Raw genomic sequence first — 55,105 nt, 5'->3', positions numbered from 1 at the left:
TACAGAGTGAGGGGGCTGGGGTTTTGTGGGGCAGCCAGGCAGGAGGCTTTTACAGGGCCAGGGCAGTTCTGGACAATCCCTGTAATGAGCACGGCCTACTATGATTCTGCAGTGGGCTAGTGTGGCGACTAGCTGAAAGTGCTTTTCTGTTGAGGACAGCTCCTTACCCATACTATACTCAGGATGTGTGGGCCCGCAGTCCCCATCTCTGGGGCTCTAGGGGAGAAGCCATAAAGAGAAGCAGCCCAATTAAGTATGAGCAAGACTCACTTTGCGGGGGTGTCACACATCCAAAACCTACTGCTTAAACTCAGTGTGGTCAGGGCAAGTTACCCATCAGTTCTGAACCTCACTTTTTCATTAGGAAAGTGAGTGTGAGTATACTTTCTTTGGTCTTTTTTTTCCAGGTGTTCATGAACTGAAGCAACTGAAGCCTCCCAGCTGTTGCTGACCCACAGTGAGCACTGGATAAATGGTGCTGCTTGCTGTTAGGAGCTGCTGGGTAGTGTGGAGGCTAAGCCATGGAGCCTGACTTGGCCAGTGCCACCAGCTACGAAGCTGAGCCATTTAACCTGTCTGGTTTAGGACATCACCTGACTCAGTGCATGCTCCTCTGTAAGTGTTTGTTAAATGGAAGAACAGATTCTGCTTTGTGGGGAGCAGTTCATCCGGGTGAGTAGGTGTGTTGGGGAGGGAGTTGGCACTGTGGGGAGCTCCCCCACCTACGGGCTCTAAATATCACCCCCAGAGGTTATTTTGTCCTCCTAATCTCCCCCTCTGGTTCTCTACCATTTCCCACAGGGCTATAGGCTGAGCTGGGCTGAGAGAGATAAGAGATGAGTGACAGGAAGGCCCACGGACAACCCCACAGTCCCGCACTGATCTTCTGACCTTCTGGATGGCTACCATTCCAGCCCCACCCCTTCCCCCTCTTCCTGGCCTGAACATATCTTTTGTCCCTTGGAAGAAGGTCCCTAACTTACACCAACTGAAACTATACATGTTGATGCCTCCACAAACAAGTGTATGCAGAGGTGCTCACGTTGTCAGCCACTCAGAGACATCCTGACATGGGACGTGCCACATGATATGCTCACACACACACAGATTTGCATAGAAATACTGCTGTTACTAGACCCACAAAAACATCCTGACATGCAGACCCTCATGGTCACACTGTTACGTTTCACACACTGTCATACACAGTTCTTTTTCAACATTCCAAAAATGTTTATGGATCAAATTCTGTGCCCAGTACATATGCTGTCATACTGTCTCAAAGATTGCCCTGAGTGGTGCACAATCACACGAATACAACCCCACACATTTCCTCAGCACACGCTGTCGCACACACACTTCCACACCCTCTCACAGTCACCCATGCCCTCTCTCTCTCTGTCACCTAGTGTCACGCACCCCATCTCACACAGCCTCACCCCCATGGTCACAACCATGCAGTGCAATCGGCCAGTCCCACACTGTCTCTCACCGTGATGTGTGGATATGCATGCCGTCTCATACAACCTGGATGCTGTCACATGTAGTTTCACATATACTGCTGCAATCACATGTCATAACCCACAGTTGTGAAGTGCCGCATATGCCATCTCACTCAGCCTCACACAGTCATACATTGCTGCCATACACTGTCCTCAAAGAGTCACAGACACTGATAGACACCCCACCTACCACTGCTCTTTATTCAGTCCCACACAGACTCACACCCCTAATTTCAGGACTTCGGTGGTTTTATTTTACAAAAGCTTTGAAAGTCCAGGCCAGGGAGTGTCTGGGGCCCAGAGGGTGGGTTGTACAGATAGCTGGCTACAAGAGGAGAGGGACACCACCCCTGCCCTGAGGCCGTGCTCTATGCCCTCATGAGCTGAGTGGAGCCACCACAGTGGTGGTGGTGGTGGGAGGCATGGGGCCTGTGGGGAAGGAGCCTGCGGGTGAACCCAACAGGGGTCCCGGGAAAGGCATGAGGTGGCTAACGGGCCCTGACAGCACCACGGGGCCGAGGCCTTGGTAGAGGTGGGCAGTGCCAGGGGGGCCCAATGTCAAGCCTGAGGCCACCTCCCCACAATTCCCACTACCGCTGCCCCCAGCCACCACCATGAAGCCGCCAGCTGGTCCTTCAGCTGCTCCTGTACCTCCCAGACTCGACCCCCGTTTCTTTTTCCCTTTTCCAGATGCCTTGCGGTTTCGAGTCTGAATACCATCCTTCCGCATGGTCAGTGGTCGGTTCACCTGCCAAAAGGGAGGCCATGGGTGTTTCCCAGCTCCAGACCTTTGCTTCTCTGTCTTGACCAGGGACAGACACCCTCTCCACCCTGCTTCCTAAGAATAGGGAATTGGTTCAAGGACTAGGGGAGCATGCCCAGGGTGTGGCACAGGTATTGTCCTAAGGAATCCCAAGGTCATGAGGCCCTGATCTTGAGAAAGCCTCCTAGGCTGATAGGAGCTGTCCCCTGTCTAGGGCAGGGGAGTGGAAGTTAGCTGATGGCTGGAGGAGAGGAGGAAGGAGATAGAGATGGAGGAAGGAGAGGAGCAAGAAAGAGGGATAAGAGAGGAGGGAGTGAAAGGGAGAAAGGAGATGAAGGATTGGAGGAGGGAGGGATGGGGAAGGTGGAAGAGGAAGGAGGGAGAATAACATGGAGAAGGGAGGAAGGAGAAAAGAGGGAGGGTGATGAGGGGAAGTAAAGTTTGGGGTGGGACAGGAGCATGGGGAGGAGGGAAGCATGGTGTGGGACTGGGGAGGGGAGGAGGCAGCAGGGCGCACCTGGTGTAGTTTGTAGTAGAGGCCACAGGCATTGCACACAGGGTCCCCACTCGCATTTCTCCGCCACAGGGTCGTGGTGGTTGTCTGGCAGTTGGTGCACTGGGTACCTGCCCGTTTACTAACAATCTGGGGGAAGAGAATGTGAGGATCGGCGCATCAGGAGGTGGAGGACCCAAGAGGTGAGGGTCAGGTTGAAGGCAGGGCTTCCTGTACAGGGTGAAAACTGTGGGTTCTGTATGGGACAAGGACAGGGCCTCCTGGCTGGGATAGGGGTTTTGGGTATTGTGTGGGGGACTACATCAGTGGTTCCCAACTTTTTCCGTACCTTGGAATCACTTGGGGTGTTAAAAACAATCCTGATGCCCAAGCAGCACCCCAGAGCTATTAAATGAACACATCTAGGAGAGGGCCCCAGGCCCCAGTTGTTTTGAAGTGCCCCAAGGGCATCCCAGTGTGAAGCCAAGGATGAAAACTGCTGTGCAGGGAGAGGACCGGGTTGCCGCTTGCAGCCTATGAGGGCAGGCTGAGGATAGGTGTTCCTGTACAAAGCCGGGTTCCTGTAGGGATGGGGATGGGAGTTCCTGTAGAGCATGAGGACAGGGCTTGTGTGTGTGTTGTGAGGACAGGGCTCCCTGCACAGAGTGAGAACAGCAGCTCCTGGGTAAGGGGAGGCAGGTCTGGGGTCTTACCAGGCGCTTCTTGGGCCGGATGAGGGGCCTGTTCTGCCCATTCATCTTGTGATAGAGGCCACAGGCATTGCACAGATAGTGGCCTGTCCTGTCCCGCCGCCACAGCGGAGTGGCTGTTGCTCCGCAGTTCACACACTCCCTGGCCTCTGGTAGGGTGGACAGAAGGGAAGGGGGAGCCAGGCTCAGCTCAGCTTTGTCTTGGACTCCCCCTGCCCCAACCTCAACCTCCCAGACCCTTTTTGAGAACCTCACCACAGGGGGCCAGGGGCAGGGTTCCACGAAGTTTGGGGGAGGGATAGGCCGCTGGATTGAGGGGGCTCCCAGTGGGAGAAAAGTAGGTACTGGAAAAGTCAGGGCCTCCATAGGCGCTGCTGGAGACAGGGATTGATGAAGGCAGTGCAGGCCCCAGCGTCAAGAGGTCTGGACTCAGCCGCTCTGTCTTTAAGGTCTCCAGGAAGCTGCTGCCACCTTTCCCATCTGGATCTTCTGGGGCCTGGGGTGGGGAGTCTTCACGGGTGGGGCACACAGTAGAGGCAGGGTAGAGCCCGGTCTTGCCATAGGCCCAGCTGGCATATGGTGAGCTCCCTGGGATCCCCTCCATACAGTTGAGCAGTGGGTAGACCTGAAAGACTATTGGGGGTTGGGTATGGGAAGGAAGGAGAACAGTCGAAAGCCATCCTGCTTTCAGGGTGCCATGGTGCCCAGCAGCTCCAACATAGTGGCCAAGTTTCCAGAACAAGTGACCTGAACAGCTGCTGGCCATTGGGTGACTCTTGGATCCTGAGCTCCACTGGTCACTCGGGCAACAGCAGTAACCTCCACCCGTTTCCAAATGGGCTTTGAGGATAACTGTTGGGATTTGGAGCCCCATGGATCACTTGACAGCTAGAGCTACCACCACCTTCTTCCAACATTGCTTCCCAATATGGCCACCCCAATACGGCAGGTTGGCATTGCCAGGTCTAGACTTAACTAGGGGAAGTAGTCAGCACAGCCATGTGAAGGCTTGTGGCCATTTTCAAGATGACCTCCTAGTGGGATTCTGCCCTAGCTAAGGGTCACCATGGCAACTCCAACAGCATGGAGCCAGTGCCAAGACAGCCACCCAAAGGAGTTACCTGGGGAATGTCTGTAGGCCTCAGCATCCCTGTAGTAGGCCAGTGCTGCAGCTGCAGCTGTGGCAGTGCTGGTGGCAGTGGAGGAGGCTGCTGCATCCAAGCCCTCGGGCCCAGGAGGGAAGAAGACCCCCGACTCTGGTGGCGAGGACACCAGGGCAGGGTCTACAAACTGAGGCAGGGGCTCAGAGGTCCCCAGGGGCCCCAGGCCAGGGAACTCCATGGGGCCTCTGGGGTTTGACCTGTGAGGACAAGATGGGTACTCAGGCACAGAAACCCACCTCTGCTCCCCTCTCCACCTTCCCTCCTTTCTCCCTCCTCTGGCTCCATCCTTCAGTCTCCATATCTCTCCTTTCCACCTCCCTGGTAGCCTCCTCCTCCTTCTCTCCTCTCCCTTCCTCTTTCTCTCTCTCCTCCCTTCCCACTCCTCCCTCATCTCTCCCTCCTCTTCCTCTCTCTATCTTCTCACTCCCCATCCTCCCCCTCCTTCCTTCTTCCCTACTCTCCTCCCTTTCTTGCCCCATTTGTCTTTCTTCTCCTCCCTCCCTCTTCTCCCTCCTCCCTCCCTTCCATCTCTTCTTCCTTCTCTCACTCAGCTTCCCTTCTGTCTCCTCCTCTCCTCTTCCCCCTCTTCCTTGTCTTTCCACTCCCCCTTCCTACTCCTTCTCCTCTCTTTCCTCCCTCTTCTTCCCCTCCTCCTCTTCCTCTTTCTCTCCTTCTCATCCTCTTTCCTTGGTCCCCCTTCTGCTCCTCTCCCCTCCTCTTTTCTCAGCCACACTTTCTCCCTCTTCCCTTTTCTACATTTCCTGTTCCACTCCTCTTTCCTCCGCCTCCTCTTCTTCTCTTCCCCTCTTATCCTTTCCCCTTCCCTTCTCCCTTCCTTTCTGCTCATCTCTTTCTCCCTCTCATTTTCTCCTCCTCCTGCCCCCATCCTCCCTTCCCTCTCCCTCTAGAGGAGTCTGGTTGGGGTGGGCTGGGGTGCAGAACCAGAGTCCCTTGAACCCCTTAGTCACCCATCAGGACCTTGGGGTTCACCCTCCTGTGTGCTCCCCAACTTCATCCCTATCTGTTGCATCTTGACTTCTGACTCTAAGAAACCCCATGGTTTCCGGCTTGACTCCCCCCCAACCCCCTCCGTTGGGTCTGCAGACAGAGGGCCTCCTGAGTTCCTCTCTGCTGCCTGGGGGGGTCAGTACCTCCCACTGCTTATCTCTGCCATCCCCGCCCAACTTTTGAAATCACCCAAAGGCCACTGGCTTCCTCTGAGGAGGGGAACAGGTGGGAGGTGTTCCCTCTACCCATACCCTCTCCCCTGGGGAGGTCTGCCATAGTTCTGCTTTTGGGTTCCTTGAGTTCCCACCATCCCCAGACCTCAGTTTCCCCATCTGCCAGATAGGAGGTGGTGACGGGCCAAGCTAAGACCTGTGAGAGGGCAGCTTGGTCTCTGCCTTTTTGCCTCTGTCCTTCCCTGTGTGTATCTTTGTCTCTACCTCTCTGTCTCCCTGTCTCTTTTACCCTGACACTCTGTTTTTTCTCAAGTCTGGCTCTCTGTATTTCTCTCCCATCTTTCTATGCTACCATGATATATCTTGCCCTTTCTCTCTTTCTGTGCTTTTTTGAATGAATAATGTTTTTTTCTCTCCATTTCTCTGTCTTTCCATGTCTCTATCTCCCTGATTGTCTCTCTCTATCTTTATCTATCTTTTTATCTCTTTCTGTTTCTCTTTTCTCTCCCTCTCCACTTATATCTCTCCGAATGTCAGAACGTCTCTACATCTGTCCCACTCTGTCTCTTTCTGCTTGTTTGTCTCTCTCTCTCTCTCTCTCTCTCTCTCTCTCTCTCTCTCTCTCTCTCTCTCTCTCTCCGCCCTTTGGCCTTATTTCCCTGTCTCTCTTACCATTCCCGTATCCCTGACCATACCCCACTGCACACAGTCCCAGATGAGGAGCCAGGAAACCTACCCCTGCCCCTGGCTTGCCCTGTGAATCTGAAGGCCTCAGTTTCCCTGTCTGTAGGGTTGAGTGACGGAGATAGAGTAGAAGGCCATCTTGAAATCCCCTGAGTACGTGACCCCCTGTGGAAACACACCAAGTGTTGGGCCTGGGGTTGGGGGTTGTGCTGAGAAAGAGATGGGCCTGTGGACATGTCCATCACCAGTCTCCTCTAGGCCCCAGGGTCCCCACTGTCTTTCCTTGGGGAGGATGTCTTAGCTTCTCCTCTCAGCTTCCATCTCTCTCTTCTCTGTCTCTCCATGATTCTTTCTGTCTGTGAGTATCTCTCTCTCTCTGTGTTCCTGTCTCATTCTCCTTTTCTGTTCCTGGGTCTCCCTCTCTCTCCTGCTGTCTCTCTGTCTCTCTTACTCTTTCTTTGCCTCTCTTTCTGTTTCTCCTTTCTCTCTCTTCATGTCCCTATCTCTTTTTCTCCCCGTCTCTCTTTGTCTCCTTGTGTGTGTCTTGCTCTTTTTGTTGCTATCACCCCTGTTCCTTTATCCCCTCGTCCTCACCTCACCCCTCATAATCTCCCTCCAGCCCCACTGCCCCCCCTCACCCCCTCTCCCTGCACCTTTCACCTTGCCAGGTCCAGGGCTGCCCACCCCTCCCGTGGCGGGGGCCCAGCCCCCCCACCCCCAGTTATCACTCTCCGGACAGAGATAAAGTTTATCTCGAGGCTAGGGGATATGAAAGCTTCTTATCAGCTGCCCCACTAGAGTAAGTGCTGCCCCAACGGTGGCAAGCAGCAGGCTGGCACCCTCAACTCTCCCTCGACCCAGCCCCTCACCCCAGGTAACGTCCCTATCCCAGCCCTCAAGGGGGTATCCCTCAGGACCAAAGGGAGCACAGATGGGGTCTGGGGCAGATGAGTCTTAGGAGGGTTCGAGGTGGAGTTTGAGGGTCAGATATGGGGTTGAAAAGTCAGGGAGAGGTTTGGGCTATAGCTATGGAGTTTGGGGGAAGCAGATACAGGGTTTGAGGAGCACAGACAACCTTGAAAGTTCACATTTTGGGATCAAAAATAGGTTGGGAAAACAGAGACAAGGTTGGGGATCAGAGGTGAAAATTTGAGGGTCAGAGATAAAGTTGAGAACTTGGAGGTGTAGTTTGGGGGTCAGAGACAGATTCTGAAGGTCATGGAAAAGTTTGAGGGCCCAAGGGTTTTGCTGGAACAGAGATGGAGTTTAGGGATCAAAGATGGATTTGGACAGGCGGAAATGTGTCTGATGATTAGAAATATTTGGAGCCAGAGAGGAGATTTCGGGGGACAGAGACATTTTGGGGCTGAGATGGGGTTTAGGGAAGGCAGACATGAGGATTCATTTGGCAGAACAGATATGGGGGAGTAGACTTGGTGTTTGGAGTGACAGACATTTTGGTGTGCAGAAAAGGAAGGAGAGAAATGGTTTTGGGGGGTCAGAGAGAAGTCACAGGGAACAAATATGGGATTTGAGAGGCAGAGAGGGAGTAAGAGGATGGAGCTATGGTTTGGCAGGCCAAAGACAGGTTTAGGGGGTCAGAGGATTTGGGGCAGAGATAAGGATGTTGTGCAGCAGACAAGGGCTTGGGGAGCAGAAATAGGTGTGGGGGAGCAAAAGTGAGCTTTTGGGGAGAACTTGGAGACAGACAACTTTGGGTGAGTGAAAATCAAATTTGGAGCAAAGGTAGGACTTGGGGGGATGAAGGCATGTTTAGGGGGCAGAGATGGGGTATGGGGAGCAGAGTTAAGGGATCAGGGGAACATGGATATCTTGGAAGGAGTCGATGAGAGTCAGGGCAGAGAGAGGTGGGGTTTGGGGTATAGATTTGGGCTAGAGATGAGGATTAGAAAGACAAGAGGTGGTCTGGAGGAGCTGTCAAGGAGTTCAGGGGTCGTAGACACTTTGGAGACCAAAGGTGGGTTGGGGAGCTGGAGCAGGCTGGGGGAATAGCTTTAAGGTAAGGCGCAGCAGGCCCAGAGTTTGCCTTGCTGGGGGCTCTTGGGGGGCTGAGACTGACCTGGGCTGGTTGGTGCAGAGGGTTCAGCTGCTTTGGGTTTGTGGCGAGCTCAGTGTGATCCCAGGGGGTGTCCTGGCTGGCCTTGGCCTTTGAGGCTCCCTTCCTCCTTCCCTCCCTCCCTCCCCTCTCCCTCCTCCCTCCTCCCCAGGGAGTGGCTGGTGCCCCAGTGGGTGGGGCGGGCTAGGGGAGCGGCGGGCCCCCTGCTGGTGGGGCACCTGTTGGGCAGTGGGAGGCCTTCCCCCAACCCACCTGCCCACCCTCTAGATTCTTGGACCCTGTTTGACTTGGGCTCCTGTGGACTTAGTGTCCAGCCAAAAAATATGGGTTGAGGCCAAGATAACATGAAAATAGCAGATATGATTTCATGACTTTGCTGCGCTTTTCAGTGAGTGCTTGTAAAGCCCCTACTGTGTGCCGGGCCAGGTGCAGGCTGGGCCCTCATGTATGCGAGTCTTCCTGGCCACAGGGAGAGGACGGATGTGACTGTACCCATTTTGCAGGCGAGAAGAATGAGGCTCAGAGAGGTTGGGTGAGAATTGAACTAGAGCCCATGGGACATCTTGAAGACCCAGGCTCAGCCCGGGGGCCAGGCCAGGGCTGGCGCGAATGGCAGGGGCACACACACTCAGCACCCCACTGGGGCTTACGCCAGCTCTGGCCTACCCTGGGGCAGCAGATAAGTCTTATCAGATGGAGGCCACGGTGGCTGTTGGCTCCGCGGTAACAGGCTGTCTTGGGATGGGGGGCGGGGCTGGGGGGGCCACCCAGGGACAGCGGCCTCAACTTCTTGCCCGCCATGCTGCTTTGGAGGCGGGAAACAGATGGGAACAGGGGTTGGTTCCTCTGGGTCCTTGAGGAGTGGGATAGAGTAGGGGAAGGGAAGGAGAATTGAAGGGATAGAGAAGGGAGAGAGACAGAGAGACAGCGACAGAAACAGAGAGAGAGAGATAGAAATGGGAAGACAGAGATAAACAGAGAGAGACACAGAACTGGAAGGAGGCAGAGAGAAGGCACAGAAAGAAAGGAGAGACAGAGATGGGGAGAGACACTGTTAAAGACAGATATAGAGAGAGGCAAAGAGAATGAGAGACAGACAGATGGACAGAAGGAGAAAGGTAAAGCCTGAAAATGACAGAGGCCAAGGACACAGGTGGAGAAACTGAGAAGGGAGACAAAGACGATGCTGTAGAGAGGGGACAGAGACAGTCAAAGAGTCTGAGAGGAAGTCCATGAGACCCCAGGTGGCAGCCTCGGGTATGCCCTGGGCAGGTGGTGCTGGAGTGGGTGGGACGGGGATGTAGATTGATGTGGACCCATGTGGCCTGTGACTCTGCCCTCAACCTGCTGAGAGGGACCTCCAGAGAGTTTCTGGGGCTCTGCACCTCCTCCTGCCTCCCCCAATTAGTAACAACAGTGACAACAACCAGTGTCTCATGCTGACATAGACCATGCCTGGCCTGTTCTGAGCACTTTCTCTGTGTGAAATCATTGGACATATGCACACACAGTAGGTGTCCAACTTGGGTCCCCATAGGGCAGGGGTAAGACTACCCCGTCATGGCCCCAGGACTCCATGGGACAGGAAGCTCTCCTGACCACCCATTCTACAGATGGAGACCCACCTAGGGCAGAGGGCAAGGAGGGAGCCCTGAGTCAGTGGGGTCTGCTCGCCCACTGGCACACCCCCGAGGGAGTTTATCGTCCTCATCTTACCTCTCTGGGCCTCAGTGTCCTTATATACAGAATGGGATATTTGAGGAGGAAAGAGTGCAAGGCCATGACTTTGCAATTATTGAGCTCCTGCTGTGTGCCACGCCCTGTGCCAAGCTCTCATCAGTAAGAAGAAGGACAAAGACTCCTCTGACTTAAGTGGCAATGGTTTCAGGACATCCACTCTGGAGCCAGGCCACTCTCATGTATAGACTGCCTTAACCACCAACTGACCGTGTGGCCTTGGGCGAGTTACTATCCCCTCTGGACCTCAGTTCCTCATCTGTAAAGATAGGGTAATAATAGTGGCTACTCCATAGGGTGATTGGCGTGACTAAAAGAGATTTAATCCAGTAAGTGATTTTAACTCACTTGAATCTGAAATCTCAATAAATGTTATGTATTCTTATTTATTTATTGAGTGCCTGCTGTATACAAGGGATAGTACTTGGCGCTTTTTTACTAGCACTACTACTAATTCTAGTACTAATGCTAATAACACGCTGACACCAATACCAATACTAAGTCTATTTACTGACACTAATATTAATTCTAATATTGATACTATCACTAATACTATTTTAGTAGTGATGGTAATGCTAATACTAATTCTAATCTAAGACCAGTACTATTATTAATGCTAATACTAATTCTAAGAATTATTCATTTTAATTGTATCAACAACAATAATCATGACAGTACTAATACTAATTCTGATGCTAATCCTTTTCCTAGCACTAATATAATATTAATAACAACAGCAGCGTTGTTTGCCGAGCCACCCCAGGCACTGTGCTAAGTGCTCTCCACGCATGATTTTATCCCATTCTCACCAGGTCCTTGTGATGTAAGTGCGAGTAATTGCCCCCATCTTCCAGACTGAGAGTAGGCGCAGAGAAATGAAGATGTTCATCCAAGGCCCCGGGTTCTTGTCTCAGCTCTGACACTGATTTGCTGCATGATTCCTGGGCAAGCCACCCTCTGAACCTCAGTTTCTTTGCCTGGAAAATGGGTACAATCACAGAACCCGCATCAAATGTTGTTGAGCAGCCACTCAACACAGGGCCTGCCTGGTGCACCATAAATGGTGAGCTCTGTAATGGTAACCCTCCTCATTGTTGTTATTATTAGAAACCACGGGTGCGATGTCGGAGCAGGGTAGGGAAATCTGTCCTCCTCCACCAGGGCAGGCTGGAGGCATATCTCAGACAAGGGTTTGGCCGCTGGACTCACAGGCCATTTCTTCATAACTGGAGCGGAGAAAGGGCTCAGGAAGGGAAGTAAAGGGTGGGGAGTGGGGGCCTCAGAGCCCTGCCTCCATCAAGAGCAAAAACCCTGAGGCTCTGAGGCTGGGCCTCACCCCATTCCCTCCCCCATCCCCATGGAGGGGGCATAGGCCCAGAAGTCTGCGGCGACAGTTCAGCCAGCAGGGAGGCAGCTGGGAGTGGGCAGATAAGGGAATCGGCAAGGCCAGGCCAGGCTTTGGGGGAGACCGACGAGGGTGGGGTTGGGGGTGGGGTGTCTGGCCCAAGCGTCCTCTCTGTCAGGCCTCCATTTGAGAATCAGCCCAAACGTCCTCTCTTCCCGGAAGCCTTCCCTGACTGGTTCCCTCCCTCTGGGCATCTTCTGGGGTTCCGGAGCTTGGTCCAAGCCCGTGGCATTTGGACTGTTTGTGCCTCTTCCGGACTGTGGAGTCCTCCAGGGCTGGGAAGGAGCCCGGCTTCCCTCACTGTCAATAGCCCCGCAAGAAGCATCAACGAAAGCCTGCTAAAGAGTCAAACATTTACCTCAGAACCAAATTGCTTTGTTTTTTAAGAGAAATGTGTAAAGGACACTCTAACAAGCATCCCCTTTGTCAAACACTAATATTTTGCCTTATTTACTTCAGATCCTTTTTAAAAGAAATGTATTACAAATACGATTGAAGTCCTTGCACCAATTCCATTCCCCTCTCTCCTTCCACTACCTTGAGTTTGGTGTTTATCTTTCTCATGAGTATTTTTATTTCATTACTACGTATGTATGTACCCAAAAAGAACATATGATACTGTGTTTTTTTGGCCTGTTTTTGAACTTCATATAAATGGAATCAGATAGTATGTGCCTCTTTTGCTCGGCATAATGTCTGTGACATTCAACCAGGTTGTTGTGTGTTCAATAGTTCATTCTTTTTTATTGAGATGTAATTCACATACTATAAAATTTACCTTTTTAAAGTGTACATTTCAGTGGTTAGTATATTCTCAAGGTTGTACAACCATTACCACTATCCAATTCTAGAACATTTTCATCACCCCTAAAAGAAGCCCTCTACCCATTAATAGTCATTCCTCATTCCATTTCTGCCTCTCCCAAAACCTTGGCAACCACTAGTCTACTTTCTGTCTCATGGATTTGCCTGTTCTGGACATTTCACATAAATGGAATCATACAATATGTGGCCTTTTGTGACTGGCATCTTTCACCTTACATAAAGTTTTTAAAGTTCATTCATGTTGTAGTATGGATCTAAGTACTTTATTCCTTTTTATGGCTGAATAGTATTCCGTTGTATGAACATTCTACATTATGCTTGTCCATTCGTTCAATTAATGAACATTTTTGGCTATCATGAATAATGCTGCTGTGAACATTCATGTAAAAGTTTTTTTTTTTTTTTGTGAGGAGGACTAGCCCTGAGCTAACATCCGATGCCAATCCTCCCCTTTTTTCATGAGAGAGATTGGCCCTGTGCTGACATCCATGCCCATCCTCCTCTACTTTGTATGGGATGCCGCCACAGCATGGCTTAGCAAGCAGTGCGTCGGTGTGCGCCCAGGATCTGAATCTGCGAACCCCGGGCTGCCGCAGCAGAGCACACACACTTAACCGCTGCACCACCGGGCCGGCCCCCATGTAAAAGTTCTTATGTGGACATATGTTTTCAGTTCTCTTGGGTATATATTTGGGAATGAAAGTGTGGAGTCATATGGTAATTCTGTATTTAACTTTTTTTGTGTGTGTGAAATTTTTGTTGTACATTATTGTTTGTCAGTCACCATATAAATGCATCCCTCCACCCCTTGTGCCCCACTCCCACCCCCCTTGCCCCTGGTAACCATCAAACAGTTCTATCTGTCTATGTGTTGGTTTATCTTCCCCATATGAGTGAAATCATGCACTGTGTGTGTTGTTCTTTCTGGCTTATTTTGCTTAACATAATATCCTCCATGTCCATCCACGTTGCTGCAAATGGGACGATTTTGTCTTTTTTTATGGCTGAGTGGTATTCCATGGTATATATATACTGCATCTTCTTTATCCAATCATCAGTTGAGGTACAGTTGGGTTGCTTCCATGTCTTGGCTACAGTGAATAATGCTGCGATGAACATAGGGGTGCATAAGCCTCTTTGGATTGTTGATTTCAGGTTTGTTGGGTAGATACCCAGTAGTGGGATAGCTGGATCATAAGGTATTTCTGTTTTTAATTTTTTGAGGAATCTTCATACTGTTTGCCATAGTGTATTTAACTTTTTGAGGAACTGCAAAAGTGTTCTCCACAGCAGTTATACAATGCTTCCAATTTATCTACATCCTCTCCAACACTTGATATTGTCCCTCTTTTTGATTCTAGCCATCCTAGTGGATGTGATGTGGTAGCTCATTGTGGTTTTGATTTGCATTTCCCTAATGACTAATGATGTTGAGCATCTTTTCATGTGCTTGTTGGCCATTTGTATATCTTCTTTAGAGAAATGTATATTCAAGTCATTTGCCCATTTTTAGTTGGATTATTTGTCTTTTTATTGTTGAGTAGTAAGAGTTCTTTGTATATACTGGATGCTAGGCCCTTATAGATATGTGATTTGCAAATTTTTTCTCCTATTTGTGGGTTGTCTTTTCATTTTGTTGAGCATGTCCTTTGAAGCACAAGAGCTTTTAGGTTTTTTGTTTGTTTGTTTGTTTGTTTTGTGAGGGAGATCAGCCCTGAGCTAACATCCGTGCTAATCCTCCTCTTTTTGCTGAGGAAGACCCGCTCTGAGCTAACATCTATTGCCAATCCTCCTCCTTTTTTTCTTCCCCAAAGCCCCAGTAGATAGTTGTATGTCATAGTTGCACATCCTTCTAGTTGCTGTATGTGGGATGCAGCCTCAGCATGGCTGGAGAAGCGGTGCATCGGTGCACGCCCGGGATCCGAACCCGGGCCACCAGTATCGGAGCGCACGCACTTAACCGCTAAGCCACCAGGCCGGCCCAGGAGCTTTTAGTTTTGATAAAGTCCAATTTATCTGTTTTTTCTTTGGTTGCTTATGTTTTAGGTGTCATATCTAAGAAACCATTGCCTAATCCAGGGTCATGAAGATTTATGCCTATATTTTCTTCTGAAAGTTTTATAGTTTTAGCTCTTATGTTTAGGTCTTGGATTCATTTTGAGTTAACCTTTGTATGTGGTATGAAGTAGAGATCCAATTTAATTTTTTGCATGTGTTAGCTCTTACATTTAGGTTTTTGATTCATTTTGCGTTAACTTTTGTATATGGTATGAAGTAGAGATCCAATTTAATTCTTTTGCATGTGTATATCCAGCTGTCTCAGCACCATTTATTGAAAAGACTCTTCTTTCCCCCGTTGAATTGTCTTGGCACAGTTGTCAAAAATCAGTTGCCCATAATGTATGAGTTTATTTCTGGACTCTCAATTCTATTCCATTGATCTATATATCTGTTTTTATGCCACCACACAGTCTTGATTACTGTAGCCATGTAGTAAGTTTTTAAATTGGGAAGTATGAGTCCTCCAACTCTGTATTTCTTTTTCAAGATTGTTATAACTATTCTGGGTCCCTAGCATTTCCATATGAATTTTAGCAACAGTTTGTCAGTTTCTGCAGGGAAGCAATCTAGGATTCTGATAGAGATTGCATTAAATCTGTCTTAACACTATAAAGTCCTCAGTCCGTGAACTCGTGATGTCTTTTCATTTATTTAGTTCTTCAATTTCTTTCTTTTTTTTGTGAGGAAGATAAGCCCTGAGCTAACATCTGATGCCAATCCTCTTCTTTTTTGCTGAGGAATATTGGCCCTAGGCTAACATCCATGCCCATCTTCCTCTACTTTATATGGGACGCCGCCACAGCGTGGCTTGACAAGCAGTGCGTCGGTGTGCACCCAGGATCCAAACCTGCGAACCGTAGGCCACTGAAGCGGAGCACGCACACTTAACCGCTGTGCCACCAGGCCGGCCCCGGTCTTTAATTTCTTTGAACAATGTTTTATAGTTTTCAGTGTAGAAGTCTTGCCCATCTTTTGTTAAATTTATTACTAAGTATTTTATTCTTTTTGATGCTAAGTGGAATTTTTTCTTAATTTCATTTTTGGATTGTTCATTGTTAGTGTATAGAAATACGATTAAGTTTTCTATGATCTTGTGTCTTTAAACCTTGCTGAGCTTATACATAATGACTTTGTTGTGAGTTCCTTAAGATTTTCTGTGTACAAGATCATGTCATCTGCAAATGGGGATAGTTTTCCTTCTTTCTTTCCAATACAGATGCATTTTATTTCTTTTTCTTGCCTAGTTACGCTGGCTAGAACCTCCAGTACAATGTTGAATAGAAGTGCTGAGAGAGGACATCCTTCTCTTGTTCCTGATCTTCAGGAGAAAGTTTTCAGTATTTCACTATTAAATATGATGTAAGGGCCGGCCCGGTGGCTTAGCGGTTAGGTGTACGCTCTCCGCTGCTGGCGGCCTGGGTTTGGATCCCGGGCGCGCACCGATGCACCGCTTCTCCAGCCATGCTGAGGCCACGACCCACATACAGCAACTAGAAGGATGTGCAGCTATGACATACAACTATCTACTGGGGCTTTGGGGGAAAAAAATAAATACATAAATAAATAAAATTATAAAAATAAATAAATAAATAAATAAATATGATGTAAGCTGTAGTTTTTTTGTAGATGCCCTTTACCAGGTTGAGGAAGTTCTCTTCTATTTCTAGTTTGTTGTGTGTTTTTATCATGAAAGGGTGTTGAATTTTGTCAAATGCTTTTTCTGCATCTTTTGAGATCATGTGGTTTTTGTCCTCTATTCTATTAATATGGTGTATTACGTTGATTGATTTTTGTATGTTGAACCAATCTTGCATTCCTAGGGTAAATTCCACTTGGTCATGGTGTATAATCCTTTTATATGCTGCTGAATTCTATTTACTAGTCTTTTGTTGAAGTTTTTGCATCTATATTCATAAAAGATATTGGTCTGTAGTTTTCTTGTTATGTCTTTGTCTGGTTTTGGTATCAGGTAGTGCTGGCCTCATAGATTCATTCCTTTTATTGTTGAGTAGTATTCCATGGAGTGGATATACTGTAGTTTGTTTAACCATTCATCTGCTGATGGACATTTGGGTTGTTTCCAGTCTTTTCCCTGTTACAGCAGAACTGCAGTTTACAAACTCATATTCCTCTCTCTGTGACACATATGAAAGAGTTTCTCCAGGGGCAGGGGATGTCAGTCCATCTACCCATCTGTCCACCCACTCACCCATCTATCCATCCACCCATCCACCTGCCCATTCATTCATCCACCCATCTGCTGCCCTTCCTTTCTCCCTCCCTCCCTCCCTCCTTTCCTCCTTTCCTCCCTTCCTCCCTTCCTCCCTTCCTCCCTCCCTTCCTTCCTTCTGTAAATCATTTATTTCCAGGCATGTAACATCTGGGTCCAAGGCAAGCTGTCTTTTAAAAATAGGCAGAAAACCTGCTACAGCTTTTGGCAAAGCCTTTCACAGGCTGAAAGTCACATCCTTACACATCCTCTATTCCCAGCGTTTTTGGGGCTCCCTGGGGGTTCACTCAAAGGGCATGGCTGAACTACCATCTGGGGACTGTTTAGAGACAAGAGTCCATAAGGCTAGGGGCTCCCATACCTCCGAGAGACTCTCACATATGCTCCTTCATCTATCACTCATTCACTCAGGAAGCCATATGCTTCCCTTCCTCTTTGCCTGCCTCATTTGCTGGTTCCTCCTCTTGTTTCAGAACTCTAAATGTCCTTGAGCCTCTTCTCTAGTTGACATTTTCTCTCATGGTGAACTCATCCAGTCTCTGTTTTCAAAGTATCTCCAGAATCTAACCACTTTTTATCACCTCGCCTGCAGCACCGGCATCACTGGCCTGGACCACTGCAGTAGCCTCCTCCTCACGGTCCCCCTGCTTCCGCCCTCACCCCTACAGTCTATTTTCCTTACAGCAGCCAGAGGGAACCTGTTAAATCCTAAGTCAGATCACGGCCCTCCTCCATTGACGACCCTCCTGTGGCTCCCCTCTCACTCAGAGTAAAAGCCAGAGTCTTCTCCGTGGTCCAGGAGGCCCTACACAATCTGTCCCCACCACCTCTCCAATCTCACCTCCACCTGCTCTCCCTCACTCACTCTGCTCCCACAGCACTGGCCTCGCTGTTCCTCACACACACCAGGCACATTCATACTTCAGGGCCTTTGCGCTGGCTGTTCTCTTGGCCTGGAATGCTCTTCCTCCCGCTATCAGTGCGGCTCCCTCCCTCATCTCTTCAGATCTGTGCTCAAATGTCTCCTCCTCAGTGAGGTTTTCCCTGACCATCCCATTACACCTTGGAAATTGTCCCAACAGTTTTTATCTGCGTTCCCTCTTTTTCATGTTTTCTTTTTCTCCAAAGCATTTATCATCCTCTGACATACTTAATGTCTTCCTTACTTAATTTTATTTGTTTTGTATCTCTCCCATAGAATGGCAGCTCCACAAACGTAGATATGCTTAGCTCTTCTGTTCAACATTGTCTCTCCAATGCCTGGAACAGGGCCAAGCACACAGTAGGTGCTCAATATATGTTTATTAGTTGACTGAATGAGTGAATGGTGTGGTCAGGGGGGAGGACAGAAAGAGAAAATTCGTTCTTGTCCGTCTACTCTGTCAGGAGCTGAGCCTCAGTTGAGATGAGTCTGGATCTACCGGATCCAAAGGTAGAAAGTACCCTGGGGGTGAGACCAGAAAAGATGCTTCAGGAGGAGGTAGTATCATCTGGGCTAGTCCTTGAAGGTCCCATAGGAATCATAGAGATCTTGGGGTTCAGTGAAACCTATGGGGTGGAGGAAACAGCAGGCAGCACTTGGAAAGAGTGAGGTGAGTTCCAAAAAGATGAAAAAGGGTGGGCTCACTGACAAGGAGAAATCTGTCAAGGGCCTTGAATCCCAAGGGGATGACTCTGGATTTGGTTCTCAGAGGTGTCATACTCTGGTCACTGACCCCCAAACAGCTCAGAGACCTCACGCCCTAGACCAACACCCATATGTAATGCCAAGACAATAATACCGAAGAGCTCATATTGAGAAGTTATTAATTTATTGGGGCAGCTTGGATGGAGGACATTCAGACGTGTGGGTTTGGTCCCAAACCCATCTCAGGTCCCCCCAGAAGGATGTATGAAATGCCTAAGTCCTCAGTCCTTGGAGGTCTCTGGGCCTGGGCGAGGGTTTGCAGGAAGGAAGGGAGAGGGCAACATCGCAGGGAACAGAATGGAGGAGGGCCAGCCTCAATCACGAGGAGATATAGTTGGACACTTCAATCAGGTTTCTATCAGGGTCTCGGAAGTAGATGGACATAATAGGCCCTTTAGCCCCCGTTCTGGGGACTGGACCCTCCTCAATGGGGACATCACAAGCCTGAAGTGGGAGGAGAAGGCAAAAGTCACTCATCACAGTCCATGTGTGAGACCAAAATTTAATTCCTTATAGTGGCCTAGAAGACCCCTGTACCTTTCTGACCTCATCTACCATTCTCCTCACCCTCACTGTGCTCCAGCCACTTACCAGCTTGTATGCCTTGGGCAAAATACCTAACTGCTCTGTACCTCAGTTTCCTCATCTGTAAAATGGAGATAATAGTAGTACCTAGTATTATCTAGTAAGTGACAGAATCAGAATTCAAACCCAGGTGGTCTAGGCCAAAGTCCATGCTCTTAACCCCTATACTTTCCCCACTTTACTTCTAAACCAGACTTTTTCACTGATACTTTCCAAGGAAGAAATCCAGGATGTTTCTACAGAATATATTCAAGACCTCGATCTGTGTTCCCCAAAAGGAAACCTGATACCCCCTTTACATGAAATCATTTTGTGTTACAGAGACACCAAATTAAATAACAGTGAATCAGAAATTATTCCCTCTTCAATCCTTCTGATTATACCAAGAAGAAAGTCTCTGGTGGATGCTAACAAGTCTTTAGCACCCTCTTAACCACTTGCCAACTCTCCCTTTGGAATGTCTGGCCCAGAGAGCTCAGAGAACAAAAGTGATTAGAAGCTAATGACATTGTGATGCTTTTATAGCTGTTTGTTTTATAGTTACCTTCCCTTTGTGCCAAGATATAATGGGTTTTTCATTTACTTGGTTGAACATTTTCTTTTTATATAAGTATATTTATGTAAAAAGAATTTAGGTATGATTTTTTTTACAAGGGTGATGTAAAGTTTCCTTTTAAAATACCTTTGTTTACATAAAAAATGATGTCAATAAAAATAATGAGTAAACAATTATGTATAGGCATTGTCTGGCTGTGATGAAACATTTCCCGTTATGTCTGAAGTTTGAGGAAGACCTCCCTGGCTCATGCTTCTGTTTCCACTGCGTCTACAGCAGCTGTCTCCAAAAGAATGGAGGTCCAGCTCACCTGGAGGTGCCGGACCACTTCCTCCAAGGGCGCCTCTGTGATCAGACATATGTCCAGGGAGCCAGGAACTGGGTGAGCGGCTTTGGGTTCAAATTCCTTTCCCACCTCGTGGAGGTTAAACTTCTGGTCTCCAAAACACAGTGCTTTTCGGTCTCCCTATTTGGAGAGAGAAGACAACCTAGAACTCAACCTCCAAGATGAATGTGAGGCAAAGCCCCCCAACTTACCCCAGCAAGGTTAAAAAAAAAGTAGAACAAGGCTTTTGATGAAAAAGCAACAGCCTCTTGCCCCACCCCAGTCTCATTCCCTAGAGGCAACTGCTTTCAACGTGTGTGTATGTGTGTATGTGTGTGTGTGTGTGTGTGTGTGTGTGTATTTCTTCTGGAAATTATTTCCATATCTCCAAAGAATATGTTTATACTATCCATGGCAGAAACAGTAATTTGTCTGCTTAATATACATTTCTCCCTTTTTTCTTAAAAACATAATCCAAATTTCAATGGGGTCAGTTGTGCACCCAGCTTTAAAAACCTACATTTCCCAGCATTCCTTGCTGGGAGGCCGTGTACGACTGACTGGACAATGAGATGTCAGCAGAGGTTGTGGGTGGGGCTTCTGGGAACCTCCCCACCCCATTGAGCTGGCACTTTTTGCCTATTCACTTCCTCCTTCTTCCCAGCCATTGCCCCAGCCCTGACAGCCTTCCTCTGTACTGGTTGATAAATGAGAGAAAAAGAAAACTATCTTATTTAACCCGCTGGTAGTTGAGTTTTCTCCTGTGTGCTTCCAGACACAGTCCCTAAATGATGTGCCACTATTTGTTTATTTAGCAACTTTAGATATTTTCTCTCCTCTCCCTGCTATGATAAATGAGAATTTAGCTTATCCATACGACTACCCCTCCCAATAGAATTCTACATCGTTTTTAGTTCCTCGTTTGGTTCCTTTACAATTTTTAAATAACCCACTTACATCTTTATGTTTTGATAGATGAACTACAGCTAGTATCTCATCGGCCCTACTCTCCTTATCTTCACGTTGCCTCCCTCTCCTGTGCCTCTCAACTTCGGCGATTGCTTTTATCATTTTTATATTTCTTTTATATCACCATGATTGACACCACATCCATTCTATCAGAAAGTGACTTTATTTCACTTGAATGATAGATGGACTGAGTATAGAATTTGAGGCTGCAGGTTATTTTCCCTCAGCTATTTATTTATTTATTTTTAAATTTTTTGTTTATTGCAGTAACATTGGTTTATAACATTGTATAAATTTCAAGTGTACATCATTATACTTCTATTTCTGCATAGATTACATCATGTTCACCACGCAAATACTAATTACAACCCATCACCACACACATTTCACTTTGCATAATACCCTCAGTGTCCATCCATGTTGTCACAAATGGCTGGATTTCATCATTTCTTATGGCTGAGTAGTATTCCATTGTGTATATATACCACATCTTCTTTATCCATTCATCCCTTGATGAGCACTTAGGTTGCTTCCAAGTCTTGGCTATTGTGAATAACGCTGCAATGAACACAGGGGTGCATGTATCTCCCTCAGCTTTTTAAATATGTTGCTTTGTTGTCTTCCTGAATCTGGTGTTGCTGATAAGAAATCTAATGTTAATCTGTTTTTCATTCTTTTGTAGATAATACATCCACCCTCTACTCTTGCAGCTTTTAGGACTTTTCTTGATCATAGATGTACTGAAATTTCACTCCAGTGTGTCCAGGGACATGGAGTTGAGGCATCATATGCCTCGTTATCATCATTGGCCCATGCAAGGCCCTTCTCTGGTTTTATTTGTATATTTATTCTTTTTATCGCCATTCTCCATTCCTGTCCCCTCCCTAGGCATGTGTATGATGTACATCCTTTGGTTTTCATAAGTTATTGTCAAAAGTGTGTTATTGTTTTATGTGCGTATGTTATAAATGGTACCACACTGTAGACCTTGTTCTATTTCTTCACTTTTCACTCAGCATGATCTTTTTAAGACCTGTTCGTCTTGCTGTGTATACGTCCAGTCTGATAGTGCATAGTTCTATTTTTGTGCATAGCATTCCATAGTAGTTTTTAAATTTTTACCCTGATTGCCATTCCATGGGCCCTTTCAGTTTAAGACATATTTAAATGTCTCTGCATTTTCCACTTTTGAAGTTATTCTGAGTTCTTAAGGATAGTATTTAATCTCTGGAAAACTCCTTTTTTCCTTGGATCTCTCTTTCTTGGGATCTTTCTTTCTCCTGTTCCAAACTGGACTGATTGTTTCCTAGGTATCTTTCTAGGATCTTCCTCTTGGGATCCACTGTGTCTTAATTTCAATATCTTCCTTATTCCTGGCTTAATCACTCATTTTGATGTAGCATACTCTCAATTTTCAAAGCAAGTGGGCAAAGTTTATGAGTCTTTTTATGTCTAAGAATGTTTTATTCTGCACTCACCTTGATTAATAGTTTGTTTGGGCATGGAATTGTAGGTTGAAATTTTTCCTCAGAATCTTGAAGGTGTTCTTCTATTGTCATCTAGTCTCTGAGGTGACTTTTGGGAAATCTGATATCTGTGTATTTCTTTTCCCTTTGTAGTTGAACTACATTTCTTTTCTTTTTAACTTCTCAGAAAGCTCTTAGGATCTTTGTTTTCACTTTGATGTTTTATAATTTCATAAGAACATATCTAAGTATCAATGTTCTAGATACTGAGTCAACACTTTCTATATAAAAACTAGAAAGTTCTCTTGCATTATTTCTATGGTAATTTCCTACCTTCCATTTTCTCCATTCTCTCTCTGAAAGTTCCACTATTCAGAGTTTGGAACCCCCCCCCCCATTGATCCTTTTAATTTTTCTCACAGATTTCCTGTGTGTTTTTTTTTCCTTTTTTTTTTTTTTTTTTTCTGGAGTTAGGTTATTTTTTAAAGGATTATAATCAAATTTTATTCCACCTGCAGTTTGGCATCTGGGGAAGTGATTACCTTGAAAGTCACGACCTCCATGCCCAGGATCTTGGAATAAAACATAGTTGTATCTTTGATGCTCTTTACTGTCATCACGATGTGGTCAAGTCTATGGATAAGACATGAGGAAGGCATTTGACTGCTGTCCCTCCATGACTAAAAAAGAAAAAAAAGTTAGAAGAGATCACATTGCCATTGGTCACACCCATGTTTCCTGTGTTTCCTTCTCATCACCTCCCCTCGCCTCCTCAATGACCATACTTCCTCCTCACCCCAATTTCAAAGGGAAAATTCTGGGAGGAATCTTCAGTAGAGTCTTATTGCCCATGTGTGGATTCACAAGAGTCCATATGCCTTCCATGACCACTCTCTACTGCTGTCTTGTTCTGTTTCTCCTTCCAGAGGGATAGAGGTGAAGATAAGGGGAGTGGAGACCGAAACCAAACCCTCTTTTGTCCTCCCTAAGCTGAAATTCATCTCTTTTGCAAGAAATGGCAAGACACAGAGGAGTCTCAACCCTATGAGTACAAGCCTTCCTTTGCCAATTTAACCCAGTTCCCTCCTTTCCCACTCTGCAGAGGAAAGAGATGAAATAAATGTTTCTGGGCATGTATGTTTACAGATCCACCTTGACACCCAGTGGGAGGGCACATCCCCCCCTCACTTCCTGCCCTCAGCACACTTCCCACCAGATCTTTCTCTTGATTTGCATTCTATAGTAATTTGTATATTTACATTACATCTGCCACAGGATTATAAGGTGCCTGTTATCTGGCACTGTAAGTAGCAGAGTGGTTAAAAGAACAGACTCTGGAGCCAGACTGACATTTAATTAATCTCTCTGTGCCTTGGTTTCCCCTTCTGTAAAGTGGGCATGATTTTATACATATCTTATAGGACTATTGTGAACATTTTTTTAAAAAGAGTTGTATTTTTAAGGGCTTAGAACAATGCCTGACACATAGTAAGTGCTATAAGAGTTAATGATGATGATGATGATGATGTGGTCATCCTATTAAAATCCAGACTCCCTACGATGACCTCCAGTCTCTACAGCCTCATCCATCGGTCTTGAACTCCAAGCCACATTGTCCTTTTGCCTATTCCTCATAAGGGCCATCCTCGTACCTTTAGCCTCAGGGCCTTATGCACATGCTAATATCTGTCTCCCTTACTAGAATATAAGCTTTATAAGGGTAGAGATTTCTCTCTGTTTTGTTCCCCACTGTATCCCAAACAACTAGCAGATGTTCAACAATTGTTCGATTAGAGGATATCTACTACAAAATTAGGCCCAGTGCCTGCCACAAAGTCTAACTTCTATTCTATTCTGTTCTATTCCATTCCGTTCTGTTCCATTGCGTTCCATTCCACCCTATGCTATTTTATTCTGTTCCATTCCACTGTGTCCAATTCCATTCAAGCCATTATATTTTAAACAACTGATTTCCCTGAGCCCCAGTTAAAAAAAAAATACTGTGCTGTTCTGTTTTCATGAGTGGAGGAGGCATTAGCAAAATTGCTGAGTTCTGCTGTCCTCATGGATACAGAGGATCCACAGGGACACAGAAGCAGTAGAATGAGAAAATGACTGACATTTGGGCTCCATTGAAAATAAAGTCGTTTGTTAAAAAAATCTTATTAACCTTTTAACATCTGTAGGATCTGTAATAGCACCACCTTTTCATTCCTGGTATTGGCAATGTATATTTTTCTCTTAATTGCTTGAGAGGAAATTAATATTTTATTAATCTGCTCAAAGAACCAATTTTTGACATTGTCGATTTTCTCCAATGTATGTTTGCTCTCTTTCACCAGTTTCTGCTCTTATCTTTATAATTTCCTTCCTTCTGCTTTCTTAGGATTCAATTTGCTGTTTCTTTTCCAGCTTCTTGATATGGAAGCTCGGGTCATGGACTTGCAGCTTTTCTGATCTATGCCTTTAGAGCTATAGATTTCTCCTAAGCACTGCTTTACTTGCATCCCCCAATTTTGATAGTTTGTTGGAAACGAACTCAGCCTATTCCTCCCATTTTCCATTGCCCTGCTAGCTCAGATTCACTCCCCAGATCCTGTTTTGCAGATGGGGAGCTCCGCCCTTGCAAATTCAAGGATGAGCAGGGCTGGCTTTCTTAAGGAACAGGAAGAAGCCCAGTGTGGCTTAGAATCCAGGAGTGAGTGAGGCATGAGCAGGAGAGGAAGGCAAGGGCTAGATCGTGCAGGGTTGTGGAGGCAAGGTTAGGGAGGCTGGTTTACAAAAAGATGATCAAGACATAGTAATAAATATAAGGCTTACTGTGTGCCAAGCCCTGTTCTAAGCACTATATAAAATATAATCCATTTTATTCCTATCCTATATATATAATAGAGTACCCAAAACACAATGCCCTCCCTCTTGCCTCCTTCACAGGGAAGGCTTCTATCTTTCTACAAAGTCCTCTTCAAGGTGCCAGGGGCCCCTGGAATTCTCCTGACAAACCTCCAGGTCAGCACTTTGTTTCCTGGCCTCTCCCCACACGGCCTCATCCTGATGTCCCTGGCTGAACTGGCTCCCCTGAGCCACCGTGAGGGAGCAGAGCAGCCAGCCCTCAGCCCAGGCCTACTCCTGCAGACATGTTGATGGCTGACCGTGTGTTAGCACAGGGATTTTCCATGTCCCTCTGCTGCCCTCTGCTTGTCTTTGAAAGAGGAAGAAAGAGAGAGAAGGACGGCAAAATGGATGTCAGCACACTAGGATAGCCTGCACAGCAGGAAACAGGTTACCAGGCCCCGGCTGGGCGATCCCCAGCCTTGATGCTAATACCCGTGCCCCAGGCCCCCAGGGGCCACCCCGTTTACCTGCTTCTCTGAAGTCCTGCCCCACATCCTGGCTGGCAGCCTGGAGGTCAGACGGCACAGCATGGCAGACTAGTATCCTTGCCCTGGGGCCTCCAGACAACCCTCTGGCTCAGTGCCTGGAGATCAAGGGGCAGGAATGGGAGGGCCATGGACGAGGACTGCTGGTGGTGACAGAGGTCGGCGGTGCAAGTATAAGGACTCTGACATAAAATTCTGGGCCTTAAAAGTAAAAGCTTAAGGTGTGTCTTAGCCAGCTTGGACCACCATAATAAAGTACTGTAGACAGCATGGCTTAAATAACAGAAATTTATTTTCTCACACTTCTGGAGGCCAGAAGTCCAAGATTATGGTGCCACATTGGTCGGGTTCTTGTGATGGCTCTCTTCCTGGCTCACAGACAGCCACCTTCTCACCATGTCCTCACATGGTGGAGAGAAAGAGCAAGCTTTCTGGTCTCTTCTTATCAGGGCACTAATTCCATCATGAGGACCCCACTCTCATGACCTCATTGAGCCCTAATCACCTCCCAAAGGCCCCGTCTTCCAGCTTAGGGCTTCAGCATGGGGATTTGGGGAGGTGGACATAAACATTCAATCCGTAACAAGGTGTATATGTGTAAGGGATTACTTTGTAAGTACACAGGAAAACCACCCATCCCAAAGTATTAGGGGGAACTTTATTCTAGAGTGTGAGGCCTCTGATCTATTTAGGGGTGTATCTCCAGACTGTGACATCTCTGATCTGTCTGGGTGTCTGCCCAGGGTGTGAGGTTGGGAGCTATCTGAGTTAGGGTATAACCACTCTGATTTATTATGGGTGTGTTTCCGAGCCAAGATCTCTAAGCTATTAAGTGTTCTGTCTCCCAGGGTACAATCTGTCTGAATTCTTTTGGGATGTGAGCTCTGGGGTCTTCCCCATCCCCACCCATCCTTCACCCCACCCTCACCCTCCACTGCTGAGAGTCAGGGAACATTCATCAGCCTCGTTGCTGTTTGCCTTACCTTGAGCTGAGACCCCCCTCTCTTGTGGGTTACCTAACTGGCCCATGGGGCATGTGAGTTTCAGATTCTTGTACCTAGACACACCCCAGATAACTCCCTCACACACACAAATGCTTTGTGCTATGGATGTTGTTTTTAGTATATGATTTTCCTTTATAAAGAGTTACATAAATAATACATGAATATAGGTTTGTATAAAAGGTTCCAACAGTACATCAAGTATATGGACTACACAGGTCATCCCTACCTCCACTCTCCAAAAATGACCACTGAGGTCAGTTTCTGGTGTTTCCTTCCAGATACACACACACACACACACACACACACACACACACACGGTCACCATAACCAGCTCCTACCTGCTTTTCCTTGTCAACAGCATGTCTTGTGGAAGGCACCCCCAATCCCCACAGGTACACACAGGTCCCACTCATTCTGTATCACACCTGGTGGGGGCTCTGCGGTGTAACGTGAACCACCACCATTCATTTCACTCTGCAACAGTCATTGGCTATAAATGGACATTTACAAGGTTTTTCCAGTTGATTTCTCCTAGCAGCCTTGTGCACACAGCTCTGTACGTGTGTCTGAGTGTTCAAGTTAGTGGTAGAATTGCTGAGTCAGAGTTCATACATTCAACAAACACCTAATGAATGTGTTCTGTGTACCCAACACTATTCTAGGTGCTGGGGAGACATCAGAGAACAAGGCAGACAAGTGTCCCTGCCCATGTGGAGCTGGCACTCTAGTGGGGGAGGAGAAGGGTGTCCAATTTTTATTTAGATGTTTCACAAGGTCCTGGAAGGTTTTACTCCCATCAGTGGTGCGTTTCCTGGCTTCCTCTTTGCTACTCTCTGCGGGGCGGGGTCTGTATCAGGAGGCAGGCTGCCTTGGCCTTTGCTCTCTACAAGATCTGCAGGGGCTGGGGCTGGAGTGGTCTGTTTGGGGACATGGATGTGTGTGTGTCTGTGTGTGCGTGTGTGTGTATGTGTGGTTGAGGAGAGGAATATGGAAACTGAATGGTCCACTGGGGAGAGTGAGGGGAAATAGGAATAGAAGAAACCACTTAATGGTGTTGGAGGGAGCGAGGGACAAAATGATCCACTGAATTAGGCATGAACAGCCCCACCCAGGTCCCACCCACAGAGGGTGTGTGGGAGCGCTGGCACTGAGGAATCTAGTACTGTCTCGGAACATACCATTGTGCAATTGTTGTGTGGACATTCCTGAGGCCACACAGACTGATGTGTGGACGTCCTTGGGGTAACAGAGACAGGAGTGTGAATAATCCTGGAGTCACACAGAGTGGGGTGTGAACACTCCTGGGGCCACATAGACAGAGGTATACACCCATGAGGTGGTGCACACTGGGGTGTAGACAGCCTTGGATTACTCAGATGGAGGTCTGGGAATTCCAGAAGTCACACACACTGTGGAATGGACACTCTTGGAATCACACACACTCGAGACTGCACACTCTTGGGGTCACACAGAGCAGAGTGTAGACACCTCTGGGTCAGATAGACTAGTATGTCAACACTTTCATAGTCAGACAGGTGTAGGCAGTCCTGGGGTCAAACAAATTTGTATGTGGATACTTCTGGGCTCACATACACTAGGGAGTGGACATTCATAAGGTCAGACATACTGGAGTGTGGACATCCCAGGAGTCAGCCTGGAGTGTAGACACCCCTGAGTTCACACGGATTGGAGTGTGGAGCCTCTTGGGGTCACTCAGACTGGGATGTGGGCACTCCTGGGCTCAGACAGCCTAAAGTGTGGGCAACTGTGAGGTCACACAGAGTGGGTGTCGACAGACATGGGGTCACAAAGATGGGAGTTTGGACACTCCTGGAGTCACTCAAGCTGGAGTGTGGACAGACGTGAGGTCACTCAGACAGAGGTGTGAATACTCCAAGGCTCACACATACTGGATAGTAAACATTCCCGGGGTCACACAGAAGGAGTTTGGAACACTCTTGAAGTTACACACCATAGGGAGTGGACACTCCTGAAATCACGCATGTTGTGGACTGGACACTCTTTGTGTCACACAGACTGAGGTGTGAAATCCATGGTGTTACACAGAGGAGGAGGCACTCCTGGGGTCATAGTGACTGAGGTGGGAACAGTCCTGTGGTCACATAGACTGTGTTGTGCACACTCCTGTGATCTCAGTGAAAGGGATTTGGACATTCTTGTGGTCAAAGAAATGATGAGTTGGCACCCCTGGGGTCAGAGATTGAGGTGTGGACACTCCTCAGTATAGACTTGGGTGTGGACACTGCCAAGGTCACAAGCTACAGTGTGGGTGGCCTTGGGGTCACACACATTGGGGATTGGACACATGTGGGGTCATAGATTGGGGAGTCAACACTCCTGGGGTGACTCACTTGGGGATTTGAACACTCATGATCACACAGACTGGGGTGTGGACACTGCTGGTGTGACACAGTTTGGGGGGTGGGCACTCCTGAGGTCACACATACTGGTATTTGGACACAACTGTGGTCACACAGATTGGAGTTTGGATAATCGTGGAGTCACACACTGGGATGGGGACACCTCTGGCATCACACACAGTGGTGTCCATACTCATGGTGTCACACTGAATGGGGAGAGGACACTTCTGGGGTCACACAGATTGGGGAGGGAATGATGCTGGAGATATGCATTTGGAGACCACCAATTAAGAAGGGGAAGTTCAAATACCACCTGTTAAAGTAAACAAGGAGGCCATTAGACTGAGGTGGCTCTGATGTCTTGGTAGCCTATGTCAGCAAACTGAAACCTAAGCCAGAGTCAATGCACTTGTATCTGAGAAATTGAAATTTAAGAACAACCAATCACAAACAGCCCACTAGCCTTTCCCAAATAAGTAACCTCTTCAGTTATAGCTAATCAAATAATCTCCTTGCCCTAGAAAAGCCTTGCCCCGAGTTCCTGTCAGCAGAGCGCTCCTGACCACTGCCAGTTTGGTGCTGCCCAACCCTAATCGATACTTGCTCAAATAAACTCCTGAAAACTTAAATATGCCTCAGTTTATCTTTTAACACACCTAAGCCATGCACATGACAGACAGGCTCTAGAATGTGGGCTTCACTTTTAATCGCCACATAAGACGCACAGACTGACTCTTTTCATGGATACCTGAGGAAGAGAAACATCTGTAATCTATTGCTTGGAAGGTCTGCAGTGCCTGTGACCTTGGGCTTCTAACTTCTCTTCAGAGCTGGTCTTACTCAGTTTCTTTATCTGTGAAATGGGGATCACTTGTTTCCCCCCTCCTTTGTCAGGACATTTTGAGGATGAATTGAAGTTTTTAAGTTAAAACTGCTTTGTAAAATAAAGCACCAGGCCTAAGACTCTGCCTAAAATTCAAAGCAATGAGCTGGCTGGTCAAGGTGGCATGGGGCAAGGAGCTGGGAGGGGGGACAGCTAGTTTGTAATCATGGATCTAACTACTAAACCTTGAGTAAGTCACCTGCCTGCACTGAGCCTCAGGTTCCTGGGGATAACACCCATCTGACAGGGTGTCACAGTGACGGTTGGCTATCCCCCCAAATCATGCTTCGTCTGCCCTAAAGTTGAGCTATTGCAAAATGGCTGCACAGCTGGAAACAACCATTCCCACCCTCCCTTGCACCTGGGTGGGGCCATATGACCAGTCCTGATGAATGGAACTTGAGCTCAAATGAGGTGTGTCCTTAAGAAACAGTGGTGCTTTGTCCATTTGCTCTTTGTCCATCTTTTGGAGGTCTAGAGCCCCACCGGAGGGTGAAGCCACAGTGTACAAGGAGCCTGGGGTCCTCAGCCACCACACGGAAGTCCACCTGTCAACCAGGAACACCCACATTAGTCTGTGATGAGAGCAAGAAATAAACTTTTATTATGATGTGAAACCACTGACATTGTGGGGTTGGTTTGTTACTGCAGGAGAATTAATTCCTGAATACACAGTGTTGTTGTGTGGATCAAATCCTGTGTGGGGATGGGCTCTGCAAGCTGAGAAGCTCATGGATAGCGGACCCTCCTTCCAGGAGCGCCTCCTGGCTCCTAGGAGCTGCGTGTCCTTCCTTTACAGCAGACAAATCTGCTAGGGTGAGGGGTTGAGAGGGCATCTGCACCTCCAAGCTGGACACTGGCTCCACTGCAGGGGGCCCTGGACGTGGCACCCTGTTCTTCAGAGACCCAGAGGTGAATGAGGCTCTGGTGCTCTGTAGCTTGGCTTGGCTTTAATAATGGGCTTCAGGGTGCATCTAAAGTTGGTAGAATTCAGGCACAACTTTCCATAGATGGAGTAAAGATAGCTTTGATTTCACTAGATGTCTCCAACAGCGGATTTCTTTTTCTGCGTAGAATGGAGGCACTTTCTGTTGCATAACCGAGACCCACCATGCTCCCTCCTCGTCCACCACCAGCCGCAGCACTTCTCCCAGGACAAAGCCCCAGAAGAACCAGTGGGGCAGCTGCCAGGGCTTCCCAAACCATGGCCACCTTCAGGACCATTTGATGTTCCTACAATCACAGGCCCATGCAATGTGCTGGGACAGTGCCTGTTTAGAGAGTGTATTTCTACCTTAAAGAAAATGCCTGCTCTTCCACCAGCTCTAGAGTTTGTGAGGACTAGAGGGAAAACATTTAAACCACATAGGCTCTGTAGCTCAGTTTCCCTGTCTATAAAATGGGCACGCTAGAACCTAGCCTAGCCATCTCAAAGGGCAGTTAAGAGAATCTGTGAAGGGCCGGCCCCGTGGCTTAGCGGTTAAGTGCGCGCGCTCCACTGCTGGCGGCCCAGGTTCAGATCCCGGGCGCGCACCGACGCACCGCTTCTCCGGCCATGCTGAGGCTGCGTGCCACATACAGCAACTAGAAGGATGTGCAGCTATGACATACAACTATCTACTGGGGCTTTGGGGAGAAAAAATAAATAAAAATTATTAAAAAAAAAAAGAGAATCTGTGAAAAGGGTCTTTCTCAGGCATTCTTCTCCATGAAAGTAACAGAAAGCCCTATGCGAGTTCCTTCAAGTGAGAGGGGTTTATTTCCTCCCCTTACCAGAAAATTTGAGGTTGCCAGTCTTAGGCTCAGTGATATTGTAAGCAGGGTCAAAGTTTCCTTCCCTCTTTCGTCTCGACCATCTTTAAGCATGCTGACTTTTGTCTTCATGCTTATTGCCTTATGGTCCCAAGATGGTTGTTGTGCTTCTAGACATCTATATCCAATGCAGGAAAAAGGAATCTGGAGAAATGCTTTCTCCTGGTGAGGCATTGTCTTTTTATTTGGGATGGACAGCCCCCCAATAGATTCTCTCTTACATCTCAATGGCCAAAACTGCATCAAATGCCCCCCCCTCCCCAATTTATCACTGTCCAAAGGAAGCAAAATTGCTATGACCGGTTTAGACCAATCATAATCCATCCCCCTAGTCTGGGGGAGGAACTTATCCTCCTTAAGAACAAGGGATCTCCACCTACCATCTGAAGAGAGTGGGGATGGAGTAGTGGAGAGGGAGGCAACGGGGTGAGGACTATAGGGGAGGCAACGGAAAGCATCTGCCATAGAACCCAGAGTGGGAGCCAAGGTGAGTCAATTTCTTGCCCTGGTTCTGCATTGGAGTCATTGTGTGGCTTGGGTTCTGTCCTTTGCCCTTTCTGGGCCCCAGTTGCCTCTTCTGTACAAGATGAGTTGAGCTCAGTGGTCTTAAAGGACACTCCATGTGTTAGTGGCCCTGTGGCCTTGACCTGGACATGGGGGCTGGGCTGTGGAATCTACTACATGGCAGAGAGGCCCACTGAGTTTGGAACGGAGAAAGTCCAGAGGCTACTTGGCTTGTGTCTCCTACCACTCAGCAGGGCTCAAGATCCCTCCTCCCTCTGTGATCAAGGGCATTTTGGTTGTCCTTGAAGAAGTCACTCTGAGTGTTTACAAGGGACTCCTGAGACAGAGCAGAGGCCCACATCTGGGTCCAGTTTCCAGTTTCCAGCCTCAGCTCTGTTGTGGATGTCATGCTGGGTGACCTTGAATAGGTCCCTGGCCCTCTCTGTGCCTCATTTTCCCTCTTTGTTCAGTGAGGAGATTAGACAAGATGATCTCTGCTGGACTTGATAGTCCTAAACTGAGTGGGTTCCAGAAGGACAGAAGAGAAATGTGAGATCTGCATTCCTGGGACGAGGGGAGGCCCTTGGAGGTAGGCAATGGGGAAGTCAGGAACTGCCAGTGAAAGACAGAGAGCTCCTCCTTTATGAAGGGAGCTGGAGCTGCCTTCAGTGCTAACACCCCGATTGCAGCCAAAGCCTTGATGCTGATACTGCTCAGAGCCCCTACCCTGCCTTGGAATCCTTGGGGAAAGGGCAGATCCTATGGTGACCTTCCAGCTCCCTCTGTGCACTGTTTCACCACCACCTGCAAGCAGGCCTCAGTCAATGCTGTTCTTTCAGTCTGGGGGCCATTAGGGTTTGTTCCCATACCTTTCCTCCAAGCAAAACCAGAACTTTTGTGGATGCCCCCCCCTTTCCCTTTTATTATTTATTGAGCACCTACTGTGTGCCAGGCTTGGTGCATTGGTGCCAGATGCTGGGGATATGACAGGGAACATGGCAGAACTTTTCCCTGCTCCTGTTCTCCTGGAGATCAGAATCTGCTGGGTGAGTCTGCAGTTATACAAGCAATTAATATTCCTCATCAAGAGTGTTCTATGAGGGGATCACAGATGGGGACCAACCAACAGAGCCAAAGGAGATGTATTCATTTCCTAGGGCTGTTGTAACAAAGTACCACAAACATGGCGGCTTAGACATCAGTAATTCATTCTCACAGTCCTGGAGGCCAGAAGTCGGAAAACAAGGTGTCAGCAGGGCTGCACTCCCTCCAGAGACTCTAGGGCAGAATCTATTCATTGGTTCTTCCAGTTTCTAGGGGCTGCCAGCATTCCTTGGCTTGTGGCCACATCACTCCAATCTCCACCTCCGTGGTCACACTGCTGCCTCCTCTGTGTGTGTCTTCTCCTCTTCTGTCTATTCAAATCTCCCTTGGCCTCCCTCTTAGAACACTTGTGGTTACATATAGGGCCCACCCAGATAATCAAGATAATCTCCCCATCACCAGATCCTTAACTTAATCACATCTGCAAAGTCCTTTTTTGACACATAGGTGAACATTCACAGGTTCCAGGGCTTAGGAGGTGGATAACTTTTGGAGGGCCATTATTCAGCCTACCACAGGGGGATGGCAGGAAGGGGTCCTTGTGGAGGTGACATCTCAGTTGAAATCTGAAGGATGAGTTAACAGAGCAGAAGAAAGGGAGACAGAATGTGCCAGCAGAAGTAACAGTGTGTGTAAAGCTCTTAGAGGTGAGAATGGACAATGGTAGTGTGGGGAAACGAGCAGTTTAGGATAGCGGACACTAGGGCAATGGGCAGGTTGCTGAGGGTGCTGAACCAAGGCTTCTCCTCTCAGCTGTTCTCTACACCCAGGGCCTGGTGAAGTTCCAGCTGGACTCTGCCTGCTCCTCAGCACCACCCTGGCTTCCAGAGGCCCAGACTAGCCCAGCCAGGTGGAGGGAAGATAAGGAAAAAGGCAGCCTGGCAATGTGCCAGTGTGGCTCCATAGTCATGCGTGATGGACAGGCTGAGCACTGACCTATGCCTGAGGGACACAGCCCTTCCCCAGGCCAGCCCCTACTCAGGAAGGAAGGAAGGCAGGCCTCTGGGCCATAGTGCTCCCACCAGCACAGGTCAGTGTGGGGTGGTGGTTAAGAGCCTGGCTTCTGGAATTGGGTGGCCTAAGCTGGGATGGCAGCCCTGCCACCCGCTGGCAGGATGGCCTCGGGCAAGTTACTTAGGCTCTCTGAAGCCCCCCCTCCCTTTTCCTCCACTTGAGGTAGTAGTAGGTGCTTTGCAGCTAGTTATTACGAGCACCAAGTAGTCCCGCCAGCCTCGGGATATTGCAGCGGAGAGTGGTGGGAGGAATCTGCGGCTTCCAAGACAGCGCTGAGCCAGCCCGAAGTCCACCTCCTCTTTCGTGAGTTCATCTCCTCTCTGACTGGTCAAGCTGGTTCAAGTTGGTTTCTGGTACTTGCAGACAAAAGCATCTTATCTGATAAAAGTTTTTCACAATCTTTTTTTGTGACTTAGAGAATTATGAAAAATTTAAATGTAGAGGTTGTTGTGATGAAAAATTTAGCTGAGGTTCAGCAGTTTTTTACATTTTGCATCTGTGACAGGCTGAATAATGGCCCCCACAAAGATGTCCACATCCTAATCCCCAGAGCCTGTGAATATGTTTATTACATCGCAAAAGAGAATTAAGGTTGCAGACAGAATTAAGGCTGCTAATCAGCTGACCTTAAGATTGGGAGATTATCCTGGATTATCTGGTGGACTCAATGGAATCATAGGAGTCTTTAAACATGGAAGAGGGAGGCAGAAGTGACGCAGTGTGAGAACTCAACTGAAGATAGAGTGGAGATGGAGGAAGATGGAGGAAGAAAACCATGAGCCAAGGAATGCAGGAGCCTCTTGAAGCTGGAAAAGGCAAGAAAACAGTCTCCCCTGCCGACACCTTGATTGGAGCCCAGCGAGACCCGTGTCAGAATTCTGACCTCAAGAATTGTAAGGTAGTAAATTTGTGTTGTTATGAGCCACTAGGTTTCTGGTAATTTGTTATAGCAGCAATAGGAAACTAATCCATCCCCCGTTTATTTTTCTTCTGTTAATTCAATTGAAGAAAAACGTAAACACCTTTTACTTAAACTAACATGTATAGTACAAGCCCATTTGTATAAATTGTTTTCGTTTCTTTCCCTCTCTCTGACTCTCTCTCCACTCACCAATCTCACCTACTGTCTGTGTATATGTGGAGAAAGAACAGGGTGAGAAAAAAAAATGTTTATTTCTTAGTAGTAGGATTTAGATTGATATTTAAAAAAATTTTTCATCTTTGTGCTTTTCTGCCCTTTTTTTGCATCTTTTGATATTTATCATTACAAAATTATCATTTTTTTACCAGAACAATAAGGTCATGATTATGTATTTTCATTGACAAAGCCTGTAGTGATGCCCGTGGCCACCATTGAGGAACGTGTCCATCCCAGGTGAGGTGTCCCCAAAGCAAACTAACACAGCCCAGAGCCAGCCTACTTCCTCCTCCTCTTCCCCCATCTTAAATAAATAAATAAAATTTATCTCTGGCTGTTATGGGCTGAGTTGTGTCCTCCTCAAATTCATATGTTGAAGCCCTAATCCCCAGGACCTCAGAATGTGACTCTATGGGGAGATAGGATCTTTGAAAAGGTGATTAATGGGCCGGCCCCGTGGCTTAGCGGTTAAGTGCGTACGCTCCACTGCTGGCGGCCTGGGTTCGGATCCTGGGTGTGCACCAACGCACCGCTTCTCCGGCCATGCTGAGGCCGCGTCCCACATACAGCAACTAGAAGGATGTGCAGCTATGACATACAACTATCTACTGGGGCTTTGGGGGGAAAAAAAAGGTGATTAATTTAAAATGAGGTTATTAGGGTGGGCCCTAATCCAATATGACTGGTTTCCTTAAAGAAGAGGAGGTCAGGACACAGACAACACAGACAGAGGGACAACCGTGTGAGGACACAGGGAGAAGGTGGCCATCTGCAAGCCAAGGAGAGAGGCCTCAGGAGAATCCAGCCCTGCCAACACCTTGATCTTGGACTGCCAGCCTCCAGAACTGTGAGACAATAAATTTCTGATGTTTAAGCCACTCAGTCTGTGGTATTCTTTTTTTTTTTTTTTAAAGATTTTATTTATTCATTTTTTCCCCCCAAAGCCCCAGTAGATAGTTGTATGTCATAGGTTCACATCCTTCTAGTTGCTGTACGTGGGACTCAGCCTCGGGTTGGACGGAGAAGTGGTGCCTTGGGGCGTGCCCGGGATCCGAACCCGGGCCGCCAGCATCAGAGTGCGCGCACTTAACCGCTAAGCCACGGAGCCGGCCCTGTGGTATTCTGTTATGGCAGCGGAGTGATACACTGGTATTACCTACTACTTTTCTCCAATGAAACAACTTCTATGTGATAATAATTTAAAAATGTGCTATGTTTTGAGAGAGCTGATTTAATTCCTCAAAGGTACTTCATTTTCCCTCTCTTGTAACCTCTCGACAGACCTGTGAACCTGTGACAGGACAAAACAGTGTTTATGGCTCCTCATTTGACAGAGCGAAAAACTGAGGCCGGTGGGGGACAAATGACTTGGCCAAAGTCACATAGCCAGAATGCAGATATCCAGACTCCAGCTCTGGACATGGCATAAAAGCATTGAGATCAGGAAGATGTGGGAAGGGGGCCAAGAATTCCACCGTCCCATCTAGGACATAGTCCAACAGATCATAGTTTTCTTCTGGAAGAGTCACATTTGATTTTGGCCTTGATCTCTAAGATGTCCCTATCCTATTGTTCAGAGAGCCTTTTATAAGTAAGAAAAAGTATTGAAGACATTTGTTTAAAAGTTGCTAATGTTAGTTTTATGGATACAAAACCAAACTGAACCCTTCCTGGCTCTCCCCATTAACTCAAGGTTATGAAGTTTTAATAGATTTTTTTTAGACATTCCTATTAATGAAAATATGGCTCAGTTTTTAAATGAGGATCTAAGCTGCCAATATTCCCATTAGGACATTTACTTAAGTTGAGAAACTATTCACCAATCGCACCTGGGCTGTACAGCCGGGTCTCTGTGCGATGGTGAGGTTGGGGGCATGCACCTCGGGCATCAAGGGAGGCATGAGTGGCTGGGGTGGGAGCAGGATACATGGAGAAAGGCTCCAGGACCGGCCTGAGAGCCATTGCTCCATGTTGGGCGTGAAGAATGTGGGTGCCAGTGCCAATCTCCCAGCTGGCATTTGGGGAAATATTCGCCTCCATTTCCCCCTGACCTCTCTAGGTTTGCAGAGAGCCCAGTTGGCAGGGGAAGGTGAAGATGGAGTCAGAGGTGGCTGCCCCAGCATGTCCCAAATTCAAAATCCTGCAGAGACCTGTCCTTTCATGAATGAAGCTGGCCTGGCAGTGGCCACAGGGGCAGTGGGGCCTCCATGCCCTATCTGGGAGGGCAGCCACTACTAGCTCCTGCCCATTGCTGCTATACAGGTGGACAGATCTTCCAACATCTCAACAGAAGCCAAATACTGTGATTTAGTAGAGAATCTTTTACTTTTTTTTGGTGAGGCAGATTGGCCCTGAGCTAATATCTGTTGCCAATCTTCCTCTTTTTTGCTTGAGGAAGATTGTCCCTGAGCTAACATCTGTGCCACTCCTCCTCCATTTTGTATGTGGGATGCCACCACAGCATGGCTTGATGAGCAGTGCTCAGGTCTGAGCCCAGGATCCGAACCCACGAACCCCAGGCTGCTGAAGCAGAGCATGCAAACTTAACCACTATGCCACCGGGCCAGCCCAAGAATCTTTTACTTTTTAAAGGTTAGTTGCTAAATTTTTTTTTAAATTCTCTGTAGCCAGTAGACAGGTGGGCAAAAGATTTGAACCCGCACGTTACAGAAGAGGATACTCAAATGTCCAATAAACATGTGAATGATATTCAACCTCATTATTTATCAGGAAAAAGAAAATTAGAACCACAAAGAGGAACATCATATAATATCAGATTGGTAGGAAGTTTTTTAAATGTAATTCTTTATACACTGTTGGTGGGAGTGTAAAATGATGCAACCACTATGGAAAACCATTTGGAATTATTTAGGAACGTTTAAGGGTCTCTAAGACCCAGAAATTACACATCTTGATGCACACTAACAGAATGCTCAGGAAGGGGCCCACTGAGAGCTTCTGTGGTCCTGGCCATGCTCTATGTCAGGGGCCAGCAAACTCCAACCTGTGAGCCAAACCTAGCCCACTGCCTGTTTCCGTACAGCCAGGAGCTAACAACAGTAAAAGCTTTCTGCCTTTTAAAAAGATTTAAAAAGGCGCCGGCCCGCGCGCCCGGGGGCGGGGCCAGGGCGCGCGTGCGCAGTAGCGGAACGCGCTGGCGGGTGCAGCGAGGCGGTCCAGTGGAGCGTGGTAGCTTGCTCCCTGAAGGGAGTGAGAGCGCTTAGGTTGTCCCGGCCAGTCTGCTGTCCCGGGAGATGTCCTTTGCTTCTCAGATGTAATGCACTCTAAGTTTGTTATTCAGCAGTGAAAATGAGTCATACAGAGGTTAAATTAAAAATACCTTTTGGAAATAAATTACTAGATGCTGTTTGTTTGGTACCTAACAAGAACTTAACATATGGAATAATTCTTACACATGGAGCGTCAGGAGATATGAATCTTCCTCATTTGATGTCACTGGCATCCCATCTTGCATCTCATGTTTTTTTTTTTTTTGCCTGAGATTTACCTGTAAAGGCCTTAATATTGTACATAGAATTAAGGCATATAAATCAGTTTTGAATTACATAAGGACCTCAGGAGAATACAAACTTGCAGGTGTTTTCCTTGGAGGTCCTTCAAAGGGCTCAAGAGCAGCTGCTTCTGTAATGTGTCATATTGAGCCAGATGATGCTGATGATTTTGTTTGAGGTCTCATTTGTGTTTCCTATCCACCATCCAAAGCAGCAGCATAAACTCAGAGATGAAGATCTCTTTCGTTTAAAAGAACCGGTACTGTTTGTGTCAGGCTCAGCAGATGAAATGTGTGAAAAGAACTTGTTGGAAAAAGTGGCACAGAAAATGCAAGCTCCTAATAAAATTCACTGGATTGAGAAGGCAAATCATTCCATGGCAGTGAAAGGACGGTCAACAAATGATGTTTTCAAATAAATAAATACATAGATTTTGTTTTGGATCCAGGAAATCACTGAAATGGACAAGAAATAACTGTCTTTAGTTAAAAGCCATGTTATTTTGAATACAAATACAGTTAATTTGACAAAGAACAGCATACCTCTCGGCATTATGAGATATATTTCAGACTAATGTTCTTTAATGTTTAGCCATTTTTAAAACACGTTTTAATTGTGAAGTTAATGTCTTTTACAAAGTGTCTTTTGAAAGCACTGTTATAGTTGTATAAAGATGATGTACAAATATTGAAGGTGGTCTAAATATAATTTATTTTCATTAATATAGTTAAGTTTTGAAAAAAAAATTAAACATTTGAATTTTACAACAAAAAAATAAAAAAGTAAAAAGATTAAAAAAGAATAAAAAGAAATTTTGTGATGTGAAAATTATATGAAATTCAGAATTCAATGTCCATGAATAAAGTTTTATTGAAACACAGCCACCTTCATTCATTTGTGTATCGTCTATGACTGCTTTCACGACAACGACAGAGTTGACTAGTCGTGACAGAGACCACATGGTGTCTCCTAAAGCCTAAAATATTTACTATCTGGCCCTGTATAGAAAAGGTTTGCTGACATCTCCCTGCTCTATTTCCTGACCTGGCGGGCGGTTTTGTTGGTGTTCACTTTATACTGCAGAGCATCAATTTTATGAAACACATTTTCTTGTGGGTGCGGCATCTGGGCCCAAGGTAGAGTTGCCAGGTGTTCTATATGTACAGGGCATGTCCTATATTGAATTATTTTGTGCTATGTCCAGCATTGTATTTGTCAGGATGCCCCAGATCCTGTATTTAGCTTTTTTCAATGACTTACAAAAATTAGACAGTTGAAGCTATTTTTCCACCACAGTAATTGGCTCTTAAATCACTAAGATGGCAACACTAGGGAAAAACATACCTCCTCAAATAAAGATCTGGACAATCTCTTATGGTCTCTCCTGCAGGTTTGGCTGAGGGAACACCAAAGGAGCGACTGAGAATTAAAAATACATATTGAAGGGCCGGCGCGGTGGCTTAGCGGTTAAGTGCGCGTGCTCCGCTGCTGGCCACCCGGGTTCGGATCCCAGCGTGCACCCGACGCACTGCTTCTCCGGCCATGCTGAGGCCGTGTCCCACATACAGCAACTAGAAGGATGTGCAACTATGACGTACAACTATCTACTGGGGAGCTTTGGGGAAAAAAAGGAGGAGGATTGGCAATAGATGTTAGCTCAGAGCCGGTCTTCCTCAGCAAAAACAGAGGAGGATTAGCACGGATGTTAGCTCAGGGCTGATCTCCCTCACACACACACAAAAAAATACATATTGAAGAAAGGAAAGACTGTTTTGTGGCCAAAGTCCCAAGTTGTGAGTAAGTAATCACTGTTTAGAGATAACTCTGGATCTGTACAAGTGCTCTGAAAATCAGCCAATCGGCCAATCAGGGATAGCCTCATTCCGGTGACTACAGTTCTGCCAGTTAGCAAATCAATGACAGGCCCAAGTTTCTGAAAGTCAGTAGACAAGTGGGCAGAAGATCTGAACACGCAAATTATAGAAGAGGATGTCCAAATGTCCAATAAATGTGAAAGACGTTCAACCTCATTATTCACTGGGAAAAAAGCGAATTAAAACCACAATAAGGAACATTACATAATATCAGATGGGCAAAAAATTTTTTAAAGGTAATTCTTTATCAACTGCCAGTGGGAGTGTAAAATGATTCAACCACTTTGGAAAATCATTGGAATTATTTAAGAAGGTTTAAAGATATACATCTCCTGTGATCCAAAAATTCCACTTGTCCAGGCACACTAAGAGAATGGATAAACAAATTGTGGAATACACCCGATTATTGCTGGGTGATAAATGCCCAGTCCTGAAAGTCAGCCAATCAGTGACAACCCCCTGCTTCTAGACAACAGCCAATCAGCAAGCGCTCACTCCAGCCGCCTGTTCTGCAAGTCGCGGATCGACAGCAGCCTTCCTGCAGCGAGCTCGCGAACACGCTGGAAGCCCGTTAGTGCCTCCACACTCCCGCTTCTCTTCACCTCTACCCAGATAGTTACCATTTCTGTTGCTCTTCCTTCATTCCTGAAGTTCCAAGTTTCCCTCTGGTGTCATTTTTCTTTATCGTTTCTTGTAAAACAGGTCTGCTGTTGACAAATTCTCTTAATTTTTCTTCATGTGAGAATGTCTTTATTTTATAGCCTTCATTTCTGAAGGTCATTTTCAATGATTGGAATTCAGGGTAGATTTTCATTTCAAGTGTGTTGACCTTTGCTTCACGGAATACGGGTGGCATAGGTTTTTTACAGTCTTTTAAAAAGTCTTTGGGAATTCTAACATCTGAGTCCTTTCGTGTTGCTATCTGTTGTCTTTTCTTTTAAGAATTGGTTGCATTTTCCTGTGTCTTTGTATGTACAATAACTTTAGGTTATATTTTTGACATTTTGAATATTATGTTGTTTAGACTCTAGATTTTGTTAAGTACCTGAAAATAAAGGTTTATTTTTTTTTATTATTATTATTATTTTGTGTGTGAGGAAGATCAGCCCTGAGCTAACATCCGTGCTAATCCTCCTCTTTTTGCTGAGGAAGACCGACTCTGAGCTAACATCTATTGCCAATCCTCCTCCTTTTTCTCCCCCAAAGCCCCAGTAGATAGTTGTATGTCATAGTTGCACATCCTTCTAGTTGCTGTATGTGGGACATGGCCTCAGCATGGCAGGAGAAGCGGTGCGTCGGTGCGCGCCCGGGATCCGAACCCCGGGCCGCCAGTGGCAGAACGTGTGCACTTAACCGCTAAGCCACGGGGCCGGCCCTAGGTTTATTTTTTTTTACCAGGCAATCAACTTGTTTAGGTTCAAACCACAAGTTTTGTCTTGCCTTCTGTGGACGATAGTTCTGATGTCAGTGCCATTTTCAAAGCCTTTGCTATCCTGTTTTGGGTCTGCTCATGCATGTACAGCTCAGGAGCGAGCCTGAGACTTGTGTCAGTTTATGCACAGAATTAGGGGATCCTTTTTCTGGCTCTCTCCTCTATGGAATTCCCCTCCACATTTTCTAGCCTTCAGGGGGCCTATTTTCCTGGTCCTCTGGCCAGAATGATGTCAATTCTCTTGGAGATTTCGCAGCCTACATTGCTGCCATCCAGTTCTGAACTGGGGCTGCCATTGGGGCAAGGCCAGGACAGAAAAAAGAAAAAAAATCCCCAGAGATTCCTCCCACCCCTCCCCACACTCTTCAGACTATAGTTGAGGATTGTGGTTCTGCGTGGAAGATCCTTCTACTGTTTGAAGACCATTCCCCAGAATATGTGGTCTCTCAGCTCTTTTGGGGTTTTTATCTGAATTAGAATTTATTTTAACTATTTGGGCACCTGTGACAAGGAGTTTGAGAACTCTGAACTGTGTGTGCGTGTGTGTGTGTATCCTGTGGGTGAGGTTTCTGAGAAGCTTTGGTTTCTGTGTCCCATGACATGAGGTCCCTAGGTTGTTTGGGGTCTATTTCCAGGTGCGAAGTCTCTGTTTCTTTGGGGGGTATCAGTCCCAGGGTGTGATTTTTTGACTTATTAGGGTACTATTTCCAGTGACTGAAGTCTCTGAGCCATTTATTAGCCAGTATCCCAAGGAATGAGATCTCTAAAGTGTCTGTAATTTGTGTACTTGACTGTGAGGTCTCTGAGCTGTTTTGCTGTCTGAATCTTAGGATGTAAATTCACAGAACTCTTTTCGCGTCTGTCTTGCATGGCGTGAGGTTCCTGAACCATTTGGAGTATGTTTTTAGGCATGATGTCTCTGTTCTTTTTGGAAAAGTCTCAGTTCCAGGGCTGATGTCTCTGATTAATTAGGAGCTGTGTAATTAAGGATATAAGTTATCTGAACTGTTTGTCAGTCTGTGTCACAGGATTTGAGGTCTGTGGACTATTTAGGGTCTGGATATCAGAGTGTAAGATCTCTGGGATATATGTGGCTCTGTGCCCCACAGTGTGAGGTTTCTGAGCTCTTTGGGGATCAATTTCTGGAGTATGAAGTCTCTGAACTGTGGAGGTCTGTGTCCTGAGTGTGAAGTCTCTGAGAAGCTTTGTGGTTTCTATCCCAGTGAATTAGATCACTGAAGGGTTTAGGGTCTGTTTCCCGGGGTTGGAATCGCTGACATTTCGGAGACTGCATATACCAGGCTGTGAGGCCACAAAGCACTTAGCAGCTCTGTGCCTCATAGTGTGTCTGAGATCTTTTGCAATGTGTGTCCAGAGTATGAGATCTCTGAAATTTTTTGAAATTTTTTTCTCAAGAATTTGAGGTATTTGAACTATGTGCAAGATTTTGTCCCAGGTGTAAGGTCTCTGATCAGCTTTGGGGTCTGTGTCCAGAGTGTGAGGTCTCTGAGGTGTTTGGGGGGTGTGTCTCTGTCCCAAGGTGTGAAGTCTCTGAGCTGTTTGAATTACTGTGTCCCTGGGTGTGTTCCACAGTGCCGTGTCTCAGGTGGTTCTGTGTCTGTGTCCTAACAGAAGAGGTTCCTGAGTTTCTCTGGGTTATGTTTGTTCCTTGCGTGATGATTCTGAATTATTTTGTAGTCTGGGTCCAGGGCATTGAGATCTCTTAGCGTTTGGGGATCTGAGCTGTCTGAAGGGTATGCGGTATCTAAGCTCTTTTGGGTCTGTGTTCCACGCCATGAAATCCCTGTGTCATTTGAGGTATATTCCAAAGTGTGAGGTTTCTCATATTTTTAGTGGTTTCTGTATAAGGGTGTGATACCTCTGACCTACTAGTGGTCTATTCCTAGGGTGTGAGCTCTCAGAATTTGATTGGGTTTGTATCTCAAGTTGGAAGTGTCTTTGCTAATTGATTTCTATGAAGTTTGTGAGCTATTTAGAAGCCTGTTCAAAATCTGTTATCAAGGTAGATTTCTGAACAGTTTTGTGGTCTGTATCCAACGTTTGAGGTGTCTGAACTCTTTGGGTAACTGGTGACTGTGTCCACTGTTGACCTTAAACAAATAGCTAGTTATTTCTCCAGCAAAAATGAGTGTATTTGGGGTTAGCAAAGAATTGCAATTTGGGGTCTGCAATGGTGGTGAGCCACTCCCGAGCAGCAAGGGGAGGAGCAACTCTTCTGTAAAGGGGGAGAGGAAGTTGGGAGGGCAATTGTAAACAAAGAGTCCATTGGAGGAGATTAGGAGTTTGCAGTGTAGTGGTTTTTCTTTGGCTGAGTTGTGACAGTCTCTCATTGGCTGAGCTGTTGCTGGGCAAGGAGAGAAAGTCTTTCTTCTTCTGTTGGGCTCTGCAATGGTCGTAGGGCGTGAGAGCTCCCCATTTTGGCCTCCTTACACCATTTCGATGAGGTTTCTGTTTATTAATTTCCACAGCAGGCTGCAAGGACTCTTTTTGGGGTCTGTACCCTATAGTGCAATGTCTCTGGGGGTTTTTTGGATCTGATTCCCAGCACACGAGGCCTGTGAGCTCATTGGTGTCTGTGTTCATGGCATGTGATCTCTGAATTGCTTTGTGGCATGTGTCCAAGGGTGTGAGGGCTCTGAGCTGTTTTGCGGTCTCAGTCCCAGGATATGAACTTTCTGAGATTTGGAAATCTATGTCCAAGGTGTGAAGTCTCTGTGCTGTTTTGGGCTCTGTGTCACATTATGGGAATTCTGAGCCATTTGGGATGTTTCTAGGTGTGAGGTCTCTGTTCCTATTGACAGTCGCTGTCAAGGGTGTGATGTCTCTGACTTCTGTTCTGTTTCCATAGGGTGGGAGTCTCTGAGCTATTTAGGGTCTGTGTGACTGTGTGAGATCACTGTCTGTTCATGGATTTGAGTTCCAGAGCATGAGATCTCTGACCTTTTTGGGGTTTTGTGTCCAGAGGGTCATGTCTTCTGAGCTGTTTTGGTTGGCTGAATCTCAGGAGATGAGATCGCTGAGATACTTGCTGTCTGTGCCCCAGGGTGAATTGTTTGAGCCATTTTGGGGTGTGGGTCCTAGGGTGAGAATTGTTGGAGCTGTTTGGAGTATGTGTCCAGGTCTGAAGGTCTCTGAGGTATTAGGAGTCTGTGTGACAGGATGTGAGATCTCTGGGTTTTTGAGTTTCTCTGACCTCATGAGGTCTGCAAGGTTGGGTGGGAGTTGGGGGTGGAGGGAGCGGCGGTCCGTGTCCAAAACTTAAGGCCTCAGAATTGTTGTATGCTGTGCCTAGAATGTGAGATCTCTGAGCTCTTTGAGACACTGTGTCTCAGAGTGTGAGGTCTTTGTAGTGTTTCTGGATCATTGTCTCAGCCTATGAAGTCTCTGAGCTCCTTGCGAATCTGTGTCCAGTGTTCAAGGCCTTGGAATTGTTTTATGTTCTGTGTCCAAGGGTGTGAGGTCTTCGTGGTCTTGGAGTCTGGTACCACAGAATGAGATTGCTGAGGTGTCTGTATTTCTCTTTGTCTCAGTGTAAGTTTTCTGAGCTGTTGGGGTGTCTTTTTCCCAGCATGTGAGTTTTTGAGCTCTTTTGGGATGTGGGTCCAGGGTTTAAGGTTTCTGAACTCTGTGGGAGTCTGTCAAGGATGTGAGACCTCGTGGCTCTTGTGGGTCTAAATCCCATCACATGAGATCGTTGAGCCATTTGGTAGATGTTTCCAGGTGTGAGGTCTCTGACCTTTGTGTGGGTCTCAGTTACAAGAATGAGGTCTTTTATTTATTTCTGGGTATATTTCCAGAGTTTGAGGTCTCTAAGGTATGTTTATGAGTGTGTATGCCATGGTGTGACGTCTTTAAGGTGTTTCAAGGTCTGTGTCCTGACCTGTGAGGTGTCTGAGCTGCTTGGGGTCTGTGTTCAGGGTGTGAGCCCCCAGAGCTGTTTCAGACTTTGTTTTTCAGGATGTGAGGTGTCTGAGCTCTTTGGATTCTGAGGTCCATGAGATGATATTGTTGGGGAAGAGGGAGAATCCCCCTCTGCCCTTTCCCCTAAGGTTCTTATGGCTGGCCAAGTAATTAAAAGACAGGTTTAGCAGGAGAAAATAATACCAAGTTTAATAACATGTATACATGGGAGAAACCAGGGAAACTGAGCTTCTCAACACAATGGCAGAGATTCTCATCTTAAATATCATCTTCAGCTAAAGACAAAGGAGGATGTTGGGGGAGGGGGGAATCAGTTATGGGAGATTACCAGAAAAGCACAGTAAACAAGAGTAAGGTTATTATGCATATTTAAGGGCTCACCTTCCACATTGATAAGTTTCTAGAAATGAGGTCATCCCCCCTCTTCCCAGTACAGAGAGGGAGATACCTTTACAAATGGAGATTTCCCTTATAAATGTAAATGTTTGTCTGGCAACTCTTTACAGGGCCACCTAGAGAATGTGGCCTGGGAGAGACAGAATTTTTCATAAGATGGGCTTGTTGGTGCCTTTCCTATTGTAACATCTATTTTACATTATATTACAGCCATCATATGGTAGTAACTCCATCCAGAAACAGGTCTTCTATGTTAAATTATTTAGGCAGTTAGTGGAGGGGGGGTCAAATGTCTGTCAGAGAAAATAATCAAGGTAAAGAGATATATTTCAAGGTGGCTAATTTTGATCTCCCACAATATCCTTGAACCATTTGGGATGTGAAATGTCTCTTCATTTCAGAGATGTCAGCCCCAGGGGGTGATGTCTCTGTCTTATTAGGCATTATGTTCTTGATTGTGATGTTCCTGCCTTATTTGGGGTCAGTTTCGAGAATTATTTATGGGGATGGTCACAAGGTATGACATCTCTATTCTCTTGGCAGGTCTGTATCCTGGCGTGTGTGAGCTCTGAAATGTTTTAGAGGTCTGTGTCTAGTGTATAAAGTCTGTGAGGTGTTGGGAGATCTGGGAGTGGTTTTAGTGTGCATGTTGTCTGAGCTCATGTGGATCCTGAGTTCCATGATGTGAGGTTCTCAAGTGATTTGGGTTTTGTTTCCAGGCATGAGGTTTCTGATCTTGGTGGTCTCAGTTTCAGAGAGTGATGGGTCTGATCCATTAGGGTCTGTTTCCAGGCAGCGAGGTCACTGAGCTGTATCAGCGTCATTTCCAAGGTGTGAGGTGTCCGTGGTTTTGAGTGTCTCTATTCTTGAGTATGAAGTCTCACACACTATTTGGGGTTTGTTTGTAGTGCCTGAAATCTCTGATCTATTTATTTATTTAACCTGTCTGCCAAGTTGTGAGGTCTCTAAAATGTCTCCAGGTCTGCATACAAGGTATGAGGTCTCTATGTTGTTGTGAACTCCATGTCCCAGGTTTTGGGGTGTCTGAGATGTTTGGGGGCCTTTCTCCCAGGGTGTGGGGTCTCTGAGTGTTGGAGTGTCTGTGCTCCTGAGGATAAAGTCTCATAGGCTGGTTAGAGATCTGTTTCCAGCATCGGGGGTCCCTGTACTAATTTTGGTTCTGTGCCTTGTTCCAGGGTATGAGGTCACTGAGTTGTTTAGAAGCTTATGTGCAGGGTGTCAACTTTCTGAGCTGTTTGGGATCAATATCCCAGGGAGTGGGATCACTGAAATGATTATGTTTTGGCTCACAACGTTTGTGTCACAGCTCTCTGAGCCGTTTGGGTGTGAGGAGTCAGAATGCTTTGCAGGGCTGGTGCTCATGTTATGAGGTCTTTGAGCATTTTTTCTTTCCCACTTGCTTTCCTGCCATTAACAGCGTGTCCTTTAAATAGTCCCTCCAGCTGGGACAGGTGTATCACCCTCATTCTGTTTGTGTCCAAGCTCTGAATTGTTTTGTGTGGTCTATGTCAAGAGCGTAAGGTCTTCGCCTAGATTTTTTATGTATATCCCAGGTGGTGAGGTCTCTGAGCTGTTTGTAGGAGTCTGTGACCGGAGGATGAGATCTATGAAATAACCGGCTATATCTCATTATGTAAGTTCTCTGAGCTTTGTACCAACCTTTGGACAGAGTGTGAGGTCTCTAGGCTGTTTTGTGGTCTGCATCCACAGTGTGAAATCCCTGAAGTGTTTTGGACTCTGTGTCCCATCATGTGAGGTCTCATTCTGTTTCACAGCCAGCCGGTACTCCATGGTATAATAAATTACCTTTATTCATTTACCCTCTTCCCCCTATGTGTTTGCTCCTCTCATTCTTTTGCACACAGACCTGTGCACGTGAGTGTTCCCTTAGAACACGTATTTAGAGGCATAATTGTCAGGTCAAAGGAGTCATTTATTCAACAGACCCCCTTCTGAGCGTTTACTGTGTGCCGAGCTCAGTTTTAGGCACTGCAGAGACGCGGGGGGCAACTAGAAATCCACACACTGGTGGTACTGACATTCTAGTGGGGAGAGGTGTCAATCTTTTATTTTGATCCATGCTGCCACACAAATGCACACTTCCATCAGTGGCATCAGTGGGAATGAATGTCTTTTTACGGGCCAGGGCTCTGCAGCAAGGTGTTGGACGCCTTGGCCTCGCTCTCAACAAGATCATCAGGATATGGGGCTGAGACGATCCACTGGGGGACATGGGAGGCAGAGACGGGGATGCAACGTGAGCAGGGGGAGGAAGACATGAAAGAGTTTATTTAGTTGTGTTGGCGTGAACCGAAGGTTGAAGGACTCCTGGGACGTTGACATGAAACAGCCCTCCCTAGGGCGCACACAAAAGGACAGCGTGAGGGGTGGGAATAAAGAGTTAATGATGAGACAGTGCGGCTCCGGGACAAACCGTTGTGCGACGCGGAGATGGAACAGTCTGCTCCGGGAAGTACCACGGGTGTGGGGGGGATCATGTATTTTGGAAGAAACCACTGTATGTGTGGGGAGACGAAAGGGCTCATCCCGCGCGTGGATCTGCCCCCACCCCAGAGAGAGGAGAGAATGGCACAGCCCGGACCGATCTCGGCGCCGTCGGGGAGGAACCCCACGCTTGGCCTAAAGCCTCCATCTATCTGGAAACCGCCATCGCCGTGGTCTTTCATCTGGTCCAGCTCGGGTTGGCTCTACAGATTCGAATTGACAGCGGAGGTGGGGTAGGGTGGACGGTCGCAGAGTGGAGATTGGCTCCGGGATGAGCAAGGCGGGATCAAGTCCTGTCCTGAGCTCTGATTGGTCACCGTGAGACGGCCTACTCAAGCTCTTTCAGGGTAGCGAGGTTTTCCGGAATTACTTACAGGCTACGAGCCGGCTCCTCCGGCTCCGTGCTGCCATTGGCTGCTGGTTCGACGCAGGCGCTATGCCTCCTGGGTTGGCGTTCGGGGTTGCAGAGGCAGGTCTTTGGCTACTGGAGACTGTAAGTTCGAATCCCGTCTAGTAACTTCAGTTTGCGCACCTGTAAAAGAAGCTGGCATTATTGGCTGGCACAGAATGTGTCGGGTAATCTTTTCTCTTCTCTTCTACCTATTCTTTCTCTTTTTAAAACAATGCTTATTGCGTCCCATTATATTGATTTCAGGACCCATTCACCCTTCGCAACAGCACTGAGAAAAATTCTCCTCCAGGGTTCCTGACAACTGTATTTCAGGCTACCAGTAGGTCTGAGTCCTGCAGAGAAGGTTCAAGGCGATCTCATGATCCTCCTCCAAGCCATCACCTCCTCCCCCTGGAGAGGATGACTTGGAGGCTTCCTGCCCCCTCTGGACCAGGCCTGACTAGGGGCGTGTGGAGGGGTGTGTGTGGGGATGAGTAGGGCCAGACAGTCGGCCATAAATGACCAAAGAGAGATGCATGATTTCATGCTCTGGGACTGAGGAGTATGTGGCAATTAAAAGGAGAATTTTGAAGGGGGGCAAGACAACTCAAAAGAGTAAACTTTTTAATGATGGGATTGTAAGCATCAGGCAGGGGAGGTGTTTGGCCTCGCCTTGAGTGCAGGTAAAAAGGAGGAAAGTGGTTCTCACCTCAGTCAACTCCATCATAAGGTAGTTATCACACGCTGTGTGTGGTTTGGAGGACTGTGTCCAGGATGTGAAGTCTCGGACTTGTTTTGGAATCTCAGTGCAGGGTATGACATCTATGAACAGACTATGATATCTCTTAGCTGTTTTGGGGATCTGTGTCACAGGGGTTTAGGTCTTCCAGATGTTTGTGGGTCTCTGCCCCAGGGTGTGAAGTCTCCAAGCTGTTTGGGGGTCTTGGTCTCTAGATGTACAGGTTTTTTTCTTAAAATTGAATTTTATTTTGTTTTATTGGCATTTCTTTGACTACTGGAGGGGCTTAATATTGTTTTTGGAGCTTGTTGGCAAGATATATTTAAGTTTTATAAATTTCCTTTTAAGTCCTTTGACCTTTTTCCCTTTTTTAAAAAAAAAATATTTTAAAATTATTTTACACTTAGAGAACAATTGCAAAAATAGTGCGGAGAGTTCTTGTATACCCTTTGCCCAGCTTCCCCTAATGTAAAGCACTTACATAACCACAGTACAATTTTAAAACCAGGAAATGAATGATACTATTGCTCATGAGCTGTTGTTCACCTGTTTGGTATCTGTGTCCAAGGAGGAAACATCTGAGCTCTTTGGACCCAGAGCTCTCTTGGGTTCTGTGTCCCATGCTGTGATGTCTTTGAGCATTTAGTGTATGTTTCTGGATGCTAGGTCTTTGACCTTCTCAGTGGTCTCTGTCCCAGAGAGTGATATTTTTGTCCTATTAGGGGTCTCTTCAGGGCGGGTCTTCTTTGAGCTGTTTGGGCTTCTGTGTTCAGGGTGTGAGGTCTCTGAGCACTTTGAGGGTCTATGTCCAAAGCTGTGTGTGCTTTCAGTTTTTATTGGTCTCTATCAAAGATTCGAAGGTCAGTAAGTATTTTTGGGTTCTGTGTCTAGGGCAGGGTTTCTCAACCCCAGTATTATTGACATTTTGGACCAGAAAATTCTTTGCTATGGAGAGCATCGTAGGATGTTGTATTAGTTTGCTAGGGCTGATGTTTAAAAAAGTAATACAAACTAGGAAGCTCAAACAACAGAAATTTATTGTCTCACAGTTCTGAAGGATAGAAGTCCAAGATCAAGGTGTCAGCAGGGTTGGTTCCTTCTGAGGGCTGAGAAGGAGAATCTGTTCCAGGCCTCTCGCCCAGCTTCTGGTGGTTTGCTGGCAGTCTGACACTCCTTGGCTTCTGCTACATCACCCCGATCTCTGCGTTCATCTTCACATGGCATTATCTTTGTGTGTGTGTGTGTCTGTATCCGAATTTCCCCTTTTTATAAAGACACCAGTCATATGGGATTAGGGACCCACCCTACCTCGGTATGACTTCATCTTACGTCTGCAATGACCCTATTTCCAAATAAGGTCACATTCTGAGGTTTTAGGGGTTAGAGCTTCAACATATGAATTTGGGGACAGACACAGTTCAACCCATAACAGATGTTTAACATGAGAAAGACAGGAAAGGAGGGAGAAAGCGAGGGAGAGGGAACAGCCCCAGCATCCAGAAGCTGTCCTGGCACTCACAGCTAGGCCGTGTTATTCTCTTATTAGACATAAACCACCTCACAGAATACCAGTCTCAGACATGGTTACTCTGAGACCATGCTAAAATGAGACAAAGCAAAGCTACTTTATAATGTGTAAGCACAGACAAAAACAAGGTCACTATGCCACCCACAAGATACCAAACAACCCCTCTCTCGGTTAAAATGAGGGACTGCTACTTCTTTACCAATTACAGCTTTATCCTCACTCTAGTCTGCCCTCCCTGTAGATAAGATTTATTGAGATACCCAATCATAAAATTGGCCTCACTTTCTGACAGCATCCAATCTAGAGTGAGCTGAGCCCCCACTTTCTTAGACCCTCCTCCAAACCACTCAGCTGAAGCCCAGATCCTGTAATGGTTCTTTCTAACACCCTCTTGCCGAGAGGTCCCACGGTTCCCCATGGCGTGCCTTCTCCCTCACTGCAGTGAATCATAAACCCAGCTTGTTCAACTTCAGGGATGTGCCTGGGGGGCCTTTGGCTACAGGGTGCTGACAAACAGCATCCTTGATCTCTACCCACTAGATGCGGGTCGCACCTCGCCCCTCCCAGCTGTGACAACCCAAACTGTCCCTAGATATTGCCAAATGTTCCCTGGCAACTCGAGTACGAAGTGTTTGAGTAGTTTGGGAGTTTATGTCTGAGGTTTGTGTTGTCTGAGAGGCGTTTGGGTCTGTGTCTCAGGATCTCTACCCCAGTGTTTGAAAGCATTGAGCTCTTTGGGGTGCTCTATCAGAAATAAATGACCTCATTATGTACAAAATCAGACATGAGGTATTTGTGGCACAAACTCCCACCCTGGCCATATGCCAGTTCAGAAAGGCAGTAAGAAGTGGGAGTCATGTGATTGGTTATGAATTCTTCCACACAGACTCACAGCAACCCCGGCTTCCTTGTCTAGACCATGAAGTATATATAGGTGGCCTGCTTTCTTCAGGACCTCTATCTTGCCCTTTGTTCTGGAGCCCACAGAGTCACCCTTGACACCATTTGTAGAGATCAGGTTGTAGGGAGGTATTTGTTGTGTCTCCTGACACCAGCCCTGGATTGGAAACCCCTGTCTCTCCAGATGTCGCTTAGAGGGACCTTGGAGTCCATCTCACCTCAGGCCTGGTTCACACCCAGTACACGTGGTTTTTGGAGCCTAGTAGACCCTGTTTCAGAGCCTGGAACCCTCAAGTCCTATTGGGTGGTAGGAGAGCCTGGCTTTTTTGTTCATCTTTCTAAACCTTAATTTGACCTGCTGTGGTTTTATAAGACTGCTCTGAGTCAGTAGGACAATGTGTAATCTACACACCTACGCTCCCTTAATTTCAGCCCCTTCCCCCTAATCACACATCCCCTCTGAAAGAAGAATTCAGGGCTGGGGGAAGGGATGCAATCCAGGTAAATGCATCCCTGGCCAGGGGCCAGTGTGGGTCTGAGACTGTCTCAGTTGGAACATAGGAGTAACATGCACATATCATTTAATAGAAATGTATGTTGGGTTCAAGAAACAGTACACACTTTCTGGAATTGTCTCCATCTCTACTAAACCCATAATTTTAGTTCAGCTGTTCTCTCAAGAACATACATAACAGGCTGTCCACCGCGAGGCAAGGATGTACAGTGAGAAAAAACGTTGTTCCTCTTGTGAAAACTGTAAATCTGGGTATAAGAGAGACAGGTTTGGATATTTATGCAAGAGGCAGGGTCTGAGCTCTGGAGAAAGCCTTGGGGGGAGGGTATGGGGTCTCGGTGAGTCAAAGAAGCCTTAAGAGAAATAAAAAACTAGTTTGAACTAAATGAAAATGAAAATAAACTTACCAAATTTGTGGGATGCAGCAAAGCAGTGCTTACTTAGAGGGAAATTCAAAAGGCATTTTGGCTTCTGCCTTGTTCTTTCTCGGATCACTTGCTCTAGTGGAAGCCAGCCACCATGTTGTGAGGACACCCAAGCAGCCCCATGGAGAGATCCATGTACCACAAAACTGCACCCCAGCTGAAAGCCAGCAGCATCTTACCAGCCACGTGAGTGATCCAACTTGGAAATGGAGCTTCTGGCCCCAGTCAAGCCTTCAGATGACTGCAGCCTGAGAGACCCAAAGCCAGAACCACATGGCGAAGCTTCTCCCGAATTTCTGACTCCCCCAAACTATGTGAGATAATTAATGTTTACTGTTGTTTTAAGCTGCTAAATTTTGGGGTAATATGTGGTGTTTCTGAGCTCTTTGAGAGTCTCTGTCCAGGGTTTGAGATTTCTGAGCTTTTTGTGACCTGTATCTGTCCTGGGGTATTTTGGGCATTCTGTTTCACATTTTTAGGTCTGAGATCTCTTTAGGTTCTTTAGGTTTTTAGATCTCTGAACTATTTGGGGATCTATGTCCCAAAGTGTGCAGATTCTGGGCTGTTTTTCTGTTCATGTCCAGAATGTGATCCTAACTGTTTGGGATCCTTAATCCTGGGCTATGGTGTCTCTAAGATACTTTGTACTGTATTTGGGTTCAGGATTTGAAGTCTCTGAGCTCTCTGGCAGTCTGTGTTCTGGGTGTGAGGTCATTGAGGTGTTTGGGAGTCTATATCTCAGGTTTCCCAGCCAGGAACTCTTTGGAGGACCGTGTACAGGTTTTGTTTGTTCTTTGAGGTATATGGATTTTTAAGTCCCAGGAAGAGACGTCACTGAGATGACTGGAATCTGCATCCAGGGCAACAGGTGTTGGAGCAGTTTGGGCCACTGAGTCCCTGGATCTGAAGTCTTTGCAGTGTTTGAGAGTCTATGTCCAGATATTGATATTTTTGATTTTGAGGGCAGAGTGAATCTGTGTCCCAGAGTGTCAGCTCTCTGAACTGTTTATGGCTGTATGTCCCAGGATGCAAGGTTCCTGAACTGTTTGTGGGTGTCTGTCCCAAATATGTGGGGTCTCTGACATGCTTGTGGCTGCATGTTGCAGTGTATGAGGTCTCTGTTCATGGGTGTATGTACCAGGGTGTGAGGTATCTGAGCTCTTTGAGTGTGTGTGTCCAAGACTATGAAGTCTCTAATCTGTTTGGATGTGTGTTTCCCAGGATGAGAGATTTCTGATTTGTTTGTGGGTATATATTCCAGGATGTTAGTTACCTGATCTATTTGGGTGT

General features: G+C 46.8%; 2 protein-coding genes and 1 pseudogene across 2 annotated transcripts; 1 reads left to right on the top strand and 2 right to left on the bottom strand.

The window, feature by feature from the left end:
* Positions 1-1,685: 1,685 nt before the first annotated feature.
* On the bottom strand, positions 1,686-8,647 carry GATA1 (GATA binding protein 1). The gene is made up of 6 exons (XM_058535808.1): positions 8,574-8,647; positions 4,587-4,825; positions 3,721-4,098; positions 3,469-3,614; positions 2,780-2,905; positions 1,686-2,247 (listed from the first exon to the last, which is right to left on the bottom strand). The coding sequence occupies exons 2-6, from the start codon at positions 4,804-4,806 to the stop codon at positions 1,876-1,878; spliced, it is 1,242 nt and encodes a 413-aa protein (XP_058391791.1). The 5' UTR covers positions 4,807-4,825; positions 8,574-8,647; the 3' UTR covers positions 1,686-1,875.
* Positions 8,648-18,833: 10,186 nt separating this feature from the next.
* On the bottom strand, positions 18,834-25,841 carry GLOD5 (glyoxalase domain containing 5). Its single transcript, XM_058535818.1, has 4 exons — positions 25,779-25,841; positions 22,959-23,096; positions 19,967-20,122; positions 18,834-18,959 (listed from the first exon to the last, which is right to left on the bottom strand). Exons 1-4 carry the CDS (start codon positions 25,839-25,841, stop codon positions 18,834-18,836), a joined length of 483 nt encoding a protein of 160 aa, XP_058391801.1.
* A 13,048-nt stretch (positions 25,842-38,889) lies between these two features.
* Positions 38,890-39,672, top strand: LOC131400953 (testis-expressed protein 30-like; annotated as a pseudogene).
* The last annotated feature ends 15,433 nt before the right edge of the window (positions 39,673-55,105 follow it).

This window comes from Diceros bicornis, chromosome X, assembly GCF_020826845.1.
Source record: "Diceros bicornis minor isolate mBicDic1 chromosome X, mDicBic1.mat.cur, whole genome shotgun sequence".
Lineage (NCBI taxonomy): Eukaryota > Metazoa > Chordata > Mammalia > Perissodactyla > Rhinocerotidae > Diceros > Diceros bicornis.
This window is presented reverse-complemented; position numbering and strand designations above follow the sequence as displayed.

Coding starts and splice junctions, on each gene's coding strand:
- GATA1 (XM_058535808.1), bottom strand. CDS start 4,806: ATGGAGTTCCCTGGCCTGGGGCCCCTGGGGACCTCTGAGCCCCTGCCT. Junction 2,906..3,468: donor TCCGGCCCAAGAAGCGCCTG/GTAAGACCCCAG, acceptor CTCTTCCCCCAG/ATTGTTAGTAAACGGGCAGG. Junction 2,248..2,779: donor TCTACTACAAACTACACCAG/GTGCGCCCTGCT, acceptor CCCTTTTGGCAG/GTGAACCGACCACTGACCAT.
- GLOD5 (XM_058535818.1), bottom strand. CDS start 25,841: ATGCTGTGCCGTCTGACCTCCAGGCTGCCAGCCAGGATGTGGGGCAGG. Junction 23,097..25,778: donor GCAGGACTTCAGAGAAGCAG/GTAAACGGGGTG, acceptor TTTCTTTTTTAG/TCATGGAGGGACAGCAGTCA. Junction 20,123..22,958: donor TGGAGGTCGTGACTTTCAAG/GTAATCACTTCC, acceptor CTCTCCAAATAG/GGAGACCGAAAAGCACTGTG.